At 41.3% G+C, this 66,126-nt stretch overlaps 1 protein-coding gene across 4 annotated transcripts; it reads left to right on the top strand.

The window, feature by feature from the left end:
- Nucleotides 1-7,114: 7,114 nt before the first annotated feature.
- Nucleotides 7,115-60,320, top strand: CSNK2A1 (casein kinase 2 alpha 1). Of its 4 annotated transcripts, XM_045084013.1 has the most exons (14): nucleotides 7,128-7,266; nucleotides 11,343-11,461; nucleotides 36,294-36,504; nucleotides 38,740-38,851; nucleotides 41,865-41,966; nucleotides 42,481-42,531; nucleotides 43,825-43,884; nucleotides 45,416-45,499; nucleotides 50,885-50,995; nucleotides 51,884-51,985; nucleotides 53,373-53,473; nucleotides 54,269-54,417; nucleotides 55,370-55,456; nucleotides 57,393-60,320. In XM_045084013.1, exons 3-14 carry the CDS (start codon nucleotides 36,404-36,406, stop codon nucleotides 57,506-57,508), a joined length of 1,176 nt encoding a protein of 391 aa, XP_044939948.1. In that variant the 5' UTR covers nucleotides 7,128-7,266; nucleotides 11,343-11,461; nucleotides 36,294-36,403; the 3' UTR covers nucleotides 57,509-60,320. The 4 variants fall into 4 exon arrangements, with proteins under 4 accessions (XP_004746779.1, XP_044939948.1, XP_004746781.1 ...); XM_004746722.3 differs by lacking the exon at nucleotides 11,343-11,461 and having other exon boundaries at nucleotides 7,115-7,266; XM_004746724.3 differs by lacking the exons at nucleotides 11,343-11,461; nucleotides 36,294-36,504 and having other exon boundaries at nucleotides 7,132-7,266.
- Nucleotides 60,321-66,126: the final 5,806 nt, after the last annotated feature.

Raw genomic sequence — 66,126 nt, forward strand, 5'->3', positions numbered from 1 at the left:
GGCTTCTCCCTTAATTTCCCTTCCCCTTAGTGTCAGATGCCCGAGGCTCAGTCCTCCATCCTCTTCTCTCTCTGTCCACTTCCTTGGAGATCTCACCCAGTCTTATGGCTTTCAAAGCTATTTCTACAATGAGGACTCCTGTATTAGTCTACTTGGGCTGCAGAATGTGAGACCACAGACTGAGTGGCTTAACAACAGAAATATATTTTGAGGATGCCTGGGTGTCTCAGTGGGTTAAGCCTCTGCCTTTGGCTCAGGTCATGATCTCAGGGTCCTAGAATCGAGCCCCACATCGGGCTCTCTGCTCAGCAGGGAGCCTGCTTCCCCCTCTCTGTCTCTGCCAGCCTCTCTGCCTACTTGTGATCTCTTGTCTGTCAGATAAATAAATAAAATCTTAAAAAAAAAAAGAAATTTATTTTTTATTTCTCCTGGTTCTGGAAGCTCAAGGTGTCAGCAGGGTTGGTTTCTGGTGAGAACTCTCTTGCTGGCTGGCTGCCTTTTCCTCGTGTCCTCACATGGCCTTTCCTCTGTGCACACTCAGAGACAGAGAGAGAGAGAGAGAGCTAGGAAGAGAGAGAAAGAGAAAGAGAGAGAGACAGAATGAGCTCTGAGGTCTCTTTCTCTCCTTACAAGGACACCAGTCCTGCTGGATGAGGGCCCCACCCTTCCGGCCTCAGTAAACCTTAATTACCTTCCTAAAGGCTTTATCACCAAAAACAGTACATTGGGGTATTAGGGCTTCAATGTATGCATTTTAAGGAGACACAATTCAGTCCATAACAACTGCCAAAATTACATCTCCAGCCTGGACTTCTCTCCTGCGCTCAGGGCCATGCATGTAACTTTGAACTTTGAACTTTCTCCACTTGGAGGGCTCATGGTGCCTCCAACGGAGTAAGTCTCCAATGGAACTGCTAATCCCTCCCTCCTTTCCCTACCTGAAAAAGTTCTCCGGTAGCCTTCTGCATCTCAGCGCGTAGCAAATTCCTTCTTTCAATTCCTCTGACCCAAAGCCTTGGGATCCCCCTCAATTCCTTTCTATCTCACAACCCCATCCCCAATGTGTCCTTTCGGCTTTACTTTCAAAATAAACCCAGAGCCCAACTTTGATTCAAACCATAGCCATCTTTTGTCTGGATGGTGGCCTTGGCCTCTTACCTGATCTCCCTGCTTCAGCCCTCACTCTCGTTCCGTTTATTCTACACCTCCGCTGCCTGTGAGATCCTGTAGAAATACAAAGCTGGGGCTGTCCTCCCTCTGGTCAAAACCCTGCGCTATACCCCACCTCCCTCAGAGCAGAAGCCAGAGTTCAGACCGTGATGCACAAGGCTGTGCATGGTCCAGCCCCCGGGGCGGGGTCTCCCCGACGTCATCTTCCCTTTACTTGCTCAGTTCAGCCACCCTATCCACAGGTCGTCCCTTTGCTCACCAGACACAAGCCCCCTCCACAGCCTTTGCCCATACGGTTGCCTATGCCTAGAACAATCTTCTCCCACATACCCTCGAGCCTCCCTGCCTCACCTCTTCCGGCTGTTTGCTCAAGGACCACCTTCCCAGTGAGCCTTCCATGGACCACTTATACAAAGCTGTACCACAGCACTCCTCTCTCCCTGTCATATTTTCTCCACAGAGCTCATGGCCATCTGATACGCCATCCGTCTCTCCCTGGATGGTGAGGTCGTGAAAGCGGGGACCTCATTTTGTTCACAGTTACACCCCCATCATAAAGACTCACATTGATTGCACCCTTGCTGGGTGCCAGCATATTTTTAAGCATTTTACTGTCTTCAGTCATTTCATCCTGACAAGAGCCCTATGAACTGGGTCTACCAGTTAGCCATTACTATAATAATGTTGCACAACAAACCACTCCCAAAGTCTGTGGTTTAGAGCAGCAAATATTGATTTCTCCGTCTCTCATCTGCAGTCTTTTGGGGTTTGGCTGATCTCGGCTGTGCTCTGAAGGGCTTGGCTCCACGTCATGTTTGCTGTGTGTTTCTTCCACTCTTTGACACCAACCTGTTTGATGTTGGGGCTTTGGAGGGAAGCTCTAGGTTCCCTAAACAGACATAGAACATTCTCCTCCTAGCTGTTTAGCCTTCTGTCACACAAAAGGGATAGAGGTCATGAAATATGCATTCTAAAGTTGAATACAAACTCAACACCAAAACACAAAACTTTCTTCACCTGCACCTTCCTACAGAAACTTCGACTTGAACTCTGTTTCAAAAGACGCAGTGTACCAATGACAGTCCCATCTTTATGGTGGAGGAGGAAACTCCCAGGAAGATACTGAAAGCAGGAGACCTCTTTAGGCTTAGGATGGAATTTACACATTGTCACTTTCATCTACATTTCACACCAAAGCACATCCCCTAGGCAGAGCTTAAGATCAGTGAGGTAAGGAGTATATAATCAGCCCTGGCTGGGGAAGAACAGGACAGTCACTGAGTAGTAACCTAATCTGCCACAAGATCTTTCATGCTACATCCTCTCTTGTTTCTTTCCTTCCAGCCCTCTTTCCTTCCTTCCTTCCTTCTTATTTTCTTTCTTCCTTTCTTTTTGTCTTTCTTTCCTTCCTTCCTACATTCCTTCCTTCCTTTCTTTCTTCCTTTCTCTCTTTCTTCCCTTCTGAAAAATTTTATTTTTCTGTCTGAGAGAGAGAGAGAGAAAGTGCACCAGCAGGTGGTTGGCGGGGGAGGGAGAGGAAGAGGGAGAAGCCAAGGAGGGCTTGATCCCAGGACCCCAAGATCTTGACCCAAGCTGGTCAGATGCTTAACTGACTGAGCCACCCAGGCACCCTCTTTCTTTTTTTCTTAAGCAGACGAGTAAACTAGGGCTCAGAAAGATCAAATAAGTGGTCCAAGGTTATGCTATTAGTTATGCTACAGAGCTGGAATCCAATCAAGTTAGAATCAAATTTACAAATGTCATGGACACCAAGCCAAGGGATTTGGACTTTCCATGAAGGCAATGAAATGCCACTGAAAACTCTTGAGCAAGAGAGGAACATAGTGGTTAATAAACTTTCCTCTAGTGGCAGTGTGTGTGTGTGTGTGTGTGTGTGTGTGTGTGCAGGATGCGTGGGAGAGGGAGAGGGGAGGGGCTGCCGGAGGTAGTTACAAAACTTCAGGCCAGAACTGATAAAGGAGGGACCAGAGCAGTGTCAAGAAAAGGGGGGAGAAACAGTAAACGTAAGAACCAAATAGAAGAAGACAGAGGTGAGAGTCCAACGAAAGGACATTTTAAAAAATCTTTTTCCTTTGTGGAGGGTTGAAATAAGGATTCATGTTTGTTACCCCCCAAAAAATTCAAACATAAAAAATTTGCACAATGCAGACGGAAGTGTTTCAAGTCAAGTTGCCTCCTCTTCCTCTCTTCTGAGATAAGCTCCATTAATAGTCTGTGGTAAATCCTTCCTGAACTTTGTCTAAAACTCTGTAACTCATATACATCTTACCCACTTTTAAATGTGTTTTTAAATGTGTTCTGACCAAACTTTTGTTTCATCTCTTGCTTTTCATCACATAACAGTGTGACAGAGCCAGCTTTCCACGACAGGATAGTATATTGTCATTCTTTTTAACAACTTTGCCACTGACTAGCTGTGTGACCCTGTGCAGGTTGTTTAACCTCTCTGAATCTTGGGTGGGCTTCATCTCTGAATGGGGATAAAAATGTCGTTGCCACCAAGGGCTGTCAAGAGGATTAAAAGAGCTCATGCACATAAGGCCTCGTGCATAGACTCTGATGAATACTAAGTGCTCCCAAAATATTAGCTCTGGTAGTTCACAGCTCCACGTTTAGCTACATGATAACTTATCTAACCAGGTCCAGACATATGATCACTTCGTGTGGTGCGTTCTCAAAGTCAGCCACAACAATTCTGGCCATCCTGGTACACACGACTCTTCGCAGGATGACTTTGGTGTTTTTCTCTTCAAAAGATGAACGCTCCTTCTAACCTCCTTAAACCTGAGCTGGCCATGGGACAGGCTTTGCTCAATAAAACGCAGTGAGAGGGATGTGCCAGCCCTTTTGAGCCTAGGCCTTGAGAGGCCTTGCTGCTTTTGTTCCTTGCCTTTTGGAGGCCATCATGCGAGGAAGCCTGAGCTAGCTGCTGAAGCAGCCACGTGAGGGAGAATCCAGGCACTCAAGCCAACAGACCCAGGCAGCTGACAGACATGTAAATGAAGCCAGTCAGCTTGCCATCGTGCTCACTGACCACAGATGTGGGAGTAAGATCGTGCACCGCAGAGGAAAACTGTCCTAGCTGAGACATGTCCAAACCACCAATCCACACAAGCAGAAACAAATAAATAATTGTTGGTTTAAGCCCCTCTGTACTTGGGGTGTTTTGTTAAGCAGCAGTAGAAAGCGGATACATTTGAGTTTGGCACAGAGAGGATGACCCAGGTTGGAATGCAAGGTCTGTCACTGCATGTCCCCTGGGTCATATCTCATAATCTCTCTTAGTCTCAGTTTTCTCGTCTGTGCAGTAGGCTACTTTTAGTTCCTACCTCATCAGGCTGATGTCAGGGTTAAATGAGATGGTGAACATTCACTGTGAGGCCCAGGGCAAGTGCTTTAGCTCTTAAATGGGATCACTGCTACTGTTGTTTGAAGGAAGTCTCAACTGAGAGTTGTCATGTGGGGTGTCAGGAAGAAGAAGTAATAAAGAAAACTGAGCTGATCTTTTGGACCCTCCCTAACTGGGTGAACATTGGAGAATGGGAGCTTCTTGGGACAAGAGATCTATACCAGGCAGCCAGGGAGATGGCAGGGATTGGGGCTCATTTCTGTCCTCTTTAATGGGAAGGATTATATGTGTATGCCTGTGTGAACTCTCTGAATGAGGTCATGGATGGACGCTAGAACTGGGTGGAAGAATGAAGAATTGACATTGTAAGAGGGGCTGAGACCACAGGAAGGCGGGAGGGCTAAGCCTTGGGCAATATCCCCACTCTTCTCACATGAAATCCCAGACTCCTTACCGTGGCCTGAGCTCCCTGCCCACTTCTCCCATCGGATTCCTTACCCTCTCCCCCTCACTCACAGTGGTTCAGCCACCTCGGTCTCCTTTTCAAACTTACCCACCTCTTCCCTGTCTCGGGACCTTTGTACTCACTGCTCCCTTCTCAGAGGGAACTTCTAAACCACTCAAGCTAAAGAGCTCCCCCTTTTAGTCTTTTCCATAGCTACTTATCTTTTTCCTTCATAGCATTCACTGCTACTGGAAACTATGTTGTTTATTTCTTTGCTTACCCATGTATTATTTGTTTCTCACTTTAGAAAGTGAGCTCCACACGGGAATTGGTGTCTGTCTTTCTCATACCCCAACCCCAGCACTTAGCACTGTGTCTGGCTCATAGCAAGTAACTAATAGCTGTGAACTGAATAGATATGAACAAAGGATCCATGACAGCTGGCTCAACAGATAGACAAACAGACAAGATCCATGAGCCAAGTGGAAGGCCAGTCATTTCCTTAAGAAGGTCTTCATGAAAACTTTGGGATCATTTTGTTGAAACTTCTCAGTTCACAGGTGGAGAAACAGGCCTAGAGAAGAGGATCGACCCACCTTCCAGCACCCAGAAAGCCATTAATGTAGATTCTCAGCCCCTGGGGTCAAATGCTGCAGACCTGTCTGGCAGATAAGCCCAGAAAAGGTTACGGTCACCTCCTGGCGATCATTGCTGCATGTCTGCAGTTGCGCCCATCCCCATTCTATAGGGGAGGTGATTGTCTCTCCTCTGGGAGCAGAGGTGCCAGTGAGCTGACAAACTGTGAAAGGAGGGCTGGAGAGGGTGGGAGGGCCCATTCCTGGGCCAGGCAGCTATTCTGAGGCAGCACAGGGATAATAGCTGGTACCAAAATAACCCAGCCTCCTCACCCTTGTTCCAGCCCTCACACCCCTGCCCCACTGGAGGTGAGGCTAATACTTGAATTCCTCTCAGTAACACACCAGTTTTTTGCAGGGCCTGCAGAGAGGACAGTGATCATCAGACCCAGCCCTGTCGACTGGGGTCTCAGAGTCTGATGGAGGAGGCAGGTTAGGGAACAGTCAGGCTTCTGAATGATGGTGCAAACGTCTGGGGAAGCTCAAGGCAGGGAAGAACCCCAGATCCCTGAATTAATCCAATGGACATACGGAAGTTAGCTAGTTCAGGGGATAACAGTAACAGAAGTAACCGCCAGCGACAAAGGGAGGGAGGCAACACAGATAAGCTCCGGGAATAGCTGGCAGTTTTAGTGGGTAGAAGCGTCAGAAATATGACAGGGGAGGGGCACAATAGGAGGCTAGAAAGGGGAGTGAGTGGGCTGTCCAATTTATCTAGGAATTTGGATGTGAAGAGAAGAATTTAGGCTATCTTTGGTGCACAAAGGAGAGCCTTGGAAGATTTTTATCCATGAGGACACCATGATCAGGTTTGCAAGATAAAAAGTGCCCCGTGGCTGCTTTGGGGAGGTTATCTGGGCCGGGGGAGGGGGAGGAAGGGCAAATCGACGGGAAGAAAAGCCTTTATTTTAATGGGCAGTTCTAAATAGGACTCCTGCAGGAGGCAGGAATTGGGTCTCAAGTCTCTATAGGGCTTGGATCATCACTCCCTCGACTCCAGCGTCGCACCACTCCGAGGGTTCCACTGTTTTCGTTCGTTTGTCACGAACTCAAAGTTTGAGCAGAGCAAATGTGCTGCTAGAACCCTAACCCTAGTCGAGGGGTCCGAGCAAGAGACTACAACTCCCAAAATGCTTCGCTGAACAGCCCTGCGGGTCGCGCATGCTTCAAGAAAGGCCTGCCGGCTTGTCGACTCGTCAGCTGGGTGAAGCGCAGGAAACATAGGGACCGCCATCTTAGCTTGGGACAAACCAATTGTACACCTACGGGAGGTTCTTCTTCTTTACCTCGTCAGTTCTTCACAAGTAGTGAAATAAAATGCGCTTAATTATTGCAAATCTCTTTATTATGCTTTACATTGAGAATGTCTTCCATTTTGTCCCCCACTTCGGAATCACAACTGCAGAGATAAAATAGCATGTCCCAGCATGGCCGCACTCAGGCGGATTCCGCTGGGGGTGGAGTCGGAAGAGTTCCCGCCCCCCCTCCTGGTAGGGGGGGGTTTCCGCTTCCGGCAGCGGCGGCCGCAGCCTCGCTCTGGTCCCTGCGGCTGGCGGCCGAGCCGTGTGTCTCCTCCTCCGCCGCCGCCATATTGTCTGTGTGAGGAGAGGGGAGAGCGGCCACCGCCGCTGCCGCTTCCACCACAGGTACGGTGGGAGCCGCCAGGCGAGGTCGTTGGGTGTGGAGGTGGGCCCAGGATGGGACAACGGGGCGCGGTCTCCCCTCGCGCTCCCAGCGGACTCCGGAGCGGCCCGTCGCCTTCCCCTGCCCCCCCCTCCCCACACACACATCAGCCGAGGCCCCTGCAGCCCATCGGGGAGGCCTGGGGCCACCCTCCAGGACGGGGAGCGAGGCTTAGGGGGCAGAGGCTGATGTGAGGGTGGGAACTGGCTTTCGGGACTCCCGCTAATTGCTGGGGAGAGGGCTGGACTGGGGCGGGGACTAGGGGGGCAACTTGGAAGAGGGGGTTGCTGGAGGGGGAAGGGAGCTTGAGGGGTGGGGCCACTAGGGGATGCTGGAGGAGGGTGCCTAGGGGAGTGGTGCCTGCTGGGTAGGGTGGGGTGAACCCTCCCGCGGAGCGGAGCAGCTGGAGTAGGGGCCTTCTAAGGGTCCCTCTGGGCCAGGCTGGGCTTCCCACCTGCAGACTGGGGTGCAGAGGGGAGGGAACCCCGGGCGAGGTCTCTGGGGAGAAAGGGGGAGGGGACCACGAAGTGGGGCAGAATGGGTGGAGTTGGAGTTAAAGGTTAGTTGGGAGCCTAGGTGGAAGAGAGGTATGTAGAATGAAAGCTTGGCCAACAGTATACATGTTAAGTTTGTGACCTTTTGAAAGAGTACGACTTTTTTATTTTCGTTTTGGTCATTTTGTTATTATTTTGCAGCGTTGGAACGTTAATAGTCTAGGCAAGTGATGGGTGGAGCTTCAGTAGTTTGTTTTTGGAAAGCAAAGTCAGGGTCGGAAGAAGTCGCTTCTTGACTTTTGCTATTGTGGGAAGGGAAGAGTTCTGAAAAGAAGGTGGTAAATTAATTTGGAAAGACTTGATTACCTTTCCTACTGAGTTCTATGAGAAGGGCATGGGGAGAGGACAAGAAAAGAAGACTAGAAAGGGACGATTTTTCTAGGAGTTGGGAGACTGCATTACATCTAAGGAGTGGCAATACAGGCTAGTGGTAAAGAACCAGAGTGCTTGGGTTCTCAAATATCAGTGCCATTACTGCTTAGCTGTGTGCCCTAATCTTTGTAATCCTTGTTTTCCCTATCTGTAAAGTGGGGGTAGTATTTCCTGGATCATACAGTTATGGTGAGCAATAAATAAGATAATTTTTGTCAAGCGTTTACCACAGTGCCTGACAGGTAGTAAGTGCTTGATAGATTAAAGGGACTAGCGGTATATTTGGGCTTTCTCTGTTCTAGGTAAAATTTGTGGTCAGCAATTTAACAGTAGGCAAGACTTCAGAATGTTACTTTTGTAGTAATTGTTGCAGTTTTTTCTTTTGTTGTAAGTTAGTTGACTTAATTGGCTTGGTGGACCTTTGACTGAAAGACTAGTACCAATAACTCAATCTTTCCCAAGTCATTTAGAAAAACTTCACCTGCTGTTTTATCTGGACAGGTTTACCCTTCTGTGACTTTGAAATACTTCCTTTCATGTGCCATTGGGGGAGGGTGCATGATTTCAAGAAAGAATGAAAAGATTTCAAGTTTGCTCAGATTGATTTATCAACTGATTACAAAGTTACAACTTCTGTTAAAACAAAAACATGCCCAGTTATGTTCTCTTGTATGGAATAAAGTAAGGAAGAGAAGCATATATTTAAGGGGAACATTGGGTTATTTCTATGTAAAGGGTTTATTGCCTTGCTGTCTGGGGATGAAACAAGTGGCGGCTTCTTTCCCACAGTGTATTTTTAGTTCTCCTGTTGCCTAGCCACTCTTACATGGTGAATCTTTGATTTTACTCAGAACAGACACCTTTACTTGACAGGGGAGAGGGGGAATTTTCTTCAGGAACGGAGTTTAAAGCCTTACATGGGGTTTGTGTTTATAGTAGACAGAATGCCACCCCTCTCCAAAAAGATGTCCGTACTTTAATTCCCAGGTTCTATAAATATGTTACATGGTAAAAGGGACTTTACAGGTCTAATTAGGGTTAGGAATCTTAAAATAGGAAGACTATTCTTCATTTCATGGGTAGGCCCAGCCTAATCACATGAGGCCTTAAAAGCAGAGAACTCTCTCCACCTGGGAGTCAAGAGAGGGCAAAAGGGTGAAATCAGAGATTCCAATCATGAGAGGGATTCCATTTGCTGTTGCTAGAGGGGGCCACAGGGAAACATGAGAAGGAATACGGGCAGCCTCTAGTAGCAAAGACCAGCCCTAGCTGACAACCAGCAAGGAAATGGAGACCTCAGTCTTACAACCATGAGAAATTGACCAACAACCTGAATGAGCTTGGAAGTGGATTTTTTTTTTTTTTACCCCCTGTTTCTTCCCTTTTAAAGAGTTTATTTATTTATTTATTCACAGAGAGCACAAGTAGGCAGAGCAGGAGGCAGAGGGAGAAGCAGGCTCTCCACTGATCAAGGAGCCCAATGTGGGGCTCGATCCCAGGACTCTGGGACCGTGACCTGAGCTGGAGGCAGCCACTTAACCGACTGAGCCACCCAGGTGCCCCCTTGGAAGTGGATTCTTGCCCAGAGTTTCTAGCAGGGAATTAATTTTTAGCTTTGTGGGACCCTAAGCAGAAGACATAGCCACATCCAACTAACTTCTGACCTACAGAAACTGTAACAAATTTCTATTGTTTTAAGCCACTCCTGTTGGTTGTAATTTGTTATGGCAGCAGTAGAACACTAGTACAGATTTTTGGTACCTAGAGTGAGGTACTGTTACCTAAAAACGTGGAAGTGGATGAAAGCCAGAAAAATGTTGAGGCGTATGATAGAAAAGGCCTAGAAGAGATTGTGGAAATACGGGTGTTGACTGCAAACTAGGGCTCAGGTGGCAATGAGGTAGGCTTTGGAAACTGGAGGAAAGAAGAAAGAAGATCTTTGCTACATAGTGGCCAAAAAAGTTTAGAATTGTATCCTTTGGTTATGTGGAAAAGAGAACTGGTAAATGATGAACCTGGCTATCCAGCAGAGGAGATTTCCAAGCAGAGTGTTGAAGGTGCAGTCTGGTGTGTTTGTGGATGTGAGTCTGACTAATGGAGTGAACTCCTGTGAAATTTATAGAAAGCCACTGAGGTCCTTGAGGATTTTATACTATCAGAAACAATGCCAGCTTGGATTGAAAAAGATGGTAGAAAGTTAAAGAAGGCTGTTAAAACCCCCAAGTTCTAGGCAGGAAACAGACTGATAAAGCACAGGTGTGAGTATACTGCTTTTCATTAATAAAAGTGGATGACTCGGAGGGTGGAACCAAGCACGCAGAGAAGTGGAGCTGAAAGCTACAGAGGATTTTCCCCTTAACTTTGAAAAGGAGCAAAGTTTGCCCAGATTTTGAAACTGCTTTGGACCAGTGGATCTGTTTTGTCTTCCATTTTTCTTGCTGGAACTGGAATGTCTTTAACTGTTGCCCTGTACCTGTCCCACCATTGTATATTGGGAGCAGATAATTTTTTTGTTTTCAGGAATTGTGCCTCATGAGTTGTACTTAATTGTATTATGCCCAGGGCCTCATCCACACCTGATTTAAAAGATGAGATTTGGGACTTTTTAATTGATCAGGTTTAGGTGAGTTTTTTGGACTTCCGAGTTAATCCTATAATGGAATGAGACCTCAGAATGTGGGAGGAATGTATTTTGCGTTTGGGAGAGATGTGAATCTCTGGAGGTCAGAGGGTGGGCTGTGGTAGAATAAATGATACCCTGTCCCCCTCCCCTAATCCCTGGAATCTGAATATATTAACATTATGTGGCAAAAGGAACTTTACAAATATAATTATGGTTTAAGTATCTTAAGATAGGAAGATTACCCTGGATTTCCTGAGTGGGTCCAATCTAGCATGAAGGCAGAGAACTTTCTCCAGCTGGAGTCAGAGAGATGGGCAGAACAAGTTGGAGATTCAAAACATGAGAGGGACTCAGCCTACCATTACTGGAGGGGACCTCATGGAAAGCATGTGGGCAGCCCTGCCTGACAGCCAGCAAGGAAATGGGGGCATCAGTCATACAACCATAAGAAACTAAACTTACCTAACAATCTAAATGAGCTTGGAAGCAGATTTTCCCCTGGAGTTTTCCAACAAGGAACAGAGCAAAGTGGACATCTTGATTTTGGTCTTGTAGGACCCTAAGTATAAGACCCAGCCAAGCCCACCTGACTTCTGGCCTATAGAAACTGTGAGATAATAAATTTGTGTTGTTTTATATTTGTGGTAATTTGTTATAGCAACAGTAGAAAACTAACGGGGGGGTGATTTTATTTAAGAATTTGGGGGGGTTTTCTAGAGAACAAAAGTACCAAGGATTATTTTGCGAAGCTTTTTGGTCCTAGAAGACTTCGTATAGTAATTGCATTAAGTGGAACCTATGCCTTTTTTCTTTGGTGTTTAAATATCCTGTCATTGTCCTTAAATGCAATTTGAATTGGTTAGATGACTAGCTTGGTAAAATGTAGATTCTAGAGCTCTAACCCATTTTGGTAGGATTTATCCTATAAATTGGTGATTTTTCCATGCTTATAATAAATATCTTGGATTAGTGACATAATTTCTTCATTACCTTTTATTGGTTGAATGAAGGAGTAAGTTTATATTAGAGCCCTTTAAAGACTTATTTCCAGTTTTTTAGAGGAGATGGAAATGGGTGGTCCTTTTTTGTGAATTGATAACCACCCGTGTACAGTAGTCCGTTCTTTTTACATCTACCCCAACCCATAATGGTAAGGTCTTTTCTCCCTGTCATTATCATTTGAGGTTATCATTTGTCATTTGTCATGATCGTTATCATTGGTGTCAGATTGGGGAATTATAATTGCAGAATGGAGTGCTCTAGCTCTTAAGAAAGGCTGTTTGTTTTTGTTTGGCAGTGGTATCCTATTGATTAGATTGATAAAATGTGGACTCTCAACTTCAGTGAGGACTTCAGAAGTTGGAGGAAAGAAGTCCCAATTTTTTTGAGTTCGTTACCTGAATAGAAAGATGATTATAAAATTAGAACATTTCAGGGTATGAAGGACTTTTGAGACTATGTGTTTGACTGTAGGGTTTAGAATAAAGGAAATTGGGCCACATGAAGGTTAAGTGGCTCAAGCAAGTATCAGCCCTAGAGCTGGCCTAGAATCCTGGTCCAGGCAATGGAGATACATGGCTTTTGAACCATATTCCCTGTGTACCCCTGCCTTGCCCTTTTTCTAGGTTTTACCTTGGACAGATTCTCTCTCTGTGCCTCACTTTCCTCATGGAGTCATTGTGAGAATTGCCACAGTGAATGTAACATATTTAGCAACCATATGAAGTGCTCCAGAGATAGATGTTAACTGTTACAACATTTATGGTAATTGTTTTGGCAACTCTATGACAACCTCTGCATAATACAGTCAATTTGTATTAGTTCAGAAACTGACACATGATGGGACTTGGCATTGGGTTAGGTGTAAGGTAAGGTCTTAGCACTTTAAGGTAATAATAATGTTTGTGATGTTTGATTTAAAATGAGAAACTGATTGGGGCATCTGGCTGGCTCAGTCAGGGGAGCTTGCAGCTCTTAATTACAGGGTTGTGAGTTTCAGCCCCAGGTTGGGTATAGATTACTTAAAAATAAAATCTTTTTTAAAAAATGAGAAATGGATTTGATCTTTTATATCACAATTCATTGGATGATCTAGGCCAAGTTTGTTTCCCAAGAAAATTAGTGCGTTTGTACACCTAAATATCTTTGAACTCCTAAAATTAGTAATTTCAAAAGTGGTATATCATTTAGTTGTTGCTTAGAAATCTGGGCCAGCTAGCCTTTCAGACAAAGAAATTACTCCAGGATTAAGGAAAAGGAACTGTTGTCATTGTAACAAAGGATATATTTACATTGGGCTATAGATAATTGGTGGTTTAAAAAAAATTTTTTTTTGGTATTCTCAGGGGTAGGTTTCAGCAGACCTGGTTGCTGACCAATACATGTTTTCCCCCCAACATAGAAATCACGGGTTGAGTCTTTAAAAGTTTACAGTGGAAGAATTCACAATCACGCTGGGAGTGGTATTTCACTGGTTTCTACAAATCCTGTGTCTTTTAGCCTTAGATATGAGACGCCTACTTAGCAACAGTTGCTATGGTGGACAAGCTTTTTTTACATTAGTGGTGATGTTTTCATCTATAGAAAATACTGGGTTATCTGATGTGAGGGTTTTAGGGTTAAATACCAGGTTACACTTAGAATGATCTAATTTATATGTGTCACATCTTAAATGCCTTTATTTTGGCCACTTTTTTCTTTTCTTTTTATACTTTCTGGCCTCCTGGATTTCTCTGACAGGTTTTTATTAGCTGAAACATTTTAATCTGCTTGGAAAAGTGAACACTTGGAATTTTTCTGAAGTTATGACTAATACACTAATGGCCATTTCTCAATTTAGGTATCTCATTAATGTGCTATAAATTTTAAGAAAGCAACCCTGTTAAAAATGAATGGATAAGTTATTTTTGTTAAAAAATTGAATTTCTAACTGGTCAGAAGATGTTATTACTTCAACAGACCGCGGAATGCCTGTTACATATCTCGTAGGTGCTGTGCTAAGGATCTCTAGATAGTCCCTGTCCCCAACCTTACAACTGAATGACATTCTGTAATAGTGCATGTATCATTCCACAGCTTAGTAGCTTTCACAGTGTAGTAGCTTTTTGAGATGTTTTCTTATGAAAATTCCTATTGGCTTTTTATCTTTGTTGGGGGGAGGGTATGGTTTCTGAAACAGCTACAGAAATCGGTAGCGGAGGGATTGAGAATTTCATTCTCTCTCTCTCTCTCTCTTTTTTTTTTTTTTTTAATTTGACTGGGAGAGATCACAAGTAGGCAGAGCAGCAGGCGGGGGGGGGGGGGGAAGCAGGCTCCCTGCTGAGCAGAGAGCCAGTTGTGGGGCTCGATCCCAGGACCCTGAGATCATGACCTGGGCTAAAGGCAGAGGCTTAACCTGAGCCACCCAGGTGCCCCAGAGAATTTCTCATTTTTAATGGAGGGGGCACAGAGGATAGTTGGAAAGAACTCCAGCTTTGGGGTGAGGTGACCAAATGTGGAGGTTACTTCACCTCTCTTAAACCTGGATTTTGCCATCTCTCCAATTGGGATAGCAACAGCCATGGACAGTTTATTAACCTTCAGTTTCTTCATCTGTAAAATGGGAATATAAATAGTACTTGCATCAGAGTGTTCTTGTGAGGATTAATAACTAAAGCACCAGTTAGTGTTTTCTCAGGGTTACTATGAGGGTGAAAAGAGTTATTTTATAAAATGCTGGGTGCCTGACTAATATGAATTCTTTCTCTTTGCTGTCAGTGGAGACAATGTGTTTGTTTATTGCAGTGCTGCTACTCTTTACTCTATTTTTATTTTTTGCTGCTAGGAATTCTTATTTTTTAATGAGGACTTTTGACCTGTACTTCCTGTTTCTGGTGTGTCTTGCTGGGTGAGTGTGAGCTCCTGAATTGGTGTTGGTTAGGGCTGGGTCAGTATATAAGTGACACCCAGTGTAGATTGCCTCAGTTGCTCAAGTACAGTGTGCATTGCCAGAGTGGTTATCTAGTTTTGGTGAATCTAGGGTTCTCATCTAGATAGCAAAGTGAATGTTCCCATCTCAGACTCAGGGAAAGTTCAAGGTTTGCTCACTTAGAGCCTTGTGGACCTGGATCAGAGGTCTTAATTCCCAGTGGTTCTTTTGATCATAGTTTACTTGGGTTTGGGCATTATGTGTTAGGAATATGTTTAGAGTAGTTTTTCCTGTATTGACATCTTTATGTCCTAGTCTCTCAGGTAACCCACTAATTTTTTTGTTTGTTCTGTTTTTGTTTTTGTTTTTTAAGATATTTATTTATTTGATAGAGGGAGAAGGCATGAGGTGGAGGAGGGTCAGAGGGAGAAGTAGACTCCCTGCTGATCAGGTAGCCCGAGGCGCAGGTCTCTGTCCTTGGTCTCCGTCCTTGGTCTCCAGGATCATGGCCTGAGCCAAAGGCAGTTGCTTAACCAACTGAGCCACCCAGGTGCCCTGTTTGTTCTGTATTCTTAAATCACACACTGTAGGCAGAGCATGAACCTATCTTTATCAGTACTTTAAAGTGATAAAGCATTCTGTGTATTTTTGACTATATAGATTGAATACAAATAACCATCTGCTTTGGAGTTGGTCTCCCATCTTTTTTTTTTTCTTTTCTTTTTTTAGTCTTACTTGAGAGAGCACAAGCCATTGTGGGGGGTGGTGAGGGCGGAGAGGGAGAAGCTGACTCCCCACTGAGCAGGGAGCCCTTGAGGGGCTCTGCCCCGAGACCCTGAGATCATGACCTGAGCCGAAGGCAGAGGCTTTAACCCACTGAGCCACCCAGGCGCCCCTTGCCTCCACATTTAAAGCAACCCATTTCATTGTAGTATTTATGGTAGGCTGTTAATTGAATTAATGTGCAGAATTAGGGAAATAGTGTTGAATTAGTGAAAATAACCTATTTAGGTTTTGAATCCTAAACATACTAGGTTTCAAATTTGGCCTCCATCATTTAGTAGTCCTTTGGTCTTTGGCAGGTCATTTAACCGCTGAACCTCTTTCTCCCTTTCCTTCCTCCCTCCACCCCTTCTTCCTTTCCTTTCCTCTCCCTCCTTCCTTCCTTCTTCTTTTCTTTTGCACAGTGAAAGGTGTGGGGTGGTGGGAAGGGGAGAGGGAGAATGTTAATGCAGGTTCCATGCCCATTGTGGGGCTCAGTTTCACAACCCTGAGATCATGACCTGAGTTGAAGTTAGGAGTTGGGCACTTAACCAGCTGAGTCACCCAGGCACCTCTGAACCTGCTTTTTAAAATTATTATTATTTCTTCTTTTTATAAAGATTTGTTTTAGAGAAAGAGAGAATGTGGATGGGGGAGGGGCAGAGGGAGAATTGGAGAGAGAATGTCAAGCACCTGGGTGCAGGGCTTGGTCTTAGGACCTGAGACATGACCTGAGCTGAAATCAAGAGTCCAGCATGAATGGGCTGAGCCGCCCAGGTGCCCCTACACCTGTTTATTTCTAAAATGGGAGTTTACATTTCCTCCCATGCCTGGTTTATAAGAGGCATTCAAATGGAAAGCAGTAGTTACTACATATTTTAGATTACTCTGGATCTCAGTTGAAGTTTTCTGTCTTTGGGTTCCAAAGGGTCCTGCCAGTGGAATAAAGTTTCAGATTATGACTTTATTTAGACTGTGGTACCTGATAAAATGATATACAGATGAAGACTTCTTTGCCCATGATTTATTATATTCTGCATTGTTGGAGACAGTACTCTGTCAGGTGTTTGAGGTGGAGCTGTGTTAATTCAAGTCAAACTGCTTGGCTTTCCTTACAGTGCTTCCCTTCATTGGAAGACCTCCAACTGTTGCTGTTATTTATGTAACATTGACACTTTGATTCCTTTTCTGGCTTAAAGGTAGAGAAATAAAATACAGAGAGCCCAAATGGTAATGTTTTTTGTTATTCCATCCTCCCTTGTTTGTTTTATGGAAAAGCTTGAGTGTATTGCCTTTTAAAAGGAATGTTGTAAATTTTGTAGATGGAAATAAAGACAGAAGGCCCAGTAATGTGTAGGGTTGTAATGTCTTAAATATCCTTCAGGTTTGTGTAAGTGATAACTTTGTGAGGTAATCAGGTTTATTGTGAATATTTATATTCCAAATTTGGACCTTTAACAGGGACAGAAAAAACTTACATTGTTGGCTTTGAACAGGTAGTTTTTCTGTTTATTCAGTGTGCACTAGGTTAGAGTCTGTTAAGGAGTCAAGGAGCTAATTGTTAACCTTTTGACCTGTATATTCTTCCCCAATTAAAAAAAAATACCACTATTTACATGGCTTAGTTTGATAGGTGAGGGAGATTATTGTTCATGACCTTGAGACAAGAAAGTAGAATAATCATAAAGTGGAGGGAAAAAGGCAATTTCATTTAATGTTACATTCAAGTTTACCATTAACCTGTTTTCTTCTGGTTTAGTCTTCCAAGTCAGGGTTGCTTCGTTTAGTTTGTATTTGTTGTTTTTGTTTTTTGTTTGTTTTTGTGCCAATGACTTCCATCCAAATAGATGGTCTCTCAGAAGAAATGTTTTGCTTGTTAATGGTATATCTGGACTAAAAGCTCAAAAGATGATTATATGCATTCCCCTTGAAACAAGGGGACTTATGAAATAGGTTTTTCAGCCTACTGCATGGATTTTGGCAATTTCAGCTTCCGATCTCTATATGTCATTTAAACCAGGATTTTTTCAGCCAATGTACTACATCAGCAGGAGTTACAGATGTGCTGAGGTACTGGTCCCCTCAACCCTCTGGCCATTCATGCAGGCTGCAGGGTGTCTAAGCCAATGACCTTGGTTCCAAAAGTCTCAAAATCACTCATCCCAGTATGCCATACAATTACTACTTTCCCTTGGTGTTTTGACTTTAAAAAGGCAGTAAGCACTGATAGAGAACATTTGGTAACTTTTTCTTTTTTTTTTTTTAACAGTTTTAAGATACAAAAGACCACAAATCTTAAAATAATCTTGACTTGAAATTTAGAAAAGACCATTTTAAAGTATCTCTCAGACCCTCAAGTAATTCTCTTCCCACATACAATTCAGGAGATCTATACCTTGGGGCACCTGACTGGTTTACTTGGTAGAGCCTGTAACTTATCTCAGGATTATGTAAATTTAGTCCCATGTTGGATATGGAGATTGCTTGAAAATAAAATCTTTTGGGGGCACCTGGGTGGCTCAGTCATTAAGCATTTGCCTTCAGCTTGGATCATAATCCTGGGGCCCTGAGATCGAGCCCTACATCCAGATCTCTGTTTGGCAGAAAGCTTGCTTCTTCCTCTCCCACTTCTCTGGCTTATTTATGCTCCCTCCCTCGCTGTCTCTCTTCTCTGTCAAATAAATGAATAAAATCTTTTTTAAAAAGAAAAGAAAATCCTTCCCCCCACCTCAAAAAAAGAGATACTTTAAAAAGAACTATAGGGGCATGTGGGTGGCTCGGTCCATAAAGTGTCCAGCTCTTGATTTCAGCTCAGGTCATGATCTCAGGGTGGTAAGGAGGAGCCCCATAGTAGGTCTGTGCTCAGCAGGCGTGGAGTCTGCTTAAGATTCTCTCTCCCTCCCTATCCCCATCTCCCCACTTACACACCCTCACTCTTTCAATAAATAAAATCTTTCAAAAAAAAAAGACTATAAATTATATAAGTTTAGACACTTGTGAAGAAATTCATGTTCTTACTTTTTTAATACAGTGAAGCAAAAACTCGAGTACCCTTGCTTAAAACTGTTGTCTTCACCTCAGTGACTCTGCCACTGTATCTTTTCTGAAGCTGACATTTTGTTAATCATTTGTCAAGCTTCCTCCTCATGCTAGAACATAAATTGAAGCCTAGGATACATTGTCTTCCTCTTATCCCTTCAGGAAAGGATGGGATATACTTAGTTTGAGAAATTTAAATGTTTAATATTTATGTAAATTATCAAATTAACCTTTTAAAATGGAAATTTTATAGTGTTAATAATGGGATTTTTAATTCGGCCGGGGTTTACAGATTCCTCTGAGTCTGTAACAGAAGGTGCAGACCTTTCCTTCAAAAAATATACCTGCACAGGGTATATACTTGTAGAGAGTTTTGTGGGCCTCTGATCTCTATTGATGGACTCCATTTTCTTTCTTTCTTTTTAAGAGTTTATTTATTTATTTGACAGAGATCACAAGTAGGTAGAAAGGCAGGCGGGGGGCGAGGGGAAGCAAGCTCCCTGCTGAGCAGGGAGCCCGATGCTGGCTCGATCCCAGGACCCTGAGATCATGACCTGAGCCGAAGGCAGAGGCTTTAGCCCACTGAGCCACCCAGGCGCCCCCGATGGACTCTGTTTTCAGTGCTATAATTTATGTAGCCCAAATAATAATTTCCCCTTTTATTATTTTTAGTTCTGTAACATTTGCCTGACTTTTTTTATCATTTGTCACGGTATTATGCTCTTTCAACAGACATTTCTGGACCATATGCATCTTTCTGTGATAGACTCCTGAGGGTACAGAGGCACTATTTTCTGCCCTTGGAATTTTGTTTAGCTAGAAAGACGGATGTGTGACAGTACAGTGACTGTGCTAGATTGAAGGAGTAAACAAAGAGTGCTATTGGAGTACAGAGGAAGGGTCTTGACCATTAGATTTTTTGTAAATCCATGTTTGATTCTGCGTTTCGTTTCTTTCTTTCTTTCTTTCTTTTTTTTTTTTAAGATTTTATTTATTTATTTGACAGATAGAGCTCACAAGTAGGCAGGGAGGCAGGCAGAGAGAGAGGGGGAAGCAGGCTTCCCGCTGAGCAGAGAGCCCCATGCGGGGCTCGATCCCAGGACCCTGGGATCATGACCCGGGCCGAAGGCAGAGGCTTAACCCACTGAGCCACCCAGGCGCCCCCATAGTATTAATTTTCTAATCTTACATATGTATTTAGTGTAGAGCAGGGATTGCTAACCCAAATACCTACAGGACTACAGGAGTCAGACCAATAAGATAAATGAATTGTCCAGGTTTACCTGTGGCATCTCCATTGGTTGGGTTTTAGAGGTTATTGTTGGATAACACAAGTTAGCTGATCCAAGGGATTTTTATCAGTGCAGGAGTACAGAATTATTGTAATCTAACAGACCTACCTACTTTTTCTTCTTCTTTTGAGAAATTGAAGGTTAACTTTTTGTTGTTTTGGGGGGTGGCAGCTAAGTCACACTTAAATATTTATAATGAAAATTTTTAGTACATAATTCAACTTTTGTACTATAATATGTAATATTACATAATATGTAATATTGTAATATGTAATAATATGTAATAGCTGATTGACTTTTTTTAAGGGTTTTGTTTTGTTTTTTTAAGAGCAAGAGCGTGTTTGCATAAATGAGTTGGGGGAGAGGCAGAGAAACAGGGGAAACAGACTCCATGCTGAGCAGGGAGCCCAACGCAGGCTTGATCTCACAACGCTGAGATTGTGACCTGAGCCAAAACCAAGAGTTGGACACTGAACTGACTGTGCAACTCAGGGGCCCCCATAGCTGATTCACTTTTTGAAAAAACATGAAAAACTTGTACATGAATGTTCTTCATAGGAGCATTGTTCATAGTGGCCAAAGAGAGGAAGCAGCGCAGATGTCTTATCAACTGATGGATGAACAAAATGTAGTATAGCTTTACAGTAGATTCAGCTGTATAAAGGAATGAACTACTGTGACAGAAACTGCAACATGGATGAACTTTGAAAACATACTAAATGAAATGAAAGAAGCCACACAAGGTCACATTGCGTGATTGATTCAGTTTGTATGGAATGTCCAGGATAGGCAAATCCATAGAGATAGGAAACAAATTGGCAGGGGTGGTGGAGCATTAGGAATGACTGCTGTGGAGTGTTGGGTTTCTTTTTGATGTTCTGGAATGTTTCTTTTTGATGTTCTATAGAATGTTCTGGAATCAGATGGTGATGATGGTTGCACATTGTGAATATATTAAAAACTATTGAATTGTGCACTTTAAAAGAGTAAGTTTTATGTAGTGTGGATTTTATTTTGAGTTTTTCTTTTTCTTTTTTTTTAATTTAAGATTTTATTTATTTATATGAGAGAGAGAGAGCAGGAGAAAGGAGGGTCAGAGGGAGAAGCAGACTCCTGCTGAGTAGGGAGCCCATTATGGGACTCCATGATCATGACCTGAGCCAAAGGCAGTCTCTTAACCAGCTCTCTTATCCAAAGAAAAGAAAAAGTCTGTGTGAGCCAAATGGGATATTGTTTGCTGTAGAACAGAATGAGTAAGCTGTGGATCTAGACAATAAATCACTGCCTCTCTGTGACCTTACAGCGGTTACTCCAATTTGCCTTCTGTAAAATGGGGAAAATATTACCTACAACTAGTTAGGTTTAAAAGTAGTAAATATAAATCCTAAGAAGTGATAACTGACCCTCCATAGGCTTTCATATATCATTAGAGTTAGAAGCCAGCCAGTGTTTGCTGCCCTAAGTTCCATCCTGTTTTTTATTGTTAGCAAGTTTAGAACAACCCACCCTGTTGTTTACTGCTTATTGGTCACCTACAGGAAGTATGTGGTTGTCTCCTATGTAACCTCCATGACAGTAAAGGAAAAAGTAGGGGAAGGTATTAATCCTTATATTCTGCAGTTTCCTCACTATAATCCAATAACAGAGTCAGGGTCGTATTTCTTCTCAGTGGTTACAGTGTTCCCATTCTTTCTATAACCACCTGGTGCCTTGTAAATCCAAGGTTCATGTCTTTCAGTAATAAATGGCTCTATCACGGAGTGTCAGACACTGTGCTGATCACATGGGTAAATCACATAGCCTCATAAATATTTGTGGCTCCAGGGGCACCTGAGTGGCTCAGTTGGTTAAGTGTCTGCCATAAGTTCAAATCATGATCTCTGGGTCATGGGATGGAGCCTTATGTTGGCTCCCTGCTCGGTGGGGAGTCTGCTTCTCCCTTACCCTCTATACTCCACTCATCCTCTCTCTCTCTCTTTCTCAAATTTAAAAAAAAAAAAAAGCTTTTGATTCCAAAGAAACATCTCTCACACATATTGACTGGTTTCTTATCTCATTGGGAAATATAATAGTATGACTGTTTTAAAACTCTGGTGTTCGTGATGGATGTGCTTTACATGTAAGACCAAAGAACATCTTTAAAATTAGATGCAGATCAAAAATACCCATCATAGAGCCAAACTGCTTTTCTTAGTTTTGAACATGAGCAGGTCCATGTGCAAGCAGGGTTGATTTTTGCCAAAATACTGTATATTGTTACCTTAATAGTTTGCGAAACATTTATGGAACACATTCCCATGCTAGGCACTGTGATAAATACAGGTTATATACCAAGAGAAATAAATTCTGTTTTAGGTCCTTGAGTTTATAATTAGAAAAGAGAATTGCATAAACAAGACAATTGATAATGTAATGAGTATATGGGGGTGCTTTGGTCCCATAGAGGAGCACTTGGCTCATTTTGGAGAGGTATAGAAAGGCTTTATCATGGATGTAAGACCTGGCTGATTCTTTTTTTTTTTTTTTTTAAGATTTTATTTATTTATTTGACAGAGAGAGATCACAAGTAGGCAGAGAGGCAGGCAGAGAGAGAGAGAGAGGAGGAAGCAGGCTCCCTGCTGAGCAGAGAGCCCGATGTGGGACTCAATCCCAGGACCCTAAGATCATGACCTGAGCCGAAGGCAGCGGCTTAACCCACTGAGCCACCCAGGCGCCCCAGACTAGGCTGATTCTTGAAGGGTGAGTGGAGTTTCCCCTAGCAAACATTATTGGAGGTCATAAAATTAAAGTCACAGAGAAGGAAAAAAGCATGTTCAGTACTCATTTGCTTAATGTTTTAAAGGTTTAAAACTTCTTTAAAGTGTTAGAAATGTTAAGCTGTACAGTAGAAAGACATTAGAATAGAGCAGAGGTTGTAAACTGATACCCAGTACAGTACTGATTGAACTGGTTATGGGACTACTCAGGCTTTCATTTCTTCTTGTGTTTGTTTTGGTAAGTCTTTCCTCTAGGAATATCAGATTTACTGGCATGAAGTTGGTTGTGTTATCCTGTGTTTAGTTATTCTATGTTTTAGAATATAGCATATGATAAATTCTCCTTTAAAATTTTTATTTTTAGAATTAATATAAATAAAATTGGTTCCTTTTTGTGTGTACAGTTCAGTGGATTTTAACACATGGAGAGATTTGGGTAACCGCCATAACAACGAAGACAGAGCAATTAATTATATCACCTCCATCGTGTACCCTCAGTAGTCACACCCATCCTCCTACCCCTATTCTCTGGTAGTCACTATTCTGTTTTCAGTTACTGTGGTTTTATCTTTCCAGAAATGTTATATAAATGAAATCAGACAATATATAGTATTTTGAAACTCACTTTTTTTTAAAGATTTTATTTATTTATTTGACAGAGAGAGATCACAAACAGGCAGAGAGGCAGGCAGAGAGAGAGGAGGAAGCAGGCTCCCTGCTCAGCAGAGAGCCTGATTCGGGGCTTGATCCCAGGTCCCTGGGATCATGATCTGAGCCGAAGGCAGCGGCTTAACCCACTGAGCCACCCAGGCGCCCTGAAACTCACTTTTTTTAAACAGCATGTTGCCTTTGAGATTCATTGAAATTGAATCAATGGTTCGTTCCTTTTTATTGCTTAGCAGTAGTGTGTAGTGTTCCATTGTATGGATGGACCACAGTTGTGACGGGGATTGCTGGGTCGTGTGAAAAATGTAACTGCCAAATTGTTTTCTAGAACTAACTATACCATGTTGCGTTCCCATCAGTATGTGTGTTAGTTTTTCCACATCCTCTCTAGCACCGAGTATTGTCAATATTTTACTTTTTTTTTTTAAGATTTTATTTATTTATTTGTCAGAGAGAGAGAGAGAGCGTGTGCACTGGCAGACAGAGGCAGAGGGAGAAGCAGGCTCCCTGCCGAGCAAGGGACTTGGTCCCAGGATGCTGGGATCATGACCTGAGCCGAAGGCAGCTGCTTAACCAACTGAGCCACCCAGGTATCCCTCAATATTTTACTTTTAATTTTTAAATAATTTTAGATTTACAGAAGAGTTGTGAAGATAGAGTCCTCAAATGCTCATCACCCAGTTTCACCTAGGGTTAACATTTCACATAACCATGACACTTGATTAAACCTAAGAAATAAACAATAATACAATACTGTTAACTGAAATGGACTTTATTTGGATTTTACCAGTTATGTGCTTTTTCTGGTCCAGGATACCACATTGTATTAGTCATCATGTCACCTTAGTTTCCTTCAGTCTGATAATTTTTCAGTCTTTCCTTGATTTGCAAGACTGACACTTCTGGAGAAGACTGGTGAGATTGTAGAATGCCTTTCAATTTAGGTTTGACCGATGTTTTCTCATAATTAGATTATGGTTATGAATTTTGGAGAATACCACAGGTGACATGTCTTTCTCATCATGATGATTGCATTAAGGTTATGTAATGTTAATATAATTTATCTTTAGTGATGTTTAGGTTGTATCTGCTATGTTTCTCCACTCTAGAATTATTATTTCTCCCTTTACATACTTATTTATTAGAAGGGCTTTCCTAAGTCCAAGCCAATTTCAAGGGGAGGAACATTAAGTTCCACCTCCTCGAAGGAGACATACCAAATGATTTATGGACTATGTTAAAACCACCAGAGTAATTAATGAGGATTGGAAGAGATTCTTAGAGGCTATGCAGATAATTCTGTTTCTCCTAAAAGTTCTACTAAGTTTAGCATCTGTCAGTGGATCTTGGCTACAGCAATTACTGTTGCTGGTCTAATGGAAATTTTCTCTTTCTTTCTGGATGTATATGTAAGTTGGAATTCTTATGTAGGGAAGATTTTTGAAAATTTAATTACTTAGTGTGGACTTGTGGATATTTATTTTACTCTTTAGGGTCACAATCTAATTCCATCATTGTTACTCAGATTGTTCAAGCTTTGGCAGTTGATGTTACTTCCATTTGGCTCCCATGTGTTTTTGACTACAAGATCATCTCCTCCATTCTAGAATCCGCCACTTCTCCAAGGAGCTGTCATTCCTTTTATTAGAGAAAATTATTGAGAAACCAAGATGTGGGCACTAATTAACTGTCATTGCTACTCCTTGACACTATTTCTAGTAGCTCTCAGTGGACAGAGTTAGGAATTTGCATTCAGTAATACTTTGTTGTGTACAGTTCTGTGGGTTTTGACAATGCTTTGAGTAACAAATCCACCTCTACAGTGTTATACAGAACATTTCATTGTAATGGGGCAGTCACTCATCTGTTCTCTCTTTATGGTTTGCCTTTTCTAGAATGGCCTATAAATGGAAGTATGCAATATGTAGCTTGTCGTTTTTAAAGATTTTAAGTAATCTCTACATCCAGCATGGGGCTTGAACTTAAAACCCCAAGATCAAGAGTCATATGCTTTACCAGCTGAACCAGCCAGACCGCCCCGTATGTAGCTTTTTGGATCTGGCTTCTTCACTTAGGGAAATATATTTAAGATTGTTATGTTCTTCAGATCAGTTGTTCTTCATGTTCTAAAGATCAGTTGTTTTCCACTGTGTGCTTGTACCACCATTTGTGTACCCATTCATGTGTTGTACATCTTGATTGTTTCAGTTATTTTGCAGTTGCATATAAAGCTGCTATCAACATTCAGGTATAGGTTTTTGTGTGAGCATTGATTTTTCAGTTCACTTGAAAAAGTACCTAAGAGTGGGAATTGCTAGGTTGTACGGTTAATATATGTTTAACTTTGAGAAACTGCCAAACTTTTCTAAGCTGGCTATATATACCATGTTGCATTCCCGTCGGGAATGTCGGGAATGAATTAATTTGTTACTCTGCATCCTCACCAGCTTTTGGTATTGACTTTTTATTTTATTTTATTTTTAAATATTAACCATTTTAGTAGATCTGTAGTGTATCTGTATTTTATTTGTGAGAGAGCGTGCGGGGGGAGCGGCAGGCAGGGGGAGAAGCAGGCTCCCTGCTGAGCAAGGAGCCCAATGTGGGGCTCCATCCCAGGACCCAGGAATCATGACCTGAGCTGAAGGCAGATTCTTAACCAACTGAGCCACCCAGGCATCCCTTCATTTTTATTTTAATTTGACTTTCCCTAATGATTAACAATACTGTGCTTCTTTTCTTAAGCTTATCCATAGATCTTCTTTCACAAAGTGTCTGTTCAGATCTCTTGTCTCTTTGTTATTTGGGTTGTTTTCTTATTTTTGAGTTCTTTTTATATTATACATTTAAGTCTTTTATCATATATGTGATTTATCCATTTTTATTTTTATGGATTATGCTTCGGCATTATGTTTTAAGACCATTGCCTGATCCTAATTCCAGGTCCTCAGGTCACAAGATTTTCTTCTAAAGGTTTGAAAATGTTGTGTTTTATATTTAGGTTTACCATTCATTATAAATTGCTTCTTACATAATGTGTGTAAGGTTTAGGGTGAAGTACATGATTGTGCATATGGATATGCAAATGTTCCAAAACCTCTTAGAGAAAATATTACCCTTTCTCCATTGAACTGCCTTTGTACTGTTGTCAAAAATCAACAGGCCATATTTGTATGGCTCTATCTCTGTATTCCCCATTGTGTTCCACTGATCTGTTCTAGCCCTTTGCCAATACCACACTGTTTTAGTAACTGTGGCTTTGTAATAACTTAAGATTTATGTTATTCCTTCAGCGTTATTTTTTTTTTCAAAACTGTTTTGATTATTCTAGTTCATTTGGATTTTTTTTTTTTAAGATGTTTTTGGGGTGCCTGGGTGGCTCAGTGGATTAAAGCCTCTGCCATCGGCTCCGGTCATGATCCCAGAGTCCTGGGATCGAGCCCCTCATTGGGCTCTCTGCTCAGAGGGAGCCTGCTTCCTTCTCTCTCTCTGCCTGCTTCTCTGCCTCCTTGTGATCTCTGTCAAATAAATAAATAAAATCTTAAAAAAAAAAAAAAGATTTTATTTATTTGACAGAGAGCTTGGGTAGAGGCAGAGGAAGAGGGAGATGCAAACTCCCCGCTAAGCAGGGAGCCCAGTGGACTCAATCTCAGGACCCTGAGATCATGACCTAAGCCAAAAGGCAGATGCTTAAACACAACTCAGCCACCTGGGTTGCCCCTGGATTTTTTTTTTTTTTTTTTTTTTTTTTTTAAATCTAGTCTGACAGTCTTTATCTTTACCTGGATAATTTATTTCATTTATGTGGAATATAATTAGTCATATTTCAGTTTAACTTTTCTCTCACTGTCTCTTATGTTCTGGAGTTATTTCTCTTTTTCTTACCTTTTTTGGGGGTTCTTTTTATTATTTCATTTCCCCCCTCTTTCTACTGTTGAAATACGTCGTACCATCATAGATCATAATAACTTGGAACTTGGAACCGTTATTTACCAAAGTCTGATATTAATGGTCAGTGTTTGATTGAACTTTTCCATACATTTTTATTTTGCTTGCTCTTCTTTCTTTCAACACAAACCTTCCAGAAGGGTTTATTGTTCTTTATCTTATTTATTTAGAGATATTTGCTGAATATAGAATTATAATTTGGCAATTTTTTTTCCTTAGCACACTGTAGATATTAAACTGTCTTCAAGCTTCATTGTTGCTTTTGGAAAACTAGCTGTTCTGAGTTGCTTCTTTGGATGTCGTCTGACTTCTCTGCTTGCTTTTCAGCTTCTTTGCTTTGATTTTTCTGCTGTTTTATTATTGTATGTTGTGGATTTCTTTTTATTTATTCTCTTTGGAATTTATTGGCTTCTGGAATGTGGTTGTGTTTGATTGCTTCTGGGAAATTTTCAGCTATTATACCTCTTATAAATATTGCCTTTCCCCTGTGCCATTTTCTCCTTTTTTTTTTTTTGTTAGATTTTATTTATTTATTTGAGAGAGAGCACAAGAGTGGGGGAGAGTCAGAGGGAGAAGCAGACTCCCTGCTGAGCTGGGAGCCTGATGTAGGACTCGATCCCAGGACTCGGATCATGACCTTAGCGAAAGGCAGTCACTTAACTAACTGAGCCACCCAGGTACCCCCATTCTTTTTCTTGTAGTCCTGATCAAAAGTGTACCAAACCATTCCACAGTTTCTTTTTAAAAGTTCTGTTTTGTTCTTTTCACTTCTTGAAACCTGTAGTATCTTGTTGCTTCATATATTCTGAAGCTTGTCTCTTATTTCTATAAGCATAGTCAGCATGGTTGTTTGTAGTTTGCGTTTGATGAGATCAGAAGTCTCTGTAGGACTTTTGTGTTCTTTTTTTGCCGGTTCTTACTCTTGTAGTCTTTTCCTTCAGTAACTAGTTATCTTTTATTACAGGTTGCATATTATATTTGAAAAATAATTTGTAGGAATCATTTGAGGCCCCTAATAGCAAGGTTCCCCACCCCCCCAGAGAGCTTACTCATGTGAGGTATCTGGACATTACAGGTCCAGGGACCACCTTAAAGCAAGCTTCGTATCTGATACTCCCTCCATAAGGATGTAATTCTTCCCTGGCTCTTCCTCTTCCTATTTAGTCTTACCCTGAGGTTGTAACCCTCTGAAGTTAGCTTATTATGAAGGTCTCCTTTGAGACTCCTTCCCTTGTGAGGGCCCTGTGCTTTCCATCAGGACAAAATTCTAATTTTCAGGGATCAACAAAGAGCCTTTGGACTTCCTTCCTTCTCTGGGTTCTCATTTTCTCTTCGCTGTAGGCTATAATTGTTTATCTGTTTTATTTAAGAGTGAAATGAGTATGTGTGTATGTGTGAGAGTGAGTGAGTGTAAGTGTGTTTAATCTGTTCTCTAGCTGTTCTCAGTGGGAAGATTGACCCAAATAACCTAGCCCACCCTTACTGAAAACAGGAAAATTGCCTTCTACAATCTTGGTTTCTTTGAAAACTGAGAAGCACTAGTTACACTCTCATGGATCTAAACCCCCTAGCTCTTTGTCCTTTCAGGGCATTTGCTTTGTGACCTCTGTAGTAGAACTTATCTGTATGAGTAGAGAAAGGAAGAGAATGAGATCTGAATTGCAATGGTTATGAGTTAATAATTTTTTTTTTAAAGATTTATTTATTTATTTGACAGATCACAAGTAGGCAGAGAGGCAGGCAGAGAGAGAGAGGAGGAAGCAAGCTCCCCACTGAGCAGAGAGCCCGATGCGGGGCTCGATCCCAGGACCCTGGGATCATGACTGGAGCTGAAGGCAGAGGTTTTAACCCACTGAGCCACCCAGGTGCCCCGAGTTAATCATTTTTTTAAGGCACACATTAGTAACAGAATTACTGGAACAAAATGTTCCAGTGTTATCCAAATCCAATATTAAAGGGTCTTGCTAGTCTGATGTACTTCTTTCTTATAAGGCATAATGAGTTGTGCCAGCCTCTTATCAAAGGGTATAATGTTTTAGGGTATAATGTTCCTTGTCTTTAAAATTCTTGACTTGGGGCGCCTGGGTGGCTCAGTGGGTTAAAGCCTCTGCCTTTGGCTCAGGTCATGATCTCAGGGTCCTGGGATCGAGTCCCGCATCGGGCTCTCTGCTCGGCAGGGAGCCTGCTTCCTCCTCTCTCTCTCTGCCTGCCTCTCTGCCTACTTGTGATCTCTGTCTGTTAAATAAATAAATAAATAAATAAATAAATAAGGGGCGCCTGGGTGGCTCAGTGGGTTGAGCCGCTGCCTTCGGCTCAGGTCATGATCTCAGGGTCCTGGAATCGAGTCCCGCATCGGGCTCTCTGCTCGGCAGGGAGCCTGCTACCTCCTCTCTCTCTCTCTCTGCCTGCCTCTCTGCCTACTTGTGATCTCTGTCTGTCAAATAAAGAAATAAAAATCTAAATAAATAAATAAAATTCTTGACTTGTTTAAAGTCTTGTGCTTTGCAGTTTTCTTGTTTTACTATTTTTCATCTAAATAGTCCTATGCAGCCTTCAAAACTAAGCTTAGATGTTATTTTTTTCCTGGCAGCTTTCCCCAAACATGGGGGTACTCCATTAATATTTATTGAATGAATGGTAGTGGGTGGGTGCAGTGCCTGCAGAGCACCATGACTTAATTCTTTAAAGCACTGGTCACTTGTGATGTGATGGACTGTACCCTTTGTCAAGGGCAGAGATGATTTCCCTTTATTTTCCAGGGCCTGGAGAAAGAATCTCTTCCTGGCAGTTGCCACACATTTCCTGGTACATAATTGTTTAATAAATGCTTACTGGGTGAACATTATGCTGTTAATTTGAAAGGAAGAGAGAATGAGGGATTAAGGACAACTATGGATACATGAAACAAGTAATTCGGGTAGTACTAACTACTGTTTTTGTGTGTTTATTTGGCCTTCTAGGCAGTGCCATTTTGAAAGGGTGAAAGGTGGGGCGCCTGGCTGGCTCAGTCTGTGGAATGTGTGAATCTTGGTCTCAGAGCTGTGGGTTCGAGCCCATATTGGGTGTAGAGATTACTTAAAAGCAAAAATCTGTTTAGAAAGAGGGAAATGGGGGGGAAGCCAAGTTTCTATGATTTGTCTTTGCTTTTACCAGGTGCGAGTATAGTTATGTTCTCTCTGAGTTTGTTTACAAAGCCTGTTTCTCTTGCCAGTTTATGTTGCCCGATTGCTAGGAAGAAGAATTCACTCTCTGTAGCAACAGTGCTAAGAAGGTGTTGTTTTCCTTATATAACTGCTTTCCCCTGAATGAGCAGTCTTAAATCATGCAGTCAGTGCAGTGTAAGCACATTCCTCATTCTTTACTGTAGAAATCTTTGCCCTGTCTGGATGATTATGAGATCTTGTTCATTCACTGTGGTTGATCTAGGGATGGGAGGGTTTTTGTGGTTTTTTTTAAGATGGAGACTCTAAAAAACATCAGGATTAAAAGAACTGATAAAATTATATTATTTGAAATCAGACTTTTTAAATTTAAAGTTCAAGAATAATCTTTTCCAGTTCATTAGGGAATTTATCTATAAAAATACATTGGCACAATCTATATAGTTCACTGGCCCAAATCCAGCATGTAATTTTGATTTTGTAAATAAAGTGTTATTGAAACATTAGAAAAAAATACATTGGCACAGATGATTAATCAGACATGCAGTTTTCTGGTATTGGACCATTTACTAAGCCTCTAATTTTCTTTTTAGTTGCTAGATTGAAAAACAGAAATACAGTGTAGAAGAGATTAGAGGGAGAGATTCGTTGAGGACAAGAGGAATTTTTATTGAAATTAATTAGTTCTGTATTCCATTTATGTTGATAAACATGATTTTGGCAGTACACATTGTAACCTTCTGGTTGGATGGAGTTTTCCTTGCATGTTATTAAAGAAGAGGTCAAACAGAACTGTATAACTGGCTTTGGTTGTAGGTGTGGTCTGACTTTAGTAGGGTAAATTTTGTTGGCAGAATTTTTCAGTTGATTAATTGGCTTCTATTAGTCTTAAGTATTAAAGAAACAAAATATAGCCATTGTCTTCAGCATCAGTCTGAAAGCTTTTTAGGTAGTAGTCATATGAAATCATTAAACGCCAAAGTTACACCTCCTTTTATGCAATTACGTGAGAACAGTAAGGATGAAGTTAGGTCATTTAAAATGGAAGTTATTTAATACTTTTTCTGTAAGTCAGATTTTTTTAAGGTATGCTTGTATTATAAACACTAGATGGGAAAATTGACCTCCAGGATATCTAGAACTCAGACACTCTACCTAGTTTCTAAACAAGCTTTTTGTAAAAATTGCTAAAATAAGGTTTCGCCAGTATTATCTTAGTTTTAACTCTTGTGGGGAGAAAAAGACAAATCTTAACCATGGCCCTGTTATTTAAGAGAGGAATCTGTGATACTGAGAGAGAATGTATATGCAAAGGAAATACCTACTCCAGAACCCTTGAGTCAGTCTTCCGGTTCTCCTAGCTGTGTACCACATGGCCAAAATAGGGGCACCCTATCTTCTGGAAGTAAACTTCATTTTCATTTCATTTGGCGGCGGGGGGGAAAACAAACCTTGATTTCATCAGCAAATAATATTTAGAGAACACCCTGCAAGGTGCAGAGCCTTGAACTGGGTTCTGTAAATTCAAAGGATAAATCAGACGTGGATCTTGACCTCAGAGAGCTGAGTGCCTAATAAGGAAATTAAGGTTTTTTAAAACTTTATAGGCCAGCCACCTAGGCTTTGAATCCCAAATCTCTCCTGGATATTCATGGCCAAGCAACTGAACTTATTTAGGCTGTTTTCTTATTTGTAGATAAAGGAAGGAAATGTCTAACCGTAGAACTGGGAGGGTTAGCTATTTAAAGCTTGAGAAGGCTCTTTTAGCTCCAGACTGCTTATTCCGTATCCATTTTAATGTCTCATCCATTTTAACCTAGTCCAAAACCTGACCTATGAGGTCTCTTCCAGAAGTTTTCTGTCCCCCATAAGTGGTATCAAAAGTACTTCTAGGGGCACCTGGGTGGCTCAGTCATTGGGCTCCTGCCTTTGGCTCAGGTCATGATCCCAGGATCATAGGATCAAGCCCTGTGTTGGGCTCCCTGCTCAGCGGGAATCCTGCTTCTCCCTCTCGCACTTGTATACCCTCTCTCACTGACTCTGTCAAAATAAATGAGTAAAATCTTTTTTTTTTTTTTTTTTAAGGTACTTTTGGAGTGCCTGGGTGGCTCAGTTGGTTAAGTGTCCAACTCTTGATTTTTTGTTGAAGTCATGATCTCAGGGTTGTGGGCTCAAGTTCTGCATGGGGCAGTCTGCTTCTCTCTCTCTCTCTACCCCCTCTCCCTGCTCTCACGCTTATTTGTTCTTGCATACACACTCTCTAAAATAAAACTTTTTAAAAAATATCTCTAGCCAGAAATCTGAAAGTCACCTCCCACTTAACCCATTATCTAGTACACCCAGAGTTACTGATTTTATACCATAAATTTTGTTGTTCAGATTTTTGCACTTGCCTCCGTTGCTACCACTATAGGTCAAGCTTTCATCATCATTCTTGCATAAGCTACTGCTAACAGCCTTCTTTCTACCTAAGTCTATTCCTCTGCTTGTGCCACATTCAGCCAGAGTGAACTTTTCAAAATGTGCACACGGGTCACTTTTCTGCTTAAAACTCTTCAGTAAGGGGTGCCTGGGTGGCTCAGTGGGTTAAGCCTCTGCCTTTGGCTCAGGTCATGATCCTGGGGTCCTGGGATCGAGCCCTGCATCGGGCTGCCTGCTTCCTCCTCTCTCTCTCTCTCTGCCTGCCTCTCTGCCTACTTGTGATCTCTGTCTGTCAAATAAATAAAATCTTAAAAAAAAAAAAAAACTCTTCAGTGAGGGGAACCTGGGTGGCTCAGTGGGTTAAAGCCTCTGCCTACAGCTCGGGTCATGATCTCAGGGTCCTGGGATCGAACCCCCAGTCAGGCTTTCTGCTTGGTGGGGAGCCCGCCTCCTCCTCTGTCTGCCTACTCCTGATCTCTCTGTCAAATAAATAAAATCTTTAAAAAAAAAATAAAACACCTCTTCAGTGAGTTTCCATATCCTTAGCTGCAGATAAATATTTTTAAAGATTTTATGTATTTATTTATTTATTTGACAGAGATCACAAGGAAGCAGAGAGGCAGGCAGAGAGAGAGAGAGAGGGAAGCAGGCTTCCCGCTGAGCAGAAAGCCTCAATACCAGGACCTTGAGGTCATGACCTGAGCTGAAGGCAGTGGTCTAACCCACTGAGCCACCAAGGCGCCCAGATAAAATCTTTTTAAAGGCGTATTTGTCTCACATTTGTTCTACCTTTTATTCCCAAGGCCTGGCATACTATTTTTTTCATAGTAGATGCTCATGTATTTAAGGGATGGACAAAAGAAGTGTATGAAAGAACCAGCCAATCATTGAGAAATTTAGCCCATCCCTTTCTTTCATGTTAAGGCTGTATATGAGTATACATACACGTTTACAGAGGTTGCAAGTGAAGTACTATTTCTGAATATAATAATGTTTATCTTTGATTACTTTCCCTTCATATCTTTTCACATCCCCCTCTTTATCCCTAGCCTATCACACTCTTCCCCATCCCTCTCCGCACCACTTTATCTGAGATTACTGAAGTACAGTTGAAGAACTCTTGCATTTCTTCTCCCTATGTAATGAAGGCCAACCATTTGAGATTCATGCGAACAACTCTCTTACTGTAAACAGATTATTTGGTATGCATGTTAGTAAAGTGAACCACCTCTTCGGGTGCTGCAAAACCGCTGGTAGTCCTCCCAATGGGAAATCAAGTCACCAGTTCATAAATTAGGTCCCAGCTGATGAGGCACAAAGCTGCAAGGGTCAGTCAAACAAGTACTTGAGAATCTCAGGAGTTTCATTAGTGAATTAGTCTTGCTCTGCTTTTCACAGAGAATGCCAAGGCCTTAAGAAAGCAGAGGAACACTGGGTGATAAAACTGAGAGATACACAGACTAGTAAATGAGAGTTGGGGAATGTTTTCCATGTGACTCAGGTGATTTCCAGGAAAAAGTCTCATTTTGTGATGTCATGTTCACCCATGAGTTGTCCCTCTAAGGCTGGGAGTTAGCTACAGCTCCTATTATTTTTGTATTTATTTAAAGAAAATATGGTTAAATTGGTAAATTTTATGTTTTACCACAGTTTTTATGAATAACATGTTTCAACAAAAGAGTGGTACAAGGAACATCTGTAAACTCTTTACTCGGATTTACCTGTTGTAATTTTTTTAAAAAGATTTTATTCATTTATTTGAAACAGATAGCAGGAGCTGGGGAGGGACGGGGAGAGGGAGAAGCAGACTCCCCGCTGAGCAAGGATCCCAGCATGGGGCTCTCTCCCAGGACCCCAAGATCATGACCTGAGCCGAAGGCAGAGGCACTGAGCCACCCATGTACCCCTAAAGGTGATAGAAGTTTATTGAATACACTGGAAGGGAGCAGCAGGCAGGACAGAAGAGGAGAGGCTGACCGCCATGGGACAATGGGTATGATAGTATTGTTACTTACATCATTTACCCTGCTCCAGTAGAGAATATAGTCTAGGGACAGGACACTGTGTATAGTCATGTCTCCTCTATCCTTCCTGCCTTTTCTATGTTTTATAATATTGATATTTTTAGTACAGTGTATCTCTCCCCCCTCCCCCCCTTTATAGAAAATTCTTTGTTTTCTCTTTGTCCAGTGTTTCCTTGTAACTAAATTGAGATTATACAGTCGGGGCCAGAAAACTGCATAGGTGATGTGTTCTCCGGTTATGAAATCTGGAGACTTAGTACATTTTTAATCAATGCAGAGTAAAGGGAATCAGCAAATGCTACAGGAATTTTTAAAAGAAGATAAATAGATTGGAATGGTCAGGGAAGACATCACAGTTTACCAATAGGAAGACTTAGTTTACTAATTTCGTAGAAAGCATGTTTCTAAAATCCATCACTTTTCCTTCTATGTCAAATTTTGCATTATTTGAGGCAATATAACTGTCTTCTCCCAGTTTTTATTAAGCTTGCTCCTATATTGAATAAATCAAGAGGAAATTTCTGGGAATGCCTGAGTGGCTCAGGGGGTAAGCCTCTGCCTTCAGCTCATAATCTCAGGGTCCTGGGATTGAGCCCCACATCAGGCTCTCTGCTCAACGGGGAGCCTGCTTCCCCCTCTCTCTGCCTGCTTCTCTGCCTACTTCAGATATCTCTTTCTCTCTCTCTCTCTGTCAAATAAATAAATAAAATTTTTTTTAAAAAATCTTTTTAAAAAAATTTAAAAAATTTTTTAAAAATTTCTGTTTTTAAACTTAATGACTTGAGCCTTCAAGAGGTAATTAAGAACCTACTGAGTTATTATGCAAGGTTCCCTAAATGATTTAGACCAATATAAAAAGACATTGAACTTCAAAGTATGAGAACAAGTCTTTATTCCCTTCCTGGTTTCATCAGCCAGGAAGGGATGGTTGGTTTCATCAACCAGGAACAGTCAGGCTGATGGTTTATACTCCTGGCTTTGCCACTGTTCTAGAGCCTTTTAACACTGTAGAGTGAGCTACAGAAAGCTGTTCTTGTCAGTAATTTCTGTGGATTATATAAATGGTAGTAATGTAGATGGGTCTATCCTTGATGCCATTTTTTCCCTTCCAGGCTATCTTATAAAGAACATCCAGACTTTAGATGAGGAGGTAATAAGCAACTGCAGAGTTGTATTAGGACCAGTTTAAACTATGTTTCCTGGGTTTACTATGATGATGATGATGATTACTATTTTCTGTCCCAAGTTATAGGAAACACTGGTTAACACATTGGGGACCTAGTCATTTGTTAACAGGTAGAAGAATCAGAAGTATATTTGAGAACATTATTGGTTTTGTTTTTTTGTGTTTTTTTTTTTTTTTTAATTTGAGGCCATTATTGAGCCTCAAATTGAGATGATTTATTTTTTTCCCCCATATGCTTTTAAGAAAATAATTCCTTGGCCTTTATGCACTTTGTATTCGCAGTTTAAAGAAAACAGGTCTGAAACAAGGTCTTATCCCCCAGCTGCTTCTGAACACAGTGACCACCAGATCTCCAAACATCAAGTCCACCTTCGTTCGCCAACCTGTCTGACATGTCGGGACCCGTGCCAAGCAGGGCCAGAGTTTACACAGATGTTAATACGCACAGACCCCGAGAGTACTGGGATTATGAGTCACACGTGGTGGAGTGGGGGTAATTGTTTCTTTTTACTTCACTGTGCACACTGAAAAGGGCTGATTCTTATGGATTTGTTGAGTAATTTGTATCAGGAATGCTTCCTGACTACATTTATAAACCTCAAGATTGAAACCTGATTTGTGTTTACTTCTGCAGTGGAGAAACAAGGTATTGCTTTGAAAATTAAGAGTTTTGATTGGCTTATCATGTAAAAATTATTTCTGTCTCTTATTCTTTCCTTGGACTCACATACTCTGGATGAAAGGCCGGTAACATAGAGTTACCTGTCAGCTTATCTCAGCTACAGGCTTCACAGCTAGGTGAGAATTAATACTTAAAAGACTTTAAAAACACCAGACTCTTATATAAAATATTTTTGAGGTCAGAGAATGTTGTCCCATGATGATACTGAAGGATGAAACAGTTCTCCAGAAAGATGTCCTCTTTCTGATAGAAGCAAAATTAAACCCGTATCAGCATTTGCCCTTATCATGAGTTTAGCCATGTGTAACATGAATTCAGCCCAAATTCTATTTTGAATAGTTGCAGTCTACCTGAACAGCTGTGTTTGCCCCTCATTCTCTATGCAGTCTCTTTTGGATGTTTGCATCCGTTATCCTCTAACATGTATGTAGTTAATTGATGAGGTCATATTTACTGTGGTAAAAGGCTTTGGACACCAACTACAAAAGAAAGTATTTGAGGGGCACCTGGGTGGCTCAGTGGGTTAAAGCCTCTGCCTTCGGCTCGGGTCATGATCCCAGGGTCCTGGAATCAAGCCCTGCGTCAGGCTCTCTGCTCAGCAGGGAGCCTGCTTCCCCTCTCTCTCTCTCTGCCTGCCTCTCTGCCTACTTGTAATCTCTGTCTATCAAAGAAATAAATAAAATCCTTAAAAAAAAAAAAAAAAAACCTTGAGAAAAACAAAAAAAATAAAGTATTTGAAAGCACATAAAGCTACAGCTCCCATGTGCTACATTTTATGTCTGTTCACATGTGGTGTACATAACCTATAAGTGGTTGAAGGTAATCTCCCAGAATTGGCATAAGGGCATATTGTCATCCTGCTGAAACCATGATTTTTACCAGTAAGTTTATTGCCTCTGCACAAAGAGGTACAGTGTGCTTCAAAGATACCATCAAGAACCTATCATTATTGATACTCTGACAGTTCCCTTCATATCACAGGCTTTGGACTCCAGGAATACCTGTGTTTTGCTAAGGAAATTTCAACCACTCTGTTGAGACTGAGTGCTTTGCACTTAGTTTTGCTTAAATAACACTATAAACAGCCCTTCTGAGTTTTTGGCATGGTGCTGTTTGCTTGCTTGCATTTGTTTTCTGTGCCCGTCCCACAGGAGAGTTCAACTAACCTAAAAGCTTCCTTCCCCTGGATCTCCCTTAATTCATTGTCCATTGTCCTTAGTATATTTTACCTTCTCTGTTCATTCACTTTGTTTTTAGCTGCTTGAGGAAATTGCATAGCTAATTTGTTAATTGGATTTTCAGTGTCTTCAGCAGGAGTAAATAGAATTTAGGCCTATTAAAAGGACCGTCTTTGTCATTCTCTAAAGCAAAGTCATCTAAGTTGTAATCAGAGACAGGGAGAAAATGTTGGCATTTCCCTTATTTTATTATTATTGTTTTTTTTTTTTACATCTGCTGATGCTAGTGGTCATGGAATATGGATAAAAGTGAGGAAGGGACCCCTGACTATGGTTCATGATCTGTGGCGTGATTTGCAAACTCCACTGTATGGACTCTTCTCAGGGTTTGCCTTGGAGAGCATGTGGGAGGTCAAGGCTATATATTGAAAGCCACTTACCTGTAAAAAGGCCCATTAAAAATCAGCTGCCTCCAAAGTGCAGCTGAATTGAAATATTCCTACAATATGTGTTTTCTGCTGGGCCAGGCATGAGAGGACAGGAATATATAAAATTATTCTCCAAGGGAAAGCTGTCTGTTGTTGGACACAGACACACACAACAAACCCTAATATAAGCTGGCTATGTGTGGTATGCCAGTAGAAATACAATTTGGTATTTGAAAGAATAATTGAAAGGCTTAAATTTTTCTAATTCCAGAACTTGGAACACACATTTTTAATTAATAGCCCAATTTTTAAAATAAAAAAATTATTTGAAATACCTTTTATTTCTTTTACTCCTCTGGTAGTAGAGTTTTTAAAGTTAATTAGTGCCCAATGGTTTGAAATTTTAAAATCATTGTGACTTTGAGTCTTTCTGTTTACAGTAATCAAGATGACTACCAGCTGGTTCGAAAATTAGGCCGGGGTAAATACAGTGAAGTATTTGAAGCCATCAACATCACAAATAATGAAAAAGTTGTTGTTAAAATTCTCAAGGTGAGTATAGAAGAGCAAGATTATAATTTCAGAGATATTTGGAATTTAGATTTTTTTTCTAGGTAATAATACTTTAAATTATCTTTTAAATACCTTTTTTAAAAGTAGCATCTGAAAGGGTTTTTGGAGTGCTTTAACACCTTTATTTTATTGTATCCAGTGAAGTTGTTAGAAGAGATTATTTGACAGATCAGGAAACTGAAGCAAGAGAAGTGATTTGATTTGAGTCCTACAACTAGATTGTGGTAGAGAAGGGAATAAAGATTCAGTCTTCTCTCTCCTAGGACTTTGCCTAATTCTGATTTCCTAGATTTTTAGTGAACAGTCCATCCTTTTGTTTTCAAGAAGTTGTTGCCTCTGCTGTTTAAAGATGAAGAGTCAGAAATGCAGGCCTTTATTTTATTTTATTTTTTAAAGATTTTATTTATTTATTTATTTGATAGACAGAGATCACAAGTAGGCAGAGAGACAGGAGGAGGAAGCAGGCTCCCTGCTGAGCAGAGAGCCTGATGTGGGGCTCAATCCCAAGACCCTGAGATCATGACCTGAGCCGAAGGCAGAGGCTTAACCCTCTGAGCCACAGAGGCGCCCCGGAAATGGCAGGCAGATGCCATCAGTGCAGCTAGTCTGATAGAAGTGCCCATGACTGGAGGATGTGAGTGGTGGGTACTGCTGCGTGTGCTCCATCCATGGCTCAAAATTGGTTTGTAGTAGTGCAAGTCTAATGCTGCTTGATACTCTTTTGCAAAAAGAAAGTAGAAATTTATATTTATATATGAATTATCCTGATGGTTAAATGTTGGCTCAAGAGTTTTTAAAAATGTTCTGTAGGTAGGCCTGGTTTGGCCAATGGGCTACCAATATGCAACTTGTAAGTTAGTTACAACTGTACTGTACAGTATCAAATGCTAGGGAATTTAGCATATAATTTCTTGTCATAAGAACTTTAATATATTGGACACTGAGAAGCAGAAGTTCCCAGACTTTCTCAATTTATAACCACCCATATTGTTTCAGTAACTTTTAAGTAGTTAAGTCCAAATAACAAAAAAAAGTGTTTAATTTAGGTTAGGTGCTATTTAAAATGTTCTATACATAAGAAAGATATAATTTTATTCTTAATATAATCTTAATTGATTAATTTTAGGATATGTATGTACACTTGTCAATCACTGCATAGCTTCTCAAATGTTGGAATAATTTGGCCACTGATAGCTTCATTTCCTTCTCAACATTTTATTTAAAAGATTTTATTTATTTATTTGACAGGCAAAGATCACAAGTAAGCAGAGAGGCAGGCAGGAGGTCTAGGGAAGCAGGCTCCCTGCTGAGCAGAGAGCCCGATGTGGGGCTCAGTGCCAGGACCCTGGGATCGTGACCTGAGCAGAAGACAAATGCTCTAACCCGCTGAGCCATCCAGGCACCCCTCAACATTGATTTTTGTACAACATTTGCTTTTTATCACAGCAGCAGGTGAAAACCCAGCTTCATAAAAATACACCATCAGAAAGAATGTAGTTCAATCTAATGCTGAAGTTATGAACTACCTCAGGCTGGTGGTATACTCTGTATCTGGCAGATACTGGATGTTGATCGGTATTTCCCTCACAAATTAAAAATTTCACAGAGACCCTATGAATTTGCTAGGGTGTCATGGCACACCTTTTGGGAACCAGAAAGTTTGAGTATTTATGTCTGTCTTATCACAAATAGAAAGAGAAGTAGGCTAGAAATCTAAACGTGTGGGTTCTAATCCAGACTCTAAAAGTAATTAACCTTGGTAGTACTTCTAACCTATCTAAGATGTTTGCTCATCTGTGCAAATGAGATAATCTTGTTTTATCTTTCTCAGAATTGATATGAGGATCAAATAAAAAATTACATACAGAAGTACACTTTGGAGCCTGAACTACTGTGTAACTGTAGGATGATATATGGATAAGGATATGATAAAGTGATAGGTTAGGTTATCTAGAGTCATATAAAAGGCACAAATAGTAGGTCTCACAGTTCAGAAGATGGTAGCAGTTAGGAAAAGCTCCCAGGAACTGTTTTCAGGTCCTAAATAGGAGGAGGATTTGGATAGGTGTTTGTGGGAGTGGAGAAGGAGCAAGTGTAATTTAGCATGCACAACATAAGAGGAAGAAACAAGTGAGAAATGTTTCACATGGAAGATGTCGAGTGACTATACATGGGACGTGTATTTGGAAATGGAGATTAAATTGGTGATCACCTGGAAAATACCATCTCTGCATTTCCTTCCAGTGTTAAAAGTTATGTATTCTTACTGATCATTTTTACCCATAAGAGAGGCTTAGAGAACTTGTGTAATTTGCTGTTGGCACACAGCAGGCAGGTAACGAAAGTACGATTCACCTTATACAGTCTGACTACAAGGCCAGCATTTAACCCACAGAGTTAGGCTACACAACGATGGTTTTGCCATCCTTGCTGTTGGTCCTGACTTATTTTAAGATTTTATTTATTTATTTATCATATTTTAGAGGCGGAGAGAGTGTGCACAAGGGACAGGCAGAGGGAGAGAGACAGAATCTGAGCAGACTGCCTTGAGCACAGAGCCCAGCATGGGGCACAGTCTCACGACTGAGATCCTGACCTGAGCCAAAACCAAGAGGTTCAACCAGCTGAGCCACCCAGGTGCCCCTAGGGTGTTTATAGATTTAGAGGAAGGAATGGAAAGAGTCCATGTTTCATCCTAATTGACAAGGAGATTTTTATAAGATATATCTTAGTGTTTCCATTTGCACTCCTAGCTTGTGTAGTTTTCAAAAGTTAACATGCTAAGACTGACAACTGGACTTAAATGCTAGTTCTACAGAGGATCTGGTCTTTGGGATGCAGAATATGTGGCACAGGGCTAGAATAAGGGGATTCAGAGATGAGACTGAAACATGTCCGTCCTTGAAAGCGTTCACATGGAAGCCGTTTATGTATTACATTACTTACTGAAATACTCTGAAGTAATTTCACTAATATATTTTTACCCTTTTAGCCAGTAAAGAAGAAGAAAATCAAGCGTGAAATAAAGATTTTGGAGAATTTACGAGGCGGTCCCAACATCATCACACTGGCAGACATTGTAAAAGACCCTGTGGTGAGTATAGTAGGCGCTGGCAAGGCCCGTTAGGGCTGAGCTGGTGTTTGACCCAGAGTACAACTGGCCTCTTTATTTTCCCCCCTCGACCGTTAAGTCCTGCTTTAAAAGTGCTTAATCAGTTATACCATTTAACTAGCTTGGGTCTTTCTTTCAAAGAGACCTCCACCCACAGACTATTTCTTATTCTTCTAGGCTAAGAGACTGATAGCACTGGAAACTGAAATGTGTTAATCCATTTTGCAAACTCAGGTCCGATGCCGATGGGCGATGGGCGCATTGTCGGGCTGCCTAGAGCCTGGTGAGACTTCAGCTCCATGTCTTCTGTTTGAAATCCATCCCAAAAATGACCTAATTGTGGTGATGATGAGAGTGGGGAGGGCTTGTAGCAGTAGAGGGTTTCCTGCTACTAAGGCGAGGACTACCAAATTCACCACGTAGTATCCGCAAACATTGTGCCCACTAAAACTGCCGGGGCTCTTGCTAATGTGTATTTTCTTTTTCTCTCCCCTAGTCACGAACCCCTGCCTTGGTTTTTGAACACGTAAACAACACAGACTTCAAGGTATAATATATAACCAACCATTTCAAGGTGTTGGGTTTTTAGACCACATAGAAAGGCTTTTAGTGATGTTACTGTTAGAAGAGCTTCCTTCTGACTTGCTTAAAAGAGCTTTTCATCCTTACCATGCTAAATTTTAAGGTAGAGAAACTCCTATACAAACAGTGTCCACTTTCTACATCTTGGTATTTTGCTCTTATATTTGTTTTGTGCTCTTTTCAATTACCAGTACATTTACTTCTCACCACATTGACCATTCATTTGACTGTTTCTACAGATATCAAACGTAATAAAAGACCATAGCACATGTTCAGTCAGGATCTGGTTTTAAGGCATTTCAGTTTAAAACAACCATATTCAAGAAGGAATGTATTTTATATGTAAAGCAAGGTCTGCTTATACCTTGGGATTCCTCTGAAGCTCTCGGGTATAGATATTAAAAAGGGGTGGATAGAGAAAGGTGGTGTAAATTCTGATATGATACAAACCTCTACAATAGATCTCTGATTTGCATCCCATCCAGTGACCTGCTTATTTTAAATACTGCTAGTTCCAGTGCAGGAATATGGACACTCTCTTGGGTTACAAGCTGTAAAGGTTTTTGACTTGGCCTTTGCACCATTCTAGTATTAAGAATGTTACATATCAATAAATGGTTGAATCCTTTGCTAAGAGGAGGAAAAACAGAAAAAAACTATTTCAGAATCAGAATGATAACTTCAAGGAAAACTGTCAGAGGATATCACTAACCATTTATGATATGTAGATGTAAAAAAAGAATCTGCAACTTTTTGGAACCTGGAAAGTTATTTGGAGTTTACTTTTAAATTGGGACAGGAATAGTTCTTTTAAATTAACGGATTTGTCAGCAAGCCATCTTGCATACCCATTGGTAATCCACAGTGCCTATAACTATGTAAGCCAAAAATGGGTTAGTTCCCTGCTAAGGAGGCATGTATATGCCAAAATGCCTTGTATGAGAAGGTCTGGAGATAAATGAAAAGCAGACTAAATCACAGATATATAACATCAATACATGTTGCATATATAAATTGATATGTTCCCAACAGTGGGGTATAGCTTTAGCAATACAAGTTTAAGTAAGTCTTCACTTTTATATACAGTGTTAAAGACCCAAAGTATCTCCTTTAAAAAGCACATTTTCTGTTGGAGAAGTAGAGACCAGTAAACAGATCTTGGACCAGTAGCAAATGAGCCAAGCCTTGGTTTGAATTACTACAAAGAAGAGAAATTGCCTTCCTATCAGAGCTCAATTGTTGCATTTGTCTTTAACAGCAATTGTACCAGACGTTAACAGACTATGATATTCGATTTTACATGTATGAGATTCTGAAGGTAAGGGAACCTGGAATACTAAATATCTTTAGTTTGATCTTCCTTTTGTTAAATAGTCCAGTAACTGTGAAAAAGTCTGTGACTTGACTTTGAAAAGTATGTTGAAAGAAGGGGCCTCCTCATATAAAATTTTAGTAAGTTAATAGCATCAGAACCAGTGTGGTAATAAGCATTATGGAATAGAATCCAGTAGGAATGTAATTTAGAATGCTTTGGAAACAGCATTTAGAAGTGAGCTGGGGCCCCTTTTAAAAAAAATAGGTTATCTCTGTCATGCCCTTAGGAAAGTTACAATTAAACTGTTAAAACTTATAAAAATAATTTATCATATGCTTGCTTCTGGTATACTTTATTTTACTTAAAATTCAACAAGTAAAACAGTAAACTAACTCAGTCCTCACCAGGGTCATTGTCCTAAGGATTATGTAAATCTCTTCTTAAGAGATTGCTGACTTAGAGTGGACTTTGATTTCTAAAGTGGGATCACCAATTATCTTGCTCCTAATCAGCATTAAGATCAGCTTTATAGATGAGAAAATTGCTAAGAGGTGGCTAAAGTTTCTTAACCGAATGAGGGTTGCTGTAAAGCCTGCATTTGAGCCTTGGTAGTGCCGTAAAGAAACCATGCCAGCAGAGATATTTGATCTTTTCGTTGGCTCATGCAGTACTGTGGCAAGCAGGACCTCAAAAGTTAAGGGTATACTTGTCTAGCCCTGGGAACCATAAGAGCCCAGGTTGCCCTTCAGGAAGGACAAGAATTTGGCCAGTGACATCAGCTGACTTAAAGGTTGGGATTAGCAAAACCCAAAGGTTATGCCATTCATTTCACCTTAATTTTAGATTGGACATGGTTTTCAAATCAGATTTGATGTCATAAATCAGGTACAGGGACAAACAGTAAAATTTTTGTCTTTGTGAGCCATAGGGTCTTTATCACACTACTTATATCTGCAGTTGGTTGGGTGTCTGCCTTCAGCTCAGGTCGTGATATCGGCATCCTTCTGTAACACAGAAGCAGCCAGAGGTGATATGCAAACAAATAGGTATGGCTGTGTTCCACTAAAACATTACTCACAAAAACAGGCAGCAGGCCATATTTGGCCCATGGGCTGTGGTTTGCCAACTTATGTTGTGGACTCTTAGCTGCTAAAGGATTATTGTTCTTTGAATGAGAGGTTTGTGGTACAGACCAGTTTTTTTCTGAGGGGACTATGTTTGTGAAAATGATCCAGCTTTTGGGCAAGAGGGAGAGATTGAAAGTAATGCAGTTGGTATACACTTTGGGTGTTTTTGAACAAAAAGGAAGTTTAAACAACAGTGTAGGAACAGAACTTGAAGTTCAGAGGCTGTGAGTTTGCCTGACTATGGGATCTTATACAGGTATCTGAAGAGTAGCGTGGGAGTGATTGTCCTAATCTTGACTCCTAGGGCTGAGGCTAGAAGGAAAACTATGGAGGAAAAAGTTAGAGAAGACTAAGAAAGTCACTTTTCAGCAAGCTAACTCTTTCTTTCTTACCTGTTCCTCGTACAGGCCCTGGATTATTGTCACAGCATGGGAATTATGCACAGAGATGTGAAGCCCCATAATGTCATGATTGATCATGAGCACAGAAAGGTAATGTGATAGAGTACCAAGTGTTACTTATTTGTATGATAGAGTTAATCGGCTCATCTTCAACATCTGTCCATTCACTGGTAACTATTAAGCACTTGATAAATGTTTAGTAAGTAAGTGAACTCATTAACAGAATATTGAAATCAATATTCATATTCCTAAGAATACTATGAAGAAGGAAACAGATTTGGGCACCTGGGTAGCTCAGTGGGTTCAGCCTCTGCCTTCCACTCAGGTCATGATCTCGCAGTTCTAGGATCAATTCCCGCATCGGGCTCCGCTTAGTGGGGTGCCTTGCTTCCCCACCGCCCCCACTGCCTGCCTCTCTAACTACTTGTGATCTCTCTCTGTGAAATAAATAGGTAAAAATCTTTAAAAAAAAAAAAAAAAGAAGAAGAAGAAGAAGGAAACAGATTTGAGGGGCTGGGTGACTCAGTAACACATGCAGCTGTTGATCTCGGGGTTGAGTGCGAGCCCCATGTTGGGCATAGAGATTACTTTGAGGAAAAAAAAAAAGGAAGGAAACCAATTAGTGGACAAAACATTAGCTTTCGGTAGGTTTCTGGTTTCTGGTTCCATTCATTAAATAACTAGTCTCTTGGGGGAAACTCCTTTCTCATTTGCTTACCTTTTCTTACTTGTAAAATGGGTATACTAATACTTGGTTTGTGTGCCACCAGGTTATTGTGAGAAGTATACACCGTTGTAATATAGATAAAATATTGAGAAAATGCAGCTGCTTATTAACAGGTGTCTTGAGGTCCCTTTGCTCTACAGATGTTTTTAATACAGCTGCACTGACCAGATAGCTTTATAGTGGTTTTTTTTTTTTTTTTTAAGATTTTATTTATTTTATTTGACAGAGATCACAAGTGGGCAGAGAGGCAGAGAGAGAGAGAGGGGAGGAAGCAGGCTACCCGCTGAGCAAAGAGCCCGATGCGGGGCTCGATCCTAGGACCCTGGGATCATGACCTAAGCCGAAGGCAGAGGCTTAACCCACTGAGCCACCCAGGCACCCCTATAGTGGTTTTTTTAAGGTGACCTTTAAGCCCACCTTTTATAGGCAGTGATGACTATCCATTGTAGACTTTGGGGACATAGTTGATTTATTCACCAGCTAATAATTCTTTTAGACTCACGCTATGTAATAGGTATTGTTCTAGAGGCTGGAGATGCAGGCATGAGACAAATAGACAAAAAAAATTTTTGTCTATAGGAAACTTGCATTTGAGGGAGGATGATGGGATAGAAAGGTTAAAAGTGAAGTGGAAGAAGGATGCCTGGGTGGCTTGCTTGGTCAGTTAAGCATCTGCCTTTGGCTCAGGTCATGATTCCAGGGTCCTGGAATCAAACCCCATTTCAGGCTCCATGCTCAGTGGGGAGTTTGCTTCCCCTTTCTCTCTGCCCCTCCCCAACTTCTGCGTGTGTGCGTGCTTTTTTGCACATACTCTTTTTTTTTTTTTGAAGTGATGTGGGGGTGCCTGGGTGGCTCAGTTGTTAAGCATCTGCCTTCGGCTCAGGTCATAATCCCAGGGTCCTGGGATCCAGCCCTGAATCGGGCTCCCTGCTTGGCAGAAAGCCTGCTTCTCCCTCTCCCACTCCCCGCTGCTTATGTTCCCTCTCTTGGCTCTGTGTGTGTGTGTGTGTCTATCTGTGTCAAATAATAAAATCTTTCTAAAAAAAATACTAAAAAAGTTAAAACAGTGATGTTGAAGAGAAATAAATCATGAATAGGGAATGGTGGAGGGTATTGCAGTTTTAAATAAGGTTATAAAGGGAAAGTTTCATTGGGAAGTTGACATTTCAACACTTGGAGGGAACAAGTCATGTAATCACAGAAATAAATGTGTCCCAGATGGAAGAAATCGCAGGTGCAAAGGCCTTGAGGCAAGAATGTGCCTGGCACGTTGAAACCGATAGAGCTAGATAGAATGAACAGGTGAGGGGCACCTGGGTGGCTCAGTGGATTAAGCCTCTGTCTTCAGCTTAGGTCATGGTCTCAGGGTCCTGGAATCAAGCCCTGCATTGGGCTGTCTACTCAACAGGGAGCCTGCTTTGCCCTCTCTCTGCCTACTTGTGATCTCTCTCTGTCAAATAAATAAATAAAATGTTGAAAGAAAAAAAAAAAGAATGAACAGGTAGGAGAGGATCAAAATGAGATCAAAGAGGTAGAGAGAACAGATCATGTAAAACTGTAAAGATCGTTGTCAGTCCTTTTCTCTGAAGATGCAGAGCTTTTTTTGCAGGGCTTAAGCAGAAGGTTAACATATTCTCACTTAACATTTTAAAAACATTCATTACATATCTATTGGAACAATTAAAATTTAAAAATGGCAATACCAGATACTGGCAAGGATGCAGAAAAAGTCAGTCTCGTGCATTGCTAGTGGGAACATGGATTGGCACAGCCATTTTGAAAAATGCCAGATTGGGTCACCTGGGTGGCTCAGTTGGTTGGGTGTCTGCCTTCAGCTCAGGTCGTGATATCGGCATCCTGGGATCAAGCCAGTAATCCGGGAGTCTGCTTCTCCTCCCTCTACCCTTCCCCCCACTCATGCATGCACGAGCTCTGTCTCTCTCTGTGTCTCTCTTTCTCTAATCTTTAAAGAGAAAAAAGAGGATAGAACCTGGTGATAATGAACAACTTGGTAGATTTCATGCTGAGGAGGGAAAAGCAGCCAAAAAGTTAAACTAATGAGTCCATTTTCAAAACAACGAAAATGGAGCTTGAGAATAGGGATTTCCCCAGGGGAAACCCAGGGAAACCTAACCCAGGGGTTAGGAAGTGAGGGGAAGGGATAGCACAAGGGACACCTGTGGTGATGAAACAGCTCTGTATCTTCTAGAAGTTCTGTGAGTCTACGCATTGATAAGTTGCAAAGAACTATATGCCTGCATGCTTGTAAAACTGGAAAATAAGATCTGTCTGAATTGTGCCAGTATGTTTTTATATTGTACTGTAGTTATGCAAGATGTTACCCTTAGGGGAAATTGGGTGAAGGATATACAGAGCATTTCCAACTTTGTGTGACTTTATAAACATTTTTAAATGAAAGCTTTTTGCTCTGTAGAGAATAGAGGTAGAGGACAGGAGTGAAAGCAAGGAGACCAGTTAGGAAAAAGGGCTATTGCAGTAAGTCAGATGAGAGGTGGGGATGGCAGTGGATGTGATAACTTTGGTTAGAATATGCTAGAGTCAGTTGACAGACAGTTGACAGTTGCAGTGCAGTGTAAGGGAAACAAGAATCCAGGGTGAAAATTTTGACCTGAATATGCCTCTCTCTCTGCCTACTTGTGATCTGTCTGTCAAAAAATAAATAAAATCTTTAAAAAAAAAAAAACTTAGAAAAAAAAATGTTTAGTTTTGATATGTTTGTTAGGTGATTGCGGGAGTCAGCTGGTAGGAGACGTGGGCCAGAGAGTATGGGTGGAAAAGACTGAGGTGCTATCTGTGAAGCCACAGCTTGTTGATAAGAAGGTCAAAGAAGGCTCTGAAGCATTAATGTTAAGGGGGTAAAAAGAAAAAGCATACAAAGGCTATGCTTGCTTTTGTAGCTTTTGTTACATTTTCCTTCATTACTGAAACAAGGAAAACACTGTACCTAGTTAGCAGTGAACTTGGAAAGATGGTGCCAGAGTGATGGCACTATGCAGGTCCTCCTACTCCTACTTCAAATCATTGTTGTGCTTGGCAAAGTGGGCAAATAAGGGTGCCTCTTGGGCTTGCCTACTTCTTTTTTGATTTTTGTGAATATATTCTGATAAGAATGGTTTGTGTGGTTTTTCCCTTCATTCACTCAGCAAATTCTTTTTCTTAGGATTTTATTTATTCATTCATTGATTTATGAGAGAGAGAGAGCTGGGGGAGGAGCTGAAGGAGAGGGACAAGTAGACTCTGTTCTGAGCATAGAGCCTTATGTAAGGCCAGATCCCACACCTGAGACCATGACCCGAGTCAAAATCAAGAGTTGGGTGCCTAGCCTACTGAGCTACTAAGGCACCCCGCAAATATTTTTCTTCTGTGTACTGGGCATTGTGTTGAATTCTAAAAATTGCAGAAGTGAATTACATAGTCTCTTCCCTCAAGGAGCTTATAGTGCAAAATTGAAAAAGAAAGCTAAAGGGTCACCTGGGTGGCTCAGTCATTTAGCCTCTGCCTTTGGCTCAGGTCATGATCCCAGAGTCCTGGGATCAAGCCCCACATCAGCTTCCTGCTCAGTGGGAAGCCTGCTTTTCCCTCTCCCACTCCCCCTGCTTGTGTTCCCTCTCTCTCTGTGTCTCTGTCAAATGAATAAATAAAATCTTTTTTTTTTTTTTAAAGATTTTATTTATTTATTTGACAGACAGAGATCACAAGTAGGCAGAGAGCCAGGCAGAGAGAGAGGGGGAAGCAGGCTCCCTGCTGAGCAGAGAGCCTGATGTGGGACTCGATCCCAGGACTCTGGGATCATGACCTGAGCCGAAGGCAGAGGCTTTAACCCACTGAGCCACCCAGGCGCCCTGAATAAATAAAATCTTAAAGAAAAAGAAAGGTAGAAAACAAATATACAATAGAGAGTTGTAGATTCTGTTAAATATATTTGAGGTTCAGGAAGCTAAAGACAAGGGTTAATTCTACTTAGATAATCAGAAAAGACTTCATTGAAGGGCTAATTTTAATATCTCAAAAGATGGGGATATGTTCAGTTAGTCTAGGTTGGACAATGGAAGACATTCTTTCTAGTCAGAGGAGCAATTCAAGAAATTGTGCAGAATTACAAAATGAGATGGTGTTTTTCAGGAACTGTTTATTGGAGCACAGGAGCTAGGTCATGGAGAACCCTGTATGCCAAACCAAGAAGTTTGATTTTTTTTTTTTTTTTAAGATTTTATTTGAGAGAGCATGAGTATAAGTAGAGGGAGAAGCAGGCTCCCCACTGAGCAAGGAGCCCAATGTGGGACTCAATCCCAGGACCCTGGGATCATGACCTGAGCCGAAGGCAGACACTTAACACTTAGCAGTCCAGGCACCCCAAGAAGGTTGATTTTCATCCTAAATGCACTTAAGTGGTCTACTAGAAGTGTTTAATTAAAAGACAGTGACATGGCGGGGTGCCTGGGTGGCTCAGTGGGTTAAGCCTCTGCCTTTGGCTCAGATCATGATCTCAGGGCCCTGGGATCGAGCCCCAAATTAGTCCTTCTGCTCAGCAGGGAGCCTGCTTCCCTCCTCTCTCTGTCTGCCTCTCTGCCTACTTGTGATCTTTCTCTCTCTGTCAAATAAATAAGTAAAATTTTTAAAAAAGAGAGAGTAACATGGCTGGTATTTTTAAGAATACTCTGATGGCAGTATGAGGGGTAGCTTGAAAAATAAAATTGCTTATGATTTATTCTCTTTTTTTCTTTCAGCTACGACTAATAGACTGGGGTTTGGCTGAGTTTTACCATCCTGGCCAAGAATATAATGTCAGAGTTGCTTCCCGATACTTCAAAGGTCCTGAGCTACTTGTAGACTATCAGGTGAGAAAAGAAGGGCAGATAAAATTTCAGTCTTGTATTTTTCACTTAATTTGTGAAAAATGTCGTTTTGTGCTTTTGAGTAGGCTATTTATGCACAACATGGCTGTCCCTTTCATTCGAGTATAAAGTATGAGTCACTTCTGTTCCTCCATCATAACTTATGTTGTTTTTATCATCATAATGTCAGGAGAATCAGAATAGATCTGCATTTGCTCTAACTGAAGAGAAGACACACCAAAGATACTTTCTCTAATCAGAAATTCCAGAGCTAGTTTGAGAATTGTGTGCTAGGTTTAACCAACGTTAAGGTAAACTCAAAAATGTTCTTTTGTGATTTTCCTAAATTGTACTCTAAAGACCTTCCGTGTGCCAAAGGTGGGGCGGGGAGGGAAAAAGTCCTCTTTCTCCTCACAGAAACCAAGTCCTTGGAAGTACCTTTCATGCCTGGTCCTCCCAGGTGTTGTTATCAGATAGAAAGTTCAGACTCTGTCCTAGAAACTGCTTTTCTGGAGTCCTGAGGCTATAAACCTGAATTCAGAAAACATCTTGTGCATAAAAATATTCTTCACAACATTATTTATAATGGTGATGAAAAAACACTGTCTTAAACATTTATTCAATAAAATAATGCTATACATTAAAAGTTTCCCATGGGCTGTAACAATTTGGGACCTTCTAAGGTAAGTGGAAAAAGTAATTCCAGATAGTAATATGGATTGTTTTGAAATGTGGTGGGGTCATAGAAAAAAACAGAAAATACATGAAGGTTTTACTGGTTTTCAGATTTTGAGTAAATGGAGCAATATATATGTTTTTTTTTAATACTAATTTTTATTTTGAAATTATATTTTATTATGTATGATAACTGACTTTTTTACTTTAATGCAGATGTATGATTATAGTTTGGATATGTGGAGCTTGGGTTGTATGCTGGCAAGTATGATCTTCCGGAAGGAGCCATTTTTCCATGGACACGATAATTATGATCAGGTGATAATGTTGTTCCCATTAAGGAGCCCAGTGGGCTAACTTAGTGCTGGCCAGATCTGCCTACCCACTAGAAACTATGGATCTTGCTAAAATACAGATGACCAGCCCCCACTTAAGACCTTTTGATTCAGAATCTCTTAGGGTGGGCCCCTAAAATATTTTACAGTTTATCACTTGTTCAGCCAAGCCGACATTGATTTTCAGATTGGTGTTTTGAGAGCTACCAGTTTAGCTTTTTGAAATCAGAGTTTTCCTCCTAGCCTTTTTAATGTGCTTGCTTTATTGTGAAATATACATGTAAAATATTTTATAAAACATACATACAAATAAAAGAACAGTAGTTTAAGAAATGGGACATTACCTTGGAATCTCCTAAGTGGTTAGCTTTCATTAGAGTTGTTTCCCCCAACATGCTGCTGGGAATGTTTCCTCCAACATACTGATTTATATATGGTATTTCTATGATCCTTTTGTCTCTTTTTATGGATTAAGTTGGTGTTTGTCAGTAAAAATATGGATGGTGTTTTTTTATACTAGCTCCCCTTCCCCTTGAAGATCAAGGGGCCATTTCATTCAAAAGAATCTGGAATGATTCTAGGACCTTATGGAAGGTACTGTTGTCTTGTTTGAGCACAATGGTCATTTTAAATGGGTCAATGAATAGCACCTGAATTCAGTTAAAATCAGTAACTATTATTAGGACCATGCAAGATTGAGGAATATGGGGTGGGGGGGGGGGGAATAGTCCCTTCTCTCAAATAGTTCATAGTCTATCCAGTAAGGGAACAGAACATACCAGGAAATAAGTTGCAGTCGTAAATGTCAGAGTAGACCAGTTATAAAAGGCAGTTAGTGGGAGTGAGTGGTCTGAGTACAAGAGCATATTCCTAAAAGAAGTGACATCCTCAGTTGGGTTGTGAAGGCGGGAAATAAAGTTTGACCGGGGAGACGTTTCAAGGGGAAGGAACCATGGTATAAGACCATTTTGCTTTTTCCTGACACCATCATATTGAGTAATAATTAGGAAATTCTGTATGGAAATCCCTTTCTGCCATGCACAGAAACTTTTTTTTTTTAAGATTTTATTTATTTATTTGAGAGAAGGATCACAAGCAGGTGAGAAGGGTAGAGGAAGAAGCAGACTCCCCACCAAGCAGGGAGCCTGATGTAAAACTCAGTCCTAGGACTCTGGGATCATGACCTGAGCCAAAGGCAGACGCTTAACCAACTGAGCCACCTTGACACCCAGAAATTTTAAATAAATTGTGAGGAGTTCACATTCATAACTTAAGCCATAGTGATCCTTTTCTGTTAATTCACTTATGGCTGGTTGACTGAATTATGTAATGTGTTTGGGGTGTGGATTTTTGTCTCTTTTTGATCCTAGTTGGTGAGGATAGCCAAGGTTCTGGGGACAGAAGACTTATATGACTATATTGACAAATACAACATTGAATTAGATCCACGTTTCAACGATATCTTAGGGAGGTAAGTCATAAAACAAAATTGTGCTTCTGTGCCTTAAGTACTTGGATGTGAACAGGTACTTTGGATCCTCAAAATAGTTAACATTCTCTTTGCCAACACTGCAAGTGTCTCGGTGGTCTGGTGAGGCAGGGTGTTGCATGGGTTGGCTTGTGGCAAAAGCACTGAACTGAATGGTCCATTTTCCAGATTCACTTACCAGCATTCTGAGTGTGGAGAGTATGGATGGCAGATTCTGTCAGTGAATGAATTGTAGGTTTCAGGAGAAGGATTACAGTTGAGTCAAAACTCGAAATCTCTTGATTTAGCAAATGACAAAACCCTAAGAGTAAAGGAAAAGTGAATGCATTCTTCAAGACCTACTTGCAGTCTACTCTGACCATAGGAACTAGACAAAAGACAAATTCATTAACCACTTAACTAGGTGATTTGCCTGACAAAAAGCCTTTTGCTGGTCAAGTGGCAGAGATGTCTGGAATTTATGTGGGGGTAGGAAAGATCTGATTAACCCAGCACCTGACCTCTTTGCTATACTGGAGCACTTAGTCCTATAGTAACCTGAATTATGTTTTGTAGAATCATGGGGATCCAGATTTCTCTTTGCAACACTGCTATTTCTAGTCTCTCCATTCAGTTTTGTTGTTTTCCTAGTGGCAGAGTGGTAGAAGACCTACCCTCTTGAGTTTTGATCTCTCTTTGCTAGTGGCTGGGCTCCTAGCCACTAAAGAAGATGTAGAAGTAAAATGTTGGGCTTCTGTGCCCATTGGTCCATTTCTCATTCCCCATTTGGCTCTACAGACACTCCCGTAAGCGATGGGAACGCTTTGTCCACAGTGAAAACCAGCACCTTGTCAGCCCTGAGGCCTTGGATTTCTTGGACAAGCTGCTGCGATACGACCACCAGTCACGGCTCACGGCAAGAGAAGCCATGGAGCACCCCTATTTCTGTGAGTCGAACTGTCCACTCCACCAATTGTGCAGGCCCACCTAGCCGACTCTACAAGGCAGGGGAGAATATGTGTTGTGATGAAAGCTCTGGGCCCAGCAGAATTGAAATCCCAGCTTCCCTTAGCTGGCCGTCAAGTTAGTGAGCCTTGGTTTCTCCACATGGAGATAGTGATGGCAGCTGTCTTAGAGAATTGTTCAGAGGACTGTAGTTTTCTAACATTGTGCCTGCCGCATGATCATTCCTGGGTAAACTGCTTTTCTTCCTGTGTGGGTGATGCTTCTTGAGTCTGGAGTAGTTGGATTAGCATAGCAACCCTTCATCTGACCTTGTCTGGGACTCATTCATTGGAGAAAACCGAGGAGGCTTGAACATCTACTGTATGAACACCTTAACCTAGGTCTGTGACCATAACTAACTGCTGTCCTGGGTGAAAATGCCACTTAGTCCCACACTGTCCTCACTGTGACATTAGCTTCAATGTTGAGTTGCTTCCTGGGGAGTGGTGAGATGGTTTTGTAGTAAACTGATTATAATCTTACCTAATCTTCAGACCTAAAGCAAACTGACAGGCCAATTGAAATGGAGCGTGAAGTCTGATCATAGCATCAACCTGCATAAAACCTGTAGCTTTGGCCAGTTTTGCACCATGCTTGACCAGCTGAGCTGTGGACTGCAATAAAAGCAATTCGCTCTGATAATATATTATTGTCTTGGCCAGGTTATGTTGTATTGTCTCATTAAAACCTAACAAAATCATTTTGTTTTAAATTAGCTCTGCTGTGGATAGTTATCACACCTTCCTCCCATTTGGTTTAAGAGTTGGCCTCTACCACAGTTTGACAAGAAAGATAGTCCTATTTTGTATTACTTGTCTGAATTCATGGTGAAGGCTCTTGCCACCTTAACGTTCTTCTGGAATAGAAGAGCCTAACCCTTTTTTTCTTTTCTAGATACTGTTGTGAAGGACCAGGCTCGAATGGGCTCGTCTAGCATGCCGGGGGGCAGTACGCCTGTCAGCAGCGCCAATATGATGTCAGGTCAGTTCACTGGTAACTTCCCTGTGGGGACAAAAGTAGAAGTCAGTAATTATTCTTAGTTTTGCTCTCTCTTTGTGGCCTGATTTCTTGTGGCCCTTCTCCTTTCCGTAGTGATTATCTTCTTGGCAGCACTTCCCTGTGCAGTCTCCTCACCAGCTTTCAGCGTGCTGTTTGACATCTGGTGTTCTTAGTGACACTGAGGAGGGCATGAGCAGTCTCTTCTAGGCCAGAGTCCCAAAAATTTCTCCCAGAAGGACTTCAAAGTCCCCAACAAACCATGGAGAGTAAAAAGAGATCTTTTTATCTTTTATTTTAGAATGACTGTGGTTGTATGATTCTCACAAGCAAGATTAAGAAATTAGGGGTGGAGATAAAAGTGGGGTTTATACATAGGCATGTATGTGTCTAAGAATGGTTCTCCAGACCGCCTGTAGTGTGCCTAGTAAATTTGTAAAGGCTTGTATACAATTAATTTTTACTATTGTTGAGTCATCATGAATCAAGAGTGAGTGAGTGTACAGAATACACAGTTTTCTAAAAGAAACTATAGGCTCATCCCCTAAGAATTATACATGTGGGCAACATCCATGTGGGTGTTCTTGTGATAGTGAGGACATTTACTGACACATCCTCACTAAATTGTTGTCACAGTTGGTTTTTTGTTTTTTAAGAACTAGCTACCTTCTAGGACTTACCCTCTAGGTATCTTACCTATGGGCAAAATGATATATATCCAGGGCTGCTAATTGTAGCCTTATTTATAATATCAAAGCATTAAAAACAGCTCCCAGTAAGGAACTGGTTAAATCAGTTTTAGGACATCCATTCAGTGGAAAGCTCTATAGCCAGAGAAAAGAATGAGTAAGTATCTCATGTTCTTTTTTAGCTCCAGAATAATGTGAAATGAAAAGAGCAAAATGCAGAACCATGTCCAAGACCAGGAGTGGACAAGAATAGATAACTCTATAACCACATTCCTTATATATGACTTTTATATGCCCAGTGTTACACAGTTATATTCATGTTTACACATAAAATATTTCAGGAAGGATACAAGCAAAAGGGCAAGAGAAATTTTTTACTATATACTCTTCTGAACCTTTGATATTTTGTACCATATGAATATATTACCTATTTTAAAAAATACATATATAACAATTTGAAAATTTACTGGTTGATTGAAGAGGGCAGTCTAATAGGTAATTCAGATGAGTAGAAGAAACCAAATGGCAGTAAATTCTAAAACACAGTTTTAGCATTTCCTCACTGAAAATGACTTTTGGTAATTTTGAAAGCTTCCAGCTAACTAGGCAGCATGATACAAGAACATGTGAGCTCTGGCTCTAGCCTTGTGCTGTTCATTAGGGCCATGACTAGCCATATGTGACTATTTAAATTAATTAAAATAGAATGAAATTTAAAGCAGGGTTCCTTGGTGTGACATTGCAAGTTCTCAGTAGCCACCCATGGGTAGTGACCACTGTATTAACAAAGGTTACAGAGCAGAAAATTTGGGTGGATAGACGCCTAGACAGGCATCAGTTTTAATTCAGACATGGTTGCCACTTACTAACTGTGCTTTGTACAGACTTCTTAAACTCTCCAAGTTTGGATTTCTTTAAAAAATTTTTTTTTTCTTTTAAATTGATTAGAAATTAATTTTAATTTGAAATTAGTTTTACTTTGTAGAAATCCGGGTGAGTAGAGGCCTTCAGAGAATTACTGGAGTGCATGGCTGTCTCACTCAGAAGAGTGTGTGATTCTTGATCTTTGGGATTTTAAGTTTTAGCCCTATGGGGCCCAACCTGGGGTGTAGAGATTACAAAGAGAGAGAGAAAATAACTGTTGTGTCACTTTTGAAATAGGTACTATGTAAAACTGGTGACTGAGATTTCTGTGGTTAGTATCTGGCTCACAGTTAGCTGTTTTCTTTCAGGGATTTCTTCAGTGCCAACCCCTTCACCCCTTGGACCTCTGGCAGGCTCACCAGTGATTGCTGCTGCCAACCCCCTTGGGATGCCTGTTCCAGCTGCCACTGGCGCTCAGCAGTAACGGCCCCTTCTGTCTCCTGATGCCTAAGCAGAGGTGGGGGAGTCTGCGCTCTCCTTGATGCAGCTTGCGCCTGGCGGGGAGGGGTGAAATACTTCAGAAGCACCGTGTCTGAACCGTTGCTTGTGGATTTATAGTAGTTCAGTCATAAAAAAAAAAATTATAATAGGCTGATTTTCTTTTTTTTTTTTCCTTTTTTTTTTTTTTTTTAACTCGAACTTTTCATAACTCAGGGGATTCCCTGAAAAATTACTTGCAGGTGGAATATTTCACGGACAAAAATTTTCCCTCCTTTCAAATTCAGTTTCTCATCACTAAAGAACAAAGATGAACCAGCCTCAATCCCGGCTGCTGCATTTGGGTGGAGATATTTTTCCATGTCCACCACTGCTCCCCCACCATCCCACACTATGGGGGGTTAATATCTCATGCTCTTCTCCAGAGATTACAAAAATGTAGCTTCTTCAAGGGAGGTGGGAAGGAAGGAGGAAGCCCAAGCTTAAGGCCAAGCTACAAGAGCAGTGTACTGCTGGTCACTTTTCCTCACTTTACTCCAAGTGCTTCAGTGGGGTTGTCCTGGTGAATTTAGTGGAAATATGTCTTTGTTTCATTGAGATGCTGAAAATCTCCCCCAAAGTGCAGACAGGTCCTAAAAACTTCTGTTCAATATGAATCATGTCTTACTGACCTAACCCTAAATCCAGCTCACTTCTGCTTTTAGTTTCGGTTCTGTTAATACCTTCCCTCCTGGGCTCCTTACCTTGGTCCTCTCCTCTTTCATCTCCCCACATGCTCTGTAGCTGGTGGGAGGGGAAGGAAAAATCTTTTCCAGTTTTCTTTGACTTGGCCATTTTGAATTCACTTACTTACTGGGCTTAACTTATTGCTTTTTACAAAAGAAAAACATTGTCTGTATAGGTTTCATGCTAGCAACTCTTTAAGAGCTAATGGAAGATGTGGCCACACCAGGTTTCATCTTAAGCTTTCTACCTTCTTTTCTTCTTTATTCCCCTTCCTTCACATGCCATCCAGTGAGAAGACCTGCCCCTCAGTCTTGTAAATGTATCTGAGAGGTAGGAGCAGAGCCACTATCTCCAGTGAACCTGAAATGGTAGACCTGTAATTGTGGGAAAACTATGAACTCTCTTGTTACAGCCCTGCCACCCCTTGCTGTGTGTATATATATAATACTTTGTCCTTCATATGTGAAAGATCCAGTGTTGGAATTCTTTGGTGTAAATAAACGTTTGGTTTTATTTATCAAGGTTAGATTTAAGTTCCCTGTGTAAAGGTCTCGCTGGGTGGGTGTCTCACGTTCACATCCGAGGGGCCTGCAGCCCTGTACCGTGGAGGCTTCCCAAGGCCCCCATTTTTATACACCCCTCATTCGACCCATGGTACCGGGCAGGGCAGAGAGGCCTTAAAAAAGCACCACAAGCCAAAGCGTCTCTGGGGATTAAGGATCCTTTGCCATAAAACTCATTTTGTGTCTCAGCAGTGCAGGGATTGGGGATGGAAAAGTCGCCAGTTTTTGTGTGTTTGTGTGCGTGTAAAGTGGATTTTCCACTGTAATCCAACCACCTAAGTTTATCAGGTGCTTCACTGAGGAAGCCTAGTTTTTTAAGCACAATAGCAAAACCATCAGCTCTGTATTTTCTCCTGTTCTTTCATTACAGTAGCTGCTTGTGGGAACTAGGAAAAATTCTTCCAACATATTTGAAGGCCTAAAGTCTTAGTTCCCTTTTCTCCTACCTTTATAGATCATAAGCCTTTCTCGCCTGGGCGCCATAGACAAGCGTAATCATTTCACGAGTTGAATTTAATGAACTTATCTAACTTTATAACCCATCTTGGCTCTAGTAACTTGATCAAGGTGGTGGCTTTCGTGAATATAATGGTAAACTTTAGAGGAAGCTAAAGCCTCCTTTTACAATGCTTCTCAACCATAGGGAAAACATTCTGTGTGGCAGGGTGATTTTCTTTCTTGTGGCCACTTAACAGTGGTTATTTATTGTTCTTGACCCTTTTATGCCCTGGAATGCTGTGGGGGTTACCATGTTGAATTTGTGCAGAAGCTAAAAGCACCAGATGTGCCAGAGATGCAGTTTGTGATTCGTTTGCACTGGATTGTGATTTGAACAGGACACTTACGACTAATGAATTCTTCCTTTCGAGGTGGGGAGGAGGGTTGTAAATCGGGACTTCACATCCCACCCTTATAGCTCAGAGAATCTAGTTGTGGCTGAGGCTGATGTGGGGAGCTGCAGACAGCTGAACCTCCTAAACACGCATCAGACCTTGCGGGAGATGGAAGGTGAATGCAGAGGACTCTGAAATGCCACCCGGGAGCCTTTTAAAATAAATAGAAGTTTAAAAAATGCTACTTAAGGAGTCACTGCAGAAGCATGAAAAAAAGAAGACCCAGTTGGGCGGGTGGGTGGGGGGCAAGGGTTTACAGAGTAACAACTTCTGTGTTGTTGTAAATTACCTCATCTGTATACCTTGTATTGGGACACTTTATTTCTCAGCACTACCTGTGTCTGCGTTGATGAGATGGCAGGAAATGGAATGCCAATATAAGACAGTTGTGTTGGCAATTACTCTGAAAGGTTTTTTAAGTATTTTTTAATTTTGTTTGAAGTGGTCCCCCCCCCTTTTTTTTAAGTTTGAAGTCAGAAGTTCCCCTTCGCCCCCTTGATTTATTGGTTGTAATTGTATTGTAATTGGTATAACATAAAACATAACTGTGCTGGGAAGAAGTTGTGCCATGAAGGTCTTTAATTTTTTTTAAATAAAAACATTTAAACAAATGAAATGTCCCTGCAGCCTGAGCAGTATGCTTCTCCAACCGACACCGTGTGTGATAGATGGCTTAGTTCTCATGTGCTCTGAATTTAATATTGGGTTGATGGAGATGTGACGTGGGATGGATTCAGATTGGTTGAGGAGCACTGAAGTGGAAGTTTTTGACCTCAAGAGTCAGTGAAGAAAGCATGGTGGTGTTGCTAAACAGGATTGGTTTCATTCCTGTCTTGTCACTTACTTGGCTACTTGGCAAGTTACTTAACTTGTGAATCTGTTTCATCATCTATAAAATGGGGCCACTGCTTTCTTGGGATTGAATAATTGAGAGTAAATGTCAAATATCGGGCACCTGCTATGCTGTTGATAACCCTGATTCCCCAGGCCCCCTGGTATGGAGGATTGGTTCTGGGCCCGGACTTTGCAAGTGATTCACAGTACGATCATTCCTCTGGACTTGTCCTCTATGTGCTCAGTCAGGGTGTGGTTGGGTGAGGTGTCTTCTCAGTTGCTCTTCAGCTCTAACACTGATTTTAGAAAGTTTGAGTGGTGCTTACATAAAGAGGTCCACGGAGACAGCTTTATTCAATAGCAGAAAAGATCGTTGTTGAATAAATGGTAGCAAGCCCTGTGGAAGGTCAGCCTTGGAGATACCTAACCCCTGGAGGCAACTTGCAGCGTCCTGACTTGAAGATGTTCTGGAGAGCTTATAGGAACATATTTGGCAGCTTAAACAGAAACTGTTCAAAGGGCTGGTAAAAGAAGTGAAAAAGTTCACTTGCTGATCAGTGCCAAACGAGTAAATTCTCCAAGATTATATACTTGAATTGCCATTTGATCTTTTTCATTTAACTACAATTTTTAAAAATTGAAATCAAGAGATGCTATTATCTCAGACTTCTAGTTTCCTTTAAATGTTCATTGCATACTATTTTAGGACATCTGCTTGTTATTAATATTGGGAGTTCAAATGTGGTTCAGGTAAGAGGAACTATTGTGTAATATCTTGTATCTGAAATGCCTAACTTTCATGAACTTTAATTTTACTTCCATTTTATACATGAGACAGGAAGACTAAATTGCTGGAGTGGGCCTGTTAGAGACAGAGGAATCTATTTTGTAAGATTGTCTTCAGAGTATGGCTAATTACCATAGTCCTAAAATAGTCGAGAAAATTGGAGATTGGTTGGCAGGTTGGGGAATTTTAATTTCCTCTCAGTCTTTAAATTCCGTTTTGCCTCACCTGTTATCAAGTGTGCTTATAATTAGAATTGACCATTTGAACATCTCTTGAAAAATCTAGTTTTTCACCACTGCCTATAGATTCCCATGAGCCGATTCTCTCCCAAGATTAGGGTGAGGTTGAGTATTTGCTCAACCATCAGTCCTTGACTACCCCCAGCTGGTAATCTCCTCCCTGTGCCTCACCTCTAGGGACTGTGGCCGATTGTCTTCATGGGACATGCTTGCTAGAGAGGCTGTCTTCCCCAGGGTCTTTTCCTACTTGAGGAAAAAGTTAACTGAAAGGCTTTGAAGTAAAGCAGTCCGTGATTCCCTCCTCAGAAAACAGGTCTAAAAAATTTGATCCGAGCAGATATTCACCCTATCTCAAGTCCCCCGAGCCTCTTCCCCCCACAGCCATCGCTACCACCTTTCCCCTCTGTCTTGTAACACCTGAACTTTTATTGTATTACTGTCTTTCCCCACCTACACGTGAGCTCCCTGCTGATGTTCTGTATCTTACTAATCTGTGCATCCTCATAAAACCTTCTTTTTTTTTCTTTGAAAAGTGCACCAATGTCCCTCAGGATTGAAGAGGATTGAATAGAGTAGCACATGGAAAATGCTTAGCACCATACCAGGCTTAGAGCAGATGCTCAGTCAGTGGTAATACCATCTTCCACTCCAACTTCCACCTTCCCACCCTGCTACACACACAGTAAGTAATGGAAGTATTATTGCATGAAGAGCATCTCAAGATCAGAAGACTCTTGCCCTTAAGTTTGCAGCTATAATTATAAGCCATGGGTCAGACTGAATTAACATAACAAGAAAACACAATGAGCCCTTGGTGAAATAAAAGTTGCTGAATGAAGACTAAGCAATGATTTTGACCAATTTAGTAGACTTAGATGCTAACAGCCCTGATTTCCACCACTTGTATATAATACGAAATTCAGACTATTCTCCAAGTGAAACAGATGTGTAGAGGTTGTCAGGAGGTAGTCTGGTTCTGGAGTCCACGTATTCAGGTACTTTGTAGATTTTGTATCTTACTATGATTCTGCGCTAAATTGTACCACTTCAGAGAAGTAACCCAGTAGAACTGCAGATGTCCTGGTTCTAAGCAGAGTTCTGTCTGGGTATGTGGTTTAGGGTCAGTTACTTAACCTCTCAGAATCTTCACAAGTGATTTATTGTGATAAATTCAGATGAAGCCCACTTTGCCCTTTATTTCCTGATCAGATCCTCTTCTCTTCCTCCCTGCCCCAGATGTTCTAATACTTTCTTCACCTGTAGAATCGGGGTCTAAATACCTGTTTCATAGGGTGGTGGTTCACATTTGATGATCAGTGTTTGGAAAGTGCCTGGCACACACTACAGTTGGACTAAATGCCCATTTCCATTGTACAGTTGTGCAGATTCATATACAGAAAGAGGATCTCACAAGTATAGGGATCCCACAGGTTGTTGCATTCATTCCTACAATTTCACAGTAGATGGTGGTAAAATGTCGTTGTCTTTAAGAAAAAAAAAACCCATCCATTAAATGTGACCGATTTTCAGTGATGTAAGTCGTTTCTAATTTGCATGAAGGCGAGCATTGCCTTGTCTGTTCCCACCCCATCTCACTCATTACCCCTAAGATAGTTATCACTGTCTCCTTTGAATTTTTAACTTATCTACTGAAAACTATATTCTTGCAGTGTACCAAATTACACTGCGGATTTGCCTCCCTCTGGCCATAATCACCAGGGATTCTTAGTGGTCTCAGTGTAATGCCTCCAGATGGGAGCTAATAAAATGGCCAATCCTTTTCTTGGAGAAGTTCCTGAGGGGATTGGGTATTTCTGAGTCAGCTTCATTCTTGCATCACCTGCTTTGATAGAGTTTTCTTGCTTTCTCTAATGAGGAAAAAGGAAAAGCAGCAGCAGCTGGTAAGTGGTTTCCTGATCACACCCTGTGAGTCAGTCTCAGCTATATATAAACATTTGTAGACTTACCTAGAAAGGAAGACGGAGGACATTGCTTTTTTCTGTGTGAACAGTTCTGGGAACTCCACAGTGAAATTTCCTATGAAGAAGCTTACATACCCACAGCTCTCCACACTCATGCATACCTTCTTCTGCTCACCAAATCACATCCCTCCCTCTCAGGATTCCTTACACACTCACCTTATTGACCAGTCTTTCCAGAGTTTATTTGTTTATATCAGATGCCCTTCAGCAAACATTATTTGGTGTTTATGAACCCAGCCCTATGCTAAACAATGAGGACTGGAAGAGATGAGACATAACCCCAAGCGGAAATGTGTTCTTGTCAAATAGAAAAATGGGAAACAAAACTATGTATATGAGAAACTTTTAAAAAAGAGATACTGGGGGCGCCTGGGTGGCTCAGTGGGTTAAAGCCTCTGCCTTCGGCTCAGGTCATGATCTCAGGGTCCTGGGATCGAGCCCCGCATCGGGCTCTCTGCTCAGCAGGGAGCCTGCTTCCCCCTTCTCTCTCTCTGCCTGCCTCTCTGCCTACTTGTGATCTCTGTCTGTCAAATAAATAAATAAAATCTTAAAAAAAAAAAAAAGATACTGGAGGGGCACCTGGGTGGCACAATTGGTTAAGCGACCGCCTTCAGCTCAGGTCATGATCCCAGAATCCCGGGATTGATTCCCTCATCGGGCTCCCAGCTCCATGAGGAGTCTGCTTCTCCCTCTGACCTTCTTCCCTGTCATTCTCTCTCTCACTCTCTATCAAATAAATAAATATTTTTTTTTAAAAAAAGGATACTGGAAAAATCAGATTGCCCAGTCAACATGGTAGACAAAGCTAACTCAGCCATCTTCATCCTGCTCTAAATACATGAGGATGCTGGCTAAAATAATTTACTTTAAGTAGCCATTTTCAAAGGAAGATATGGAAGTTTCCAGGTGGCAGAAAGAAGAATTCAATATGAAGCTAAGTGGATATTGAAGTCCCAGTGACCCCCTCCCAAGACATGGGGTATGGGTACAGACGGGCCACAGAGGCTAGGGCCTAGGGGTTGAATGCCCCCGGAAGATAGGAGATAGCCTCAGGGACTTTCACAGTAGAAACTGAAATAGGCTGCCTCCAAGATAACATACTAACTATAGTTGACTCTGGGAAGTGAGGTTGAGATTGATGTCACAGGGGCTCCTGGGTGGCTCAGTCAAGACATCTGCCTTCAGCTCAGGTCATAATCTCAGGGTCCTGGGATCGATCTCCTGTGTTAGACTCCCTGCTCAGTGGGGATCCTGCTCCTCCTGCTCCCTCTGCCGCTCTCCTTGCTTCTGCTTTCTCGTTCTCTCTCAAATAAACGAATAATGTGGGGGCGGGATAAATGTCACAAAAACTCAGTCTGCAGAAAGGAATCCTAACAAGCTCTTGGGGCAGAGAGAATGGTCAAGGAAGCTTTCCCAGAGGAAGGGCTGCTAGAGCTGGTTAGGGAAGAGGCCTAGGCAGGGCCTGTACCTGGGATCAGAACCCATGTCTCCTGGCTCAGTTCTGCTTCCTGGACTGCCTTTGCATGAGTTGTGCTGCCAAGAATCTCTCCAGGTTTCTAGCAGTCATTATAATTTTTTTCTTTCTCTCTTTGGCTCTCTGGTCCTTTCACTAGAAGCACTTCTGCCTCACACAGATCTCTAGGTCAATTGTAACTGTAGTTCAGCTGTCTAGACTGGATTCAGTCAAACAGCTCTGCTTTGGGTTGAGGCGGGGCTGGGTTCCCGTGTTGATTGGACTCCGATTTGTTCACTGGTTCCTTCTGGGACCAATGCTGAAGTTGGAGCTGCTGCCCAGGGTATACTCTTCTTGCAGTGAGCTGTTGGAGCACAAGAGGCCAAATGAAATCACACAAGCAAAGAAATAAAGATTGGGAATTTTCCAAAATTAAGGCATATAAGACATTAAGCTGTAGATCCAAGATGTTCAAAGAACACCAAACAAAATAAATGTATACCCACACTAAGCATGTCAGAAATGTTAAAACAATAAAAGCAAAATATTAACGAGAATCTTGAAGACCATCCCAGAGAAGAAATGACATACGACCTACAGAGGAAGCAAAAAATTACCAAATGACAGAAGACAGTGGAGTGGCCAGCGCTGAAAGAAAACCTGTCAACCCAGAGTGAAAATCTTTGAAAATGAAGGAGAAATAAAATCTTTCTAAAAAAAAAAAAAAATCTGAGGAATACATTGCCAGAAGACCTATTTCAACTAGAAATATTAAAGGAAGTTCTTTAGGCAGAAGGAATGTGAAACCAGACAGAAGCATGGATCTGCAACGAAATTAAGAGTGTTGGAAATGGAATAAATGAAAGTAAAATTTAAAATTTAGTTGCTTTAAAATAAGTCTACAGAGGTCAGCAAACCTCTAAAGGAGCAGGTAAATAATAAGTTTTGCATGTCCTATGATCTCTACTGTAAGCGCTCTACAGCTGTGGCACGAAATCAGTCTTAGACAATAGGTGTATCAGTATGGCTGTGTTTCAGTAAAACTATGGACTCCTGAGATTTAAATTTCACATAATTTTTATGTGCTACAAGTTAGTCTTTTTGGCCCTTTTCCCCCTAATCATTTA

Source organism: Mustela putorius, unplaced genomic scaffold, assembly GCF_011764305.1.
Source record: "Mustela putorius furo isolate JIRA1106 unplaced genomic scaffold, ASM1176430v1.1 tig00000743_pilon_pilon_pilon, whole genome shotgun sequence".
Taxonomy (NCBI): domain Eukaryota; kingdom Metazoa; phylum Chordata; class Mammalia; order Carnivora; family Mustelidae; genus Mustela; species Mustela putorius.

Excerpts from the sequence above, each read along its gene's own strand:
- CSNK2A1 (XM_004746722.3), top strand. The coding sequence starts at position 36,404 with ATGTCGGGACCCGTGCCAAGCAGGGCCAGAGTTTACACAGATGTTAAT. Across the intron at positions 36,505-38,739 it reads TCACACGTGGTGGAGTGGGG|TAATCAAGATGACTACCAGC; the intron begins GTAATTGTTTCT and ends TTCTGTTTACAG. Across the intron at positions 41,967-42,480 it reads ACATTGTAAAAGACCCTGTG|TCACGAACCCCTGCCTTGGT; the intron begins GTGAGTATAGTA and ends TCTCTCCCCTAG.